Raw genomic sequence first — 72,089 nt, 5'->3', positions numbered from 1 at the left:
ATGGATGTATATGTATTTAAATACAATGCAATGGCATGTGAGTGAGGAGAGGAGAGGTCTAGGGGGACCCAAGAGGAACAATTATTTCAGACTTTACAGGGAAGATATACCATTTCTTCTAGCTGCAATGTATGGAGAAGCATTACAGGAAGAGAAGGTGATAGGATTCAGGACATACTACCCCAAAGTATAGCACCTTGGCACATTGAATATCTAAGACTGAAGGAACTGGGGGAAATGGCAGAAGAAAGAAAGTCACTCTGACCTCCCCCACCTCATGCTTCTTCCCTGAAAAAGGCCATAAAACTCCTGTGTGGAGGGTGCCCTCCCTGTACCAGGAGGAGGGAAGGCATTCTTATCACTGGAGGTGGGGAATTTGGGGCCAAGAAATGTGTACAAACAAACCTTAAAAACTAACTTTTCCTCCTAGTTACTTCTTCACCATTTACTGTCCCTCGCCCAAACTCCTTTGCCTTGTCCATTCTTCACAAATGTATTGTTTCTTTGTCTAAAAGGTATCAAAGTGTCCCGCTCTGGTCACTTCTCTGAGTGTTCATTCTTTGGCAAATATTCTCATGTACGTGTAAAAATTCAGTAAAATATGTATGCTTTTCTCCTGTTAGTATGTCTTTGTCAGTTTGATTTTTAGACCCAGTCAAGGACCTTGAAAGAGTTCAGAAAGACTTTTTTCCTCCCCTACAAAGCACCAGCTATGCCAGTGCAGAGACAGGCTGTGGCCGGCATGTCTGCGGCCTCTGCAGACACAGAGTGCAGGGCAGCTGGGTGGATGCTGGCCTTCACCTGCCACAAGGCAGGGCCTCCCAAGTCTGTGCCCTCTCTCACGACCACAAGCTCCTTATTTCCTTGCACTGAACTTCTCACTGCTCTGGTTAGGGTGCTGGTTCTGACACAGCTGTGACCAGACTGTTCAGGATACATAACTCAGCTCCAGAAGGCATGTTCTTCCAAAATCTCTATTTCCTCTCCTCCTATTCCTTCAAACCTGTTCCAGACAGGTTTAGTCTTCACCAACCTGCCAACACTGGTTTCATCAAGGCCAGTGACCTCCATGGTGCCACACCCAGAAGTCTTCATCCCACTGGATCTTGTGGCAGCACTTGGCCCAGCTGACCCCAGACCCCCTCTGACATCCACATGGGTTTGGCTCCTGCCTTCATAGCCTTCAGGTCTCTGCTAGAATGTCACTGGACCTCTGACCCTCTCCTCTCAGCACACAGGGCCCTCCCTCCATTGGTTGCCCTTTGTGGCTGTTATTGTATGGATACATCATCTGTTTACTGTGTAAGGGAAGAGAGACATTCACCAACTCTTTTAGGTTCCATGGCTGGGTCTATAAAGCAAACTGGCAATAGGTAGATTAATATGAGAAAAAGTATACAAATTTATTAATTTTTTATATTATGTGCTTGGGGACATCACAGGAAACAAAAACAAATATCCAAAAAGGTTTTGAGATTTGAGACCTTAGTATCCTCTTCTTAGGGGAAGAGAAGAGGAGATGTAGGCCACTTAGGGGAGAGTAAATGATGTGGGGGAAGGATGAATAAGCCCTTAGAAGAATAGGTGAGAGCTGTGATAATTTGTGACAAAGTCTGGGTGTGATTTTGACTTCTGGTCTCCTCTCCTGTGATGAATCAATTCTTCTCAGTTGATGAAACTCCAGGAGGGAATCTATGACAGTTTCATTCTTTTTGGAGGATCAGTCTTTAGGCAGATATGGAGAGTTCAGAGAAAGCCTCTCCCTACATTTGCTGTTTTTCAAGTGCCTACAGCTCAAAATAATCAACATACCGAAGCAGTCTATTTTGGGGTGGCATGTCCTGAAATCCCTCCTGAATGAGAGCCTCAGAAGAACAGAGGCTTCGTCTTTCCTGCTCACTGCTGGACCCCTGAACCCAGAATTGTCTGACCCCCAGGAAGCATCTGAGACATATTTACTGGCTGGATGGAACTGGGGGGTTGCCACCAAGGGGACTGAGTGTGTGTCAGACACTGAAAGGCTCTTGGATTCCTCTCTGCAGTACAATCATGGCATAGCAGTTGTAATTGCCAACTTGTTTTAGAGGCTGCTTTTTAGGGACATGAATAAATTCAGCCACTGAGACGAACACTGTCCTTTCCGAGGCATGAACTTGGTAAGACAAATGTGCACTCACCCCACTGAGGCTGCCATCCTCATAGTGTTTGAGATTCCCTCTCACAGGTTATTATAGAACTCTGAGTACATTTCATGGTGGAAATATCTAAACTTCTAAGAGTCTATTATAGTTTTAGAGACAGGAAAATGAGGTTTGAAATTATGTTGTTTAACCTGAATAATTTCTTTCTGTTTTTCCTTTTCTGGGTCAAAACAAGATCTGAAAATAAAATACTGAGACCAATCATTTTGTGCGTGGTGTCTACACTGGACCAGAGGTAATTACACAAAAGGTAGTCTGAAAACGTTGTAAATAGAGGCAGCAACCTCGCAACAGGCACAGAAACTACCAGAAGGCCACCTTAAAAGGTCTTCACTTTGTTTATTTCTAAAATTACATTGTGAAATTACAAAAATGTCAATTGTTTCATACCTGAACCTAATGTACATTTTACTCTGACCTCCAAATCGTGTATGTTACGATGTTCTCAATTTTACCTGATATTGCTATAGATCTTCACATGATGTGAGTTATTAGGAGAAAATGTTTTATCAAGGGACCTAACTTAAAACTGAGAGGTGACCTTGTCATGAAAAACAGGGTTTTGTGTATGCTAGTATGATCAAAGGTATTTTGAAAGATAAAAAATCAACAATTTCAAAATAAGACTCATTTTCTTATATGCTTGATCTTTCTCTCTGTATTCCATCCTTTTCTACCTTCAGTGTTGTTCAGGGTCAACTACAATTTTTTTCAACATTAGGGAAACCCCCCCTTTCTGTAGATACTAGAACTACCCAGCTCCATTTAAAATATCACATGTAAAATATCTTTAAAAAGTGATCTTATTAACAATGAAAAAGTCTTCAATTAATCTTGGAGTCAAAATTAGGGTTTTTTAGAAATCTGTCTTGATTTAGAAAATTAATGAAATGCTATTATAGGAAAATCATCACTTGCTCATTATACCTATAAACAGAAGAATTTTTAAAATTTAATTTAAAAAATTCTTCTGTTTATAGGTATAATGAGAGTTGTCCACTAAAGAAAATCATCTTTACAAAATGGTAAATCCTGGCTAATTTCCCTTTATGTAAATCTATAAACCAGATGATTCCCTCAGTAAGCCCTCTTTGGGTCTCAGACCCTTGTTCTGTTTTTTCCTGGAGGTTATCTAGAAAGGAGTAGCTGTGACATCTTGAGTTACTATAGCATCCTTACCTGTACAAACTGACAGCACATCTGCAGATAGTCCATGGAGTATAATCACAAAAAGTTTACATTTTGTTACCACTGTAAGCATATGTAGAAAGCACTCAGCAAGATTTGGTGTCTTTCATTTCTGTTACAATGGGAAGCTTATCTGCTCTTTTAAACAATTAATTCTAAATTCTACTCAAGTCAGTAATACATAATATCTGTACATGTAGATAATTTAAATGGCAATTAGAATATTGAAATATGCCAATAACAGGATACTGGATTTGTTACCAAGCTCAGGTTTGGGTGCTTGCTGCTTGAAAGCCAATACTGGAGAAACAAGTTCTGGTAGGAACGGAAATATTGTTTTATTCAGGAGGCTGGCAACTTGGGGAGAAGTCAGACTCATGTCCAAAAACCAACCCCACAGATTCTGCTCAACCATGAAAGTTTTTAAAGGGGGAATCAGTGGGGGAGGGGGTCAGAGTCTTCATTATCTTCCACTGTGTGCACACTTTCTTTTGATTGGTTGGTGAGGTAACAGGGTGGTGCTCCAGGAATCTTGTGCTCAGCCTGAAGTTACTGTCCTCCACCTGGGTGGGACCTTAGTTCCTACAGAAGAACTCAAAGATATTGTTATGTATATTCTTTGAGGAAGAACCAGGATCCTGCCCCACGGCTGCACTATTGTTTCCTGACTGCTTCTCCTTCTTTTCTGCCTTCCTTTCTTTCCCTGATAAGCAACTGTTTGAATCTGCCCTTTGGAACTCAGGGAAGGTCAAGGAGGGTGAATGAAGCCTGATTCCTACAAATAGAAAATGGGGGACACATAAAGGATTTGTACCTGGGAGGGCCCCACAGGGTCCTTCAATGTTTCAGATTGATAAATGACCTGGAAGGTAGTTCAGCGATCATAGAATCTGATGCCCTTATTTGATAGACAGGACTCCAAGGCCTGGGGAAGCAACATGTTGGCCATTCCACATGAATAATTTATGGCAAAACTGAAATTACACTCAATTCCATTGATATGTATCCCATATGCCAGCTCAGCAGGTCACTGAAGCAATATGCCAACTTACACATTACTCACATGAGAAGACATTTTAGGTAAAAATAGGTTTTATTTTAAAAGTGGGTAAATTCCTTTATATGGAATAATGTGGGTGGTAATTTTTTCCATCTCAAATCATTGCAAAATTTATCTTTATTATTTCAGCTAAAGGAAGGGAAAAAATTGAGATTTGTGTTCTAAAGCATACCTAGATGATGATATCAACTGTTACTTTGTGAAAATCTGTGGTCTGTGCCATCAAGTTGACTTAATTTTGGAAATTAGTAAAAACACTGGAAGTAATTATTTGGCCTTATCCTTTTTTTTCCAATCTACTCTTGGCTGTTTTATCTTTATTATGTAATTATGTATGTTAGAGTTTTCTGAAAGAACATTGAAACCTCATTATTTTCAAATTAGAGCTTTCAAATCCATCTATTCAGTGAATAGAATGATGAAGTGAGTTAGTGGCTATCCCAGGCTCTCTATTACAGCACCAAAACATCTACCCAACCATTACCTTGATATTTCTATTGGTTGGTTAAGAATTAGTGTATTAATTTATGTATTCAATTGACTTGTTTATTGCTTCATTCATTTATTTTATTTATCCTGTAAATGTCCAAGTGATATGTCAAGTACTAGTGATTAAGAGGAATTACACAAAACAATATAACCTGAGTAACTCAGAGTTTCTTAGAATCCTAATACATATAAACAGATAGAATGCGAACTAACACATGTGGTTCAAGATAAGCACAGGGTGTTGAAACAGTGTCCATTTAGGGTGGTTTTGAAGGCCTCAAGGATGTTTCTCAGGTGAAGAAGGCTGGACCAGACATTAATTGTAGTGATTACATCTACAAGTGGCACAGCATTACATCCAAGAAACAGGAAGACATTTTGAAGGAAGATAATGTAGACTTTGGTGACATGGCTTAAAAATGTTGTGACAGAAAGTGACTAGCTTTGACAAAATAAGGAGACTTCTGTCTATTTAAGCAGAATAGCAAGTCTTTGGAAGATAATCTCCAATTGCTTTTTGAGCTCCAACTGGAAATTCTTCCATAAATGTAGAGTATTTGTATTTTAGTACTGAGCATTATCTAAAATCTAGATTAAAAACATGTCAACCAGAAAGTATTTTATAAACTAATGTATGGCAATTATTGACATTCTGAATATTGCACTGGGATGCCAGCATGAACCCTGTGAATCTGAATCAGCTGAATCTCCAAGGGTTTAGGTATAAATATATTTTGTTTATCATTTTAATTCTTTGCTAACCAGTGTTTCCTTTATATTCTGAGTGATCGTTAATTCTTTGTTAACCAGAAGGTCTAAGTAAGTATAACATCCCAATTCCTTTTTTTTTAACTTTTTAAAATTTATTTTTTATTGAAGTATAGTTGATTTATAATGTTGTTTTAGTTTCAGGTGTACAGCAAAGTGACTCAGTTATACATATATATAAATCTATTCTTTTTCAGATTCTTTTCCATTATAGGTTATTACAAGATATTGAATATAGATCCCTGTGCTATACAGTAGGCCCTGTTGGTTATCTATTTTATATATAGTGGCATGTATATGTTAATCCCAAATTCCTAATTTATCCCTCTCCCCTCTCACTCTTTCCCCTTTGGTAACCATAATTTTGTCTTCTATGTGAAACTGAGTGGGACCTTGTGGGGCTCCCAGGCACGGAGGCTTTTTGTCATCCGTTTCTGGTAGGCAAGACTCCAGCCTCCATGAGTTCCAAATGGCAGATTGGAAAAGCAGCCAAGAAACCACCTGAGGCAAGATTAAAGGGACCTAAGAAGCCCATCAAGATTAGGAGACCCAACCACCTGAGACCCTGCACATACCCTAATCTTGTCAGCAACCCCACACTTGGGACTACTGTCATAAAACTCCTCATCAAATCCTCCTGTGTTGGGACATATAGTTTTTTGAGGCAGGCGTCCTCTGTGTGCCCCTTTGCCTGGCAAAGTAATAAAGCTATCCTTTTCTACCTCACCCAAAACTCTGTCTCCAAGGTTTGATTCAGCACTGGTGTACACAGAAGCTGAGCTTTCAACATCATGTGTCTGTGAGTCTATTTCTGTTTTGTAAATAAGTTCATTTGTATCATTTTTTTAGATTCTACATATGAGTGATATAATGTGATATTAGTCTTTCTCTGACTTACTCCACTTAGTATGGTAATCTCTAGGTCTATCCAATAACATCCCAGTTCTTAACTTATCAATAATAAAGTATTTACCATAACTTATTATAAAAGGAATATTATGAAGGAAATTTCCAAGTATATCTATGAGATGTTTTTAGATCTCTTTGTATGTGTAACAGGGAAGAGCCAATCTTGACTCCATATTTGGTCTGTTTCTTTGACTTTAACCTTTGCTTTTCATTGCTTTTGTTATTATAATCATACATAATGGCCTGCATCAGGGAACCCTGCCCCTCTGCATGAATGTTAAACTAAAGTTCCTTTGTTCAGCTCACAGGGAGACAATCTGACCCTGCCCACCTGTGAATGGCTGCAGAAAAGAAGAAATTAACACATCCCCTCCCAGATACTGGCCAAGTCAGGCAAAACTAACCTTTATACTTTACTTCCTCACCTCCTTCCCCTCTCTGTTCTATAAAAGAAACTGGCATCTAGACACTGAAAGATGTTTTTTGGGGGCCCTAGTCCATCATCTTCTTGGTCTGCTGACTTCCTGAATAAAGTGGCTATTCCTTGCCTCAACACCTCATCTCCCAGTTTATTGGCCTGTTGTGCGGTGAGAAGAGCGAGCTTAGACTTGGTAACATATGTACATTTTAGAGAAGAAAATATATCGGATAATGGGTGACAACACAAGCCAGAAGTATAAATAACATCAGCTGATAAGGATTCTTCCACAAATAAGTCTCCAGAATGCAACCTCCCTGAACTTTGCTGTCATCTTTAATAAGACACAGATTACTTATTGGCCAATGGGAACCATTTTAAAATATTTCTTAGAGCTACTGAGATGTGGAGAGTGAAACCTGAATTAGGCTGAATAAGTTTTTTTTTTTTTTTCCTGTGTCTGAGGTGAACAAGGTCTTGGAGTTAACTGACTCTCTGCTGCATCTGAGGACCTAAATTTGCAACAGCGCAGAAGCTGGGTCCAAGACTTCTGTGATAAGGAAGGTGGGGAGCAGATTTGTCACTGCAAATTTTGTCTTTCTGGCACCTGGATAAATTTGAGGTATTTTGAGAAACAGCAGATGCTGGAGAAGCTCTGAAAACAGAAAAGTTAACTCTTTTGTAAGGGAAATTTTACATTGATAAGGGAACTCTCCATTTGTAAGGGTGTTTCTCTCTCTGTACCTGGAAGAGAGGGTGACTAAATAAGAAACAGGTATCAGTGGAGGAGGCTTGGACTTAAATCTGCATAACAAACCTCATACTTTTTACCTTGCTTTTCTGTTCACCTCCCCACAACTTGCCTCCCCAACCCTCCTTTCTTTTGTCTTTAGCAAAACTGGTGTTTAAACTGGTGGCCTGAGGGGAGGGGGGCCTCCTTACTGAAGGACTTGGAGGGAGTTCTGGCTCCCTACTGTGATCTGCTGATACTGCCTGGCTGGAAGGGGCCCTCACTGGTTTCTTCACATGTCCTCCAAGGACAGCATGTGGGAGAGATGAAGTCTCCTCACCAGTGGTGGAAGTTGCAGGTTTTCACTGGGCTTCCTTAGACACCATACTGGGAGGGAGGGGAAAGGCTCCTTTGAGCCACCAAGTGGGGATGGAAGTCCAGGCTCTCCTCTTGCATTTTCTAACACAATCTTTGCAGGAGATGATGGTCACACGGTTACATCTGAGGGAGGATGGAAATATAGGCTTCCCTCTGAGCCTTTAATTTTGGGGAGGGAGATCGGGCTGCAATTTTTTCCCATGTGTAGTTATTTTCTGAAAGTTTTCTGCCTTTTCAGGTTGCCCTTTTCTTGGTCCTTTGGTAAGAGAGAGCAGGCCTTTCCAAAGCTTTTCTTGTTGCTGTTGTCTGTGCCTGTTGGCTTTTCCAGGCTGCCGGCTTCTCTAGTACACCTGTTACTGAACCAAGCTTGGGTCTCCTTCCCACATGCTATAAAGCCAGTCTACTGGCACTGGGTTGTGGTGAAGAAAGTACAGCATTTATTGTAAAAGTGCAGGTTTATTGTAAAGGAGAATGGGTGGCTCATGCTCTAAAATCCTGAACTCCCCAAAGAGTTTCAGCAAAGCATTTTTAAAGGCCGGGTGAAGGAGGGGCATCCCAGGTACATGATCATCTGGAGCACAATACTCTGATTTGTTGACGGTGAAGTAACAAGGCAGTGTCACAAGGGTTAACATTATCAATCCTTAGGTGCCAGTAGGTCTGGGGCCTATGTGCTCATGGTCATCAAGAAGTCTTCCATTTAATGGTGATTTTAGCCTCTGAAAATCAACTCAGGAAATGTGTAACAGGTACTATTATCTAGGTACTTCAGAGAGGAGCTAAAGTAGAGGATATGTGGTCTGTCCTGGGAAGGCCCCATAGGGTCCTGCTCGGTTACACACATTCTGGGATACACCAGGTAAAAAGAAAACATGGGTACTAATCACAATGTGGGCCCTTAGGTCCCCAAACCTCAGATGGTCTTCCTTCTCTACACCCTTCAGAATCACCTTGCCTTATCACCTTGATGTATATAGTATCCAGCTATTTTAGCTGTACTGAGTGAACTATTCCAATTTTCCTTCTAGCATTTTTCTCTTCTGTTCAAAGAATTTCTTTTAGCAACTTTTTTTAGAGCAGGTCTTCTGACAATGAATCCTCTTAGTTTTCCTCCAACTGAGAAAATCTCTTTCCTAAAGGATAGTTTCACTGAAAATAGGATTCTGAGTTGACAATTTTTTTCTTTCAGCACTTAAAAAATATTGTGCCCCTTCCTTTTGGCCTTCATGATTTCTGATGAGAGAGCCACAGTTGTTTGAATTGTTATTTCTCTATAGATAACACATCATTTTTAATGGCTGCTTATACAGCTTTTTCTTCATTTTAATTTTTCAGCAGTTTGATTTTAAGTATCTGGATGTACAGTTTCTGAGTTTATGCTTGTTAGGATTCACTGTATCTCTTGAATCTGTAGTTTCATTCTTTTGCCAATCTTGGGAAGTTTTCATCATTATTTTTTCAATTTTTTTTTCAGCCCTGTACTCTTTCTCCTCTTCTTTTGGGACTCTGATGACATGAATGTTGAATGTTTTATTGTTATGCCACAGGTCTCTAAGACTTTTCCTTTTTTTTTCCCAATCATTTTTTCCTCTATTGTTCAGATTGAATAATTCCTACTGTTTCCAGCATCTGTCATCACATTGTCAGTCTATCTTGATTTTTTTTTCCCATTTGAGTTGAAATTTTCATGATGCTTCATACGTCAAGTGATTTTTGTTTGTATCTTTGACATTTAGAGATTTAAATAATGAGATTCTGGGTCTTGTTTTTATTTTTTATTTTGATTTCTGTGGGCTTCTTCTAATGTCAGTTCAATTCTCAAAGCCTTTGCAGAACTTTTCAGGTCTGTCCTCCATATACCACATCCAGTGGTCAGTCTGGGAACTATACGGAGGGTCTCAAAGTCTTTGGTATACTAATTACCATCAAATTCATGCCTGCACAAGTCTAGGGTGAACCCAAGAGTTCAAAACAATTTATTGGTCCATTTTCCTGAGCTCTTCCCTCTCCATTATCACCTTATTATTTTCCAGTTCCCCAAATTCTCTGTTTGGTCCTTTGGTCAAAAACTATCCACTCTTTTGGTTCTGACACATTCAAGACCAAGTGGCAGGAGAACAGAAAGCTACATGATCCCACCCTATTGGCACCACAGTTCCTCCCAGTGAAAGATTTCCTTTCTTCACATATTTGGCTCCTGGAAGCTATTGTAGGGGAGCAGAACTTTGCTACCCTAAAAAATGTCTCCTTGGCATATTAATTGTTTTAAGCTGGTTATTTTCTGAGAAACAGCAGACCCAGAAAAGGCTCTGAAAACCAAGTAGGAATTGCCCTTTTGTAAGAAACATGTACATTTGTAAGGGAAATCTCCACTGTAAGGGTGTTTACCTCTCTGTACCTGGAAGAGGAGGATGACCAGATCTCTAGAAACCCTTATCAATGGAGAAGGCAGTGACTTAAATCTGCATCACAATCACCCTTGTTTACTTTTGGCTTTCCTGGTCATCTCCCATAACTGACTTTCCCCACCCTCAACATCCTTTTTTGTCTTTAGCTGAGGATGGTATTTAAGTTTAGGGCTTTAACCATTTGGTCAAGTTACTCAGTTCTCCTGGATCTTTCCCATGTACACACGTTATTAAATTTTTATTTGATTTTGTCCAGTTAATCTGTCTCATATCAATTTAATTCTAAGACCAGCCAGAAGAACCTAGAAGAGCATAGGAAAATGTCTTCCTCCCTGACACTGTTTTCCTCTCCACTCTTGCCATCACCACTGGGACATTGGAAACCCACTGTGGGCCACTGCTGCACTGAGTATGAGAGAGAATAAAGAAAAAGAGAAACACCCATCACCCCCAGTGATTCCTCTCATTGTCTCTGAGTTTGAAGAGTCCCTTTTCTGCTCCCCCAGACAAAATTAAAGCGTTTCTTCTGTACCTTACTATGTCTACACTGTAGTGCTCACTTCCAAGTTTTGGGATGTGCTGAGTTCAGGCTAGGGATACCAGAAGTAAAAATTACTGAATTTACTGTTTTTGGTGGTTCTCATATTCTTGTGTTCTTCTCTGATTTACCTGCTTGTGTTTATTTTCCATATTTTCAAGTAGTTTTCCTTCCATTTTTACCAGGTTTTATATCTGGCTTATTAGGAAATAAAGGGAGGTGAGTTTTCCCCACTTCTGTAAACCGGAGGATGTATTTATACTTAAAGAAGACAAAGAGGAAGGGAAGGGAAGAAATTTAACAGTTATATGATCAATTTATCAATGTAAACTCACGTGGTAATGCACAACCTGAGTGGGTTTTCTGAGCTCATTAAAAGGGAGAAGTATGGACTTTATAATATTATGGTTAGTTAATTTGGTCACAATCCCTGTGAATTGTGAAAATTCTCCTTACATGTGGGCAGTGTTTGCTTTGAGATAAAACCCAGTGATGCCCTGGTAAAACCTTTTCCTTTTCAATTCCCACATCAACACATAGATTTCAAGGATGTACAAGACATCTATCCAAAGATGAACTGGGTGTTCTATTTGATTTTCTTTAATCTGTTCAAAGGGGATCTTACTATAGTGAAAATTCAGTGGGATTAACAGTTTTTTCCATTACTCCTCTGTTTCCTCACATTTAGTTTCTTTATTGATATTAAGTAAGTTAATGGCCTGGAAAATAATATAAACTAAGCTAGGAAAATATATAAATTAAGTTTCTAAGTGTTATGGCTTGAATTTTGTCTCCCCACAAACCGAACTTCATATGCTGAAGTTTTAAGCACCAGTAACTGATTGTGATCTTATTTGGAAACAGGATGGTTTCAGATATAATTATTTAAGATGAGGTCATACTGGAGAGGGTGGGCCCCTAATGCAATATGGCTGGTGTTCTTATAAAATGGGGAAATTTAGACACAGATAGCACACAGAGGGGAAAATGTGAAAAAAAAAAAAGGAGTAGAGATGGGAGCGATGCTTCTAGAAGTCATGTCATGCCAAAGATTGCCAGCAAACCACTAGAAGCTAGGAGGGAGGTGTGAAACAGATTCCCTCCCATAGCCCTCAGAAGAACCAGCCCTGCTGACACCTTGACCTAGAACTTCTAGATATCAGAACTGTAAGACAATACATTTCTGTTTTTTAAGCTAGTTTGTGATACTTTGTTGTCGCAGTCCTAACAAACGGAGACACTGAGAAATACAACTCAAGAAATATATTTTTAGAAATCCATTCAAACAAGTTAGATTTTTTTTTTGCAAGTGAATAACAGTATCTTTGAGGGATTGTACTAAACCCTATGGAAAATAATAACAGTAAATATTTTTTTAAAAATTGCAGGTTGGCTATCTTAAGAGTAGACATGAAAAAATGTGTAAGAGTAGCTAGCAGAAATATTTTAAGTTCTCAGTGCTGAGAACTTAGAAAAATTAGCAAAGACAGTCACTCAGAGTCTTTGGGGATTGATCAAAGGGCTTACAACAAATGGAGAACCACTTATGCAATAAAATCTATGTAAACACAGCAAGAACAGTGAGAGGCTATGACATAGGAGCTAGTGATTCTACTCATTTTCCTTAGCTCTGCCTTGTGGAACAACTGTTCCTATGACCTTTGAAGCTGAGTGGCAGTTCCCATCCTCCCCCCACTCCCTGTAGAAAAGCTACCCTAGGTGGTTTTGACCACCTTAAAAGAGTCCCCTTTTCCTCCAAGCTCTGTGTTACAGGAGAGCTGCTTCAGTGGCTGGGAAGTTGAGTGGAAGCTCCCTCCCCACCAGCTTCCTAAGGCAGAAGACCTATTCCAGGGTGACTCAGCAGCCAGGAGACATTGGCTCATTCCATCTTCTCCAGTCAGGCTGGCCAGTTTGGTAGAAGTTGGGTCACAGCACCAGTGCCTCTCCTGCACTTCACTTCCCATTTCACATAATTCTTGCTATATAGAGGGGACCTGTGTGAAGCAGCCAGCAAAGGGCAAAACTCCCTCTCATCCCCCCAGGTTTGCACCACAGTGCAGAGATCCTCTTCAGGGGAGAGGGAAGAAAGTCTCAAAGACTGGTAATTCTCTGCTCCTGCTAAGGGAGTGGATTCAGCTTGATCAGATTGTGGAGCAATCTGTGTGCTCCAGAATCATTGTTCTGTGTCCTCCAGAACAATGTTAAAAACAATACAGTAATTAGCTAGCAATCTGTGAAATCTAACAGCTAGGTGTGATAAAAATAGATGCAGAAGGCCAGAAGCTCTATGAGGAGACAGGGTAAGAGACAATCAAAAGAGCAAGATAAAATTACAGTCCTGGTGAACAGAACTGCATGAATTCCCAAGGCTGCATTCAGTGAGGAGTAACAACACAGGTTTCTCACTGCAGGAGAAATAGACGTCTCTGAAATAGAGAAAAAAAGACAATAGAGAACAGGAACCAAAAAATGTTGGTTCTTTTGTAAGACCAATGAAACTGACAAACCTTTAGCTAAACTGACAGTAGAAGATGAGAAGGTGCAAATGACTAAAATCAGGAATTAAGAGGGGACATCACTACCAATCTTACAGAAATATGATGGCCTACCAGTGGATACTTTGAGCAACTGACACCAAAAAATTAGATAACTTAGAGGAAATGAACAAACTCCTAGAAAGACACAAATTACTGAAATTGAATCAAGAAGAAATATAAAATATTAAATGACCAATAACAAGTAAAGAGATAGAATTAATAATTTTAAAACTCCTCAAAAAGTAAAGCCCAAGGGCCAGTTAACTTCACAGGTAAATTCTATTCAACATTTAAAGAAGAATGAACACCAAAGCTTTACTGACTCTTCCAGAAAATAGAAACGTGTGAACATTTTCCTACTGATACTATGAGGTCAGTCTTACACTGATACCTAAATCAGACAATGATACAAAATACAAAAATTAACACAAAGTGGACCTTCCACCTAAATGTAACAACTAAACTTTAAAAATTTTAGAAAAACACACAGGACTATATCTTTATTATCTTGGTTTACACAATGATATAACCCTCAAAACACAAATGATAAAGAATATAGGTAAGTTGGACTTCTCCAAAATTAAAAACTATTGTGTTTTAAAAGACATCATCAAGAAGGAGAAAAGAAAACCCACAGACTGGAAAAAATATTTGTAAGCCATACATCTGTGAATGGACTTAGGTCCAGAATGTAGGATAAAGTCTTACAATTCAATAAAGGAAAGATTAAAAACACAAATAAAAAATGGGCAAAGGATTTGAATAGACATTTCTCCAAAAATATACATGAGTGTTTATTAAGGATGGAAAGATGCTCAATATCATTACTAATTAGGGAAGTGCAAATCAAAACCACGACTTACCACTTCACACCCACCAAGACAGCTAAAATAAAAAAGATAGACAAAGCAAGTACTAGAGGATCTAGAGAAATTGAAACCCTTATACATTGATGATGGGAATGTAAAATCGTTCAGCCATTTTGTAAACAGTTTTGCAGTTCTTCAAAATCCTAATATAGTTATTATATGAACTGAAAATTTCTATCCTGAGAAATGAAAACAGGTAACAACACAAAAACCTAAATATTAAGGTCTATAGGATCATTATTCATAATAGCCAAAAAGTGGAAGTAAATCAAATGTCCATCCACTGAGGAATGGATAAGAAAAATGTGGTATATCCATAATGGAATATTATTTGGCAATAACAAGGAATGAAATACTGTTGTGAATTGGATGAACCCCATAAACATTATGCTAAGTGAAGTAAGCCAATCAAAAGACACCACATAGGGCTTCCCTGGTGGTGCAGTGTTTGAGACTCTGCCTGCCGATTCAGGGGATGTGGGTTCGTGCCCCGGTCTGGGAGGATCCCTCATGCCACAGAGCAGCTGGGCCCGTGAGCCATGGCCACTGAGCCTGCACGTCTGGAGCCTGTGCTCTGCAGTGGGAGAGACCACAACAGTGAGAGGCCCAGGTACCGCAAAAAATAAAAAAATTTAAAAAAGACACCACATGTTTTATGATCCCATTTATGTGAAATAACTAGAACAGGCAAATCCATAGAGACAGAGGAAGATTTTTGGTTGCCTAGAACTAGTGGGGAGAGTCAAAGAGAGGGAGGGTGGGAGGAACAATTAAGAAGTACAAAGTTTCTTCATGAGAGAATGAAAATGCTTAAAAATTAGACTATGGAGATGGTTACAAAACATTGTAAATATACTAAAAACTATTGTTCACTTTTAATAGGTGAACTTTATGGTATGTAAATTATATCTCAATGAAGTTATTTAAAAATATATGGAGAAATAAAGATATTATTAGACAAACAGAAGCCAAGAGAATTCATTGCAACCAGACCTACTCTACAAAAAAAGTTAAAGGAAGTTCTTCAGGTGGAAGGTATATGGTATAGGTTAGAAACCTGGATCCACACAAAGAAATAGAGCATCAGAAATGAAATAAATAAAGGTGAGAGAAAATTTTTCTAATTTTAAATTGTCCTAAAATAAGCTGTTTAAAGTGTTAACTTTACATGCTTTTAATAACACATATTATTGTGTTTATCACACTTGTAAAAATGAAATGTGTGACCACAAGAACAAGCCATGAGAAGAAAGAGCAGGAGATGTACTGTTATAAAGGGCTTTATGCACAATGTGTTTGAAGGTGTAATACATTTAATGGATTTAATTTAATAATAAATAAATACATTTAGTAATTTAACAGATTATTTTAAAATGCATATTTTAAACCCTCGGGCAACTACTAAAAACTATTAAAAAAGGAATATAAATAAGTTAACAGAGGAGTTAGAAAGGAATCATAAAAATTATCCAAATAGGGCTTCCTTGGTGGTGCAGTGGTTGAGAGTCCGCCTGCCAATGCGGGGGACGCGGGTTTGTGCCCCGGTCCAGGAGGATCCCACATGCTGCAGAGCGGCTAGGCCTGTGAGCCATGTCGGCTGAGCCAGCATGTCCAGAGCCTGTGCTCTGCAATGGGAGAGGCTATATCAGTGAGAGGCCCATGTACCACAAAAAAAAAAAAAATTATCCAAATAAACTCAGAGAAGGCAGTAAAGGAGAAACAAAGAAACTAAAAGGAATGGAACAAATAAAAATCAGCTACCAAGAGAAATTTTTTCCTTTTAAAAGAATTCCAGATAATGTATGTAGATACTCTGCTCTCCAAAAGATGAACTTTCATTCCCCTTCCACTGACTGTGGGCTGTACTCAGTGTCTTGCTTCCAAAGAATAGAAAGAGAAAAAGAAACACAGAAACTTTGCATTGGAGAAACCTACCAGAAAACACCTTACTCAAGTGACCAAGTGATGTCATGTGGATAACATGTGCCCACTGATGTGGAGGAATGGGAAAGGCACCTCACTTGTGGCATTCTTCCCCAAAGTGCCTAATCTCACTCTAATGGTGAAAAAACATTTGGCAAACCCAAATTCTTTTATGACATTGCTGCCGTTCATTTTACTATCCATATGCTATAATCACCCAATGCATTGTTACTATTATTTATTTAGGGTTATCTTTTAGATCATTGAGGAATAAGAAAATTTAAAAATTTTGTTTATTTCAGCTTCAGTGCTTTTCCTGTCTTTATGTAGACCCACATTTCTGACCTATATACTTTTCCTTCTGCTTGAAGAAATTTTAACATTTTTTGCAGGGCATGTCTATAAGTGATAAATGATCTGAGTTTTTGTTTGTCTGGAAAAGTATTTCTCCTTCATTTTTGAGGCGTAATTTCTCTGAATATAGAATTCTAAGTGGGTCATTTTATTTTTCAACACTTTTAATTTTTCACTCCACTCTTGTAATTCTTACTCTTGTTTTTCTCACTCTCGTTTTCTAAATGTAGGGTGACCTTTTTCCCCTCTGGCTTCATTGAAGATTTTCTTTGTCTGTAGTTAAAATATGAAGCTATGTCTAGGTTTTTTGATTGCTTTTTTTTGTTTTGTTTTTAGGTGATTGTCCCACTCAGTATGTTTCCTGTTTCTATGGTTTTGCACCTACCTTTTTTTTTTTTTTTTTGTGGTACGCAGACCTCTCACTGTTGTGGCCTCTCCCGTTGCAGAGCACAGGCTCTGGATGCACAGACTCAGTGACCATGGCTCACGGGCCTAGCCACTCCATGGCATACGGGATCTTCCCAGACCGGGACACAAACCTGTGTCCCCTGCATCGGCAGGCGGACTCTCAATGACTGCGCCACCAGGGAAGCCCCAAAACCTACCATTATTTTTAACAAGTTCTTAGCCACTACAAATATTTCTTCTATTTCATTCTCTTTCTGGTATTTCAATTATACGTATTTATATATTTGGAAACTCTCCCACAGTTCAGGGATGTTATGTTCCCTCTCAATTTTTTTATTCTTTAAACTTTTTTCTTTGTATTTCACTTGAGGACACTTCTATTAGCTATCTCAAGCTCACTGATTCTATCTGGTATCATTCATATCCAATCTACTAATGAGCCCATTTAAGGCATTTTTCATTTCTGTTGGTGTGCTCTTGATTTTAGCATTTCTTTTTTATTTTTTCTAGGGTTTCCATCCTTGCATATATTGTTCATCTGTTCTTGTATGTTGTCTACTTTACAACTTTTGAATTCTCAATATATATAAATCTTATTAATATGATTATTTTAAATATTTTTATTTTTAAACTATTTAAATTCAAATTCCGTATCTGATAACTATTTAAAATTCTCTGTCTGATAACTCTAACATCTCTGTCATATCTGAGTCTACATGACAGTTTGACAGTAACTCAAAATGTTAAATGCAGAGTTGCCATATGACCCAGAATTTCTATTCCTAGGTGTATATCAAAACATGTCCACACAAAAACTTGTATACGAATGTTCATGGCATCATTTGTTATAATATATTTAAAAGTGGGAACAACAAATTGTCCATTAAATGATGAATTGATAAATAAAATATGGTAAATTTACTTGACAATTGTATGAGACAGAATAACGTCCCTGCCACAAAGATATCCATGTCTTAATTCCAAGAACCTATGAATTGAATATTTTATCTTACATTGCAAAGGGATTTTACATATGAGATTAAGTTAAGGATCTTGATGGCAAGATTATTCTGGATTATTTGGGTGGGTCTAATATAATCACCCTCAAGGTACTCACGTTAAAAGTGGAATAGGGAGTCAGAAGAGAGTCGGAGTGAGATGTGACTATGGAAGAATAATCAGAGAGATGCAACATTGCTGGGTTTGGTGGTGGAGGAAGGGGCCACCAGCCAAGGAATGCAGGCTGACCATAGAAGCTGGAAAAGGTCAGGAAATGGGTGTTCCATTAGAGCCTCCAGAAAGGAAGGCAGTCTGCTGACACCTTGATTTTAATCCAGTGAGACCTATGTCAGCCTTCTAACTTATAGGTCTGTAAGATAATAAATTTGTGTTGTTTTAACTCACTAAATTTGTAGTGATTTTTATGACAGTAATAGAACACTAATACAGCAATAAAAAAATAAAAATATTTTGGGGGACCTTCAAGATGGCAGAGGAGTAAGACGCGGAGATCACCTTCCTACCCACAAATACATCAAAAATACATCTACATGTGGAAAAACTCCTACAGAACACCTACTGAATGCCGGCAGAAGACCTCAGACTTCCCAAAAGGCAAGAAACTCCCCACGTACCTGGGTAGGGGAAAAGAAAAAAACAGAAAAAAGAATAGGGATGGGACCTGCACCTCTGGGAGGGAGCTGTAAAGGAGGAAAAGTTTCCACACAATAGGAAGAGCCTTCACTGGTGGAGACAGGGGGTTCACTGGGGGGAAGCATCAGAGCCACAAAGGAGAGCTCAGCAACAGGGGTGCAGAGGGCAAAGCGGAGAGATTCCTGCACAGAGGATCAGTGCCGACCAGCACTCACCAGCCTGAGAGTCTTGTCTGCTCACCCGCCACGGTGGTAGGAGCTGAGGCTTGAGCTTCAGATTTCAGATTCCAGGGAAAGGACTGGGCTTGGTTGTGTGAACACAGACTGAAGGGGGCCAGTGTGCCATGGCTAGCTAGGAAGGAGTCCAGGAAAAACTCTGGACCTGCCGAAGAGGCAAGAGACCATTGTTTCGGGGTGCAAGGGGATTCAGAGCACTGCTTAAATGAGCTTGAGACAGGCATGAGCCACAGCTATCAGTACAGACACCAGAGATGGGCATGAAATGCTAAGGTTGCTGCTCCAGCCACCAAGAATCCTGTGTGTAAACACAGGTCACTATCCACACCTCCCCTCCAGGGAGTCTGTACTGCCTGCCACTGCCAGGGTCCTGTGATCCAGGGACAACTTCCCTGGGAGATCACATGGCACACCTAAGGCTGCTGCAATGTCATGCCAGCCTCTGCCACTGCAGGCTTGCCCTGAATTCCATACCACTCCATCCCACTGACCTGAGTGACCCAGAGCCCCATAATCAGCCACTCCTTTAACCCTCTCCTGCCTGGGTGAAGAACAGATGACAGAAGGGGACCTACATGCAGAGGTGGGACCAAATCCAAAGCTGAACCCCAGGAGTTGTGAAAACAAAGAAGAGAAAGGGAAATTTCTCTATCCAGCTTCAGGAGCCGTGGATTAAATCTCCACAAGAGATAGGTCCATGAGAGACCTCCTGGTCCCATATAATATCAATTGGCAAGAGCTCTCCAAGAGATCTCTGTCTCAATTCTAAGACCCAGCTCCACTAAACAACCAGTAAGCTCCAGTGCTGGACACCACATGCTAAACATCTAGCAAGACAGGAACTCAACCCCACCCATTAGCAGAGAGGCTACTTAAAATCATAATAAGTTCACAAACACCCCAAAACACACCACTGGATGTGGCTCTGCCCACCAGAAAGACAAGATACAGCTCCACTCACCAGAACACAGGCACCAGTCCCCTCTACCAGGAAGCCTACACAATGCACTGAAGCAAACTTACCCACTGGGGGAAGACACCAAAAACAACGGGAACTATGATTCTGCAGCCTGCGAAAAGGAGACCAAAAACACAGTAAGTTAAGCCAAATGAGAAGACTGAGAAACACACAGCCAATGAAGGAGCAAGGTAAAAACCAACCAGACCAAACAAATGAAGAGAAAATAGGCAGTCTACCTGAAAAAGAGTTCAGAGTAATGATAGTAAAGACGATCCAAAATCTTGGAAATAGAATGGAGAAAATACAAGAAAGGTATAATAAGGACTTAGAAGAACTAAAGATGAAACAAACAATGATGAACAACACAATAAATGAAACGAAAAATTCTCTAGAAGGAATCAACAGAGGAATAACTGAGGCAGAAGAATGGAAAAGTGACCTGGAAGATAAAATAGTGGAAATAACTACCACAGAGCAGAATAAAGAAAAAAGAATGAAAAGAATTGAAGACAGTCTCAGAGACCTTTGCGACAACATTAAATGCACCAACATTTGAATTATAGGGAATCCCAGAAGAAGAAGAGAAAAAGAAAAGGACTGAAAAAATATTTGAAGAGATTATAGTTGAAAACTTCCTTAATATCGAAATGAAAATAGTCAATCAAGTGCAGGAAGCACAGAGAGTCCCATACAGGATAAATCCAAAGAGAAACATGCCAAGACACATATTAATCAAACTATCAAAAATTAAATACAAAGAAAAAAGATTAACAGCAGCAAGGGAAAAGCAACAAATAACATACAAGGGAATCCCCGTAAGGATAACAGCTGATCTTTCAGCAGAAACTCTGCAAGCCACAAGGGAATGGCAGAACATATTTAAAGTGATGAAAGAGAGAAACCTACAGAAAAGATTACTCTACCCAGCAAGGATCTCATTCAGATTCGATGGAGAAATTTAAACCTTTACAGACGAGGAAAAGCTATAGGAATTAAGCACCACCAAACCAGTTTTACAACAAATATTAAAAGAACTTCTTTAGGCAAGAAACACAAGAGAATGAAAAGACCTACAACAAACCCAAAATAATTAAGAAAATGGTAATAGAAACATACATATCAATAACTACCTTAAATGTAAATGGATTAAATGCTCCCACCCAAAGACACAGATTGGCTGAATGGATACAAAAGCAAGACCCATATATATGCTGTCTACAAAAGACCCACTTCAGACCTAGGAACACAAACAAACTGAAAGTGAGTGGATGGAAAAAGATATTCCATGCAAATGGAAATCAAAAGAAAGCTGGAGTAGTAGCAATTCTTGTAACAGAAAAAATAGACTTTAAAATAAAGACTATTACAAGAGACAAAGAAGGATACTACATAATGATCAAGGGATCAATCCAAGAAGAAGATATAACAATTCTAAATATTTATGCACCCAATATAGGAGACCTCAACACATAAGGCAAATGCTAACAGCCATAATAGGGGAAATCAATAGTAACACAATCATAGCAGGGGACTTTAACACCCTACTTTAATCAATGGACATATCATCCAAAATGAAAATAAATAAGGAAACACAAGCTTCAAATGACACTTTAAAGAAGATGAACGTAATTGATATTTATAGGACATTCCATCCAAAAACAGAATACTTTCTTCTCAAGTGCTCATGGAACATTCTCCAAGATACATCATATCTAGGGTCAGAAATCAAGCGTTGGTAAATTTAAGAAAATTGAAATTGTATCAAATATCTTTTCCAACCACAAGGCTATGAGACTAGATATCAATTACAGGAAAAAATCTGTAAAAAATACAAACACATGGAGGCTAAACAATACACTGCTAACTAACCAAGAGATCACTGAAGAAATCAAAGAGGAAATCAAAAAATACTTAGAAACAAATGACAATGAAAACACAATGGCCCAAAACCTGTGGGATGCAGCAAAAGTAGTTCTAAGAGGAAAGTTTACAGCAATAAAATCCTACCTTAAGAAACAAGAAACATCTCAAATAAACAACCTAAACTTACACCTAAAGCAATTAGAGAAAGAAGAACAAAATAACTCCAAAGTTAGCAGAAGGAAAGAAATCATAAAAATCAGATCAGATAATAAATGAAAAAGAAACGAAGGAAATGATAGCAAAGATCAATAAAACTAAAAGGTTTTTCTTTGAGAAGATAAATAAAATAGATAAACCAATAACCAGACTCATCCAGAAGAAAAGGGAGAAGACTACAGTCAAGAGAATTAGAAATGAAAAAGGTGAAGTAACAACTGACACTGTAGGAGTACAAAGGATCATGAGAGATTACTACAAGCAACTATATGCCAATAAAATGGACAACCTGGAAGTAATGGACAAATTCTTAGAAAAGCATAACCATCTGAAACTGAACCAGGAAGAAGTAGAAAATATGAACAGACCAATCACAAGCACTGAAATTGAAACTGATTAAAAATCTTCCAACAAACAAAAGCCCAGGACCAGATGGCTTCACAGGCAAATTCTATCAAACATTTAGAGAAGAGCTAACACCTATCCTTCTCAAACTCTTCCAAAATATAGCAGAGGGAGGAACACTCTCAACTTATTCTTCGAGACCACCATCACCCTCATCCCCAAACCAGACAAAGATGTCACAAAGGAAGAAAACTACAGGCCAATATCACTCACGAATATAGATGTAATAATCCTCAACAAAATACTAGCAAACAGAATCCAACAGCACATTAAAAGAATCATAAACCATGATCAAGTGGGGTTTATCTCAGGAAAGTATTCTTCAATATATGCAAATCAATCAATGTGATAAACCATATTAACAAACTGAAGGAGAAAAAATATATGATCATCTCAATAGATGCAGAAAAAGCTTTTGACAAAATTCAACACCTATTTATGATAAAAACCCTCCAGAAACAAGGCATAGAGGGAATGTACCTCAACATAATAAAGGCCATATATGACAAAACCACAGCCAACATTGTTCTCAATGGTTAAAAACTGAAACCTTTTCCACTAAGATCAGAACAAGACAAGGTTGCCCACGCTCACCACTATTATTCAACATAGTTTTGGAAGTTTTAGCCACAGCAATCAGAGAAGAAAGGGAAATAAAAGGAATCCAAATCGGAAAAGAAGAGTAAAGCTGTCACTGTTTGCAGATGACATGATACTCTACATAGAGAATCCTAAAGAAGCTACCAGAAAACTACTAGAGCTAATCAATGAATTTGATAAAGTAGCAGGATACAAAATTAATGCACAGAAATCTCTTGCATTTCCATACACTAATAATGAAAAATTTGAAAGAGAAATTAAGTAAACACTCCCATTTGCCATTGCAACAAAAAGAATATAATACCTAGGAATAAACCTTTCCTAAGGAGATAAAGACCTGTATGCAGAAAACTATAAGACACTGATGAAAGAAATTAAAGATGATACAAACAGATGGAGAGATATACCATGTCCTTGGATTGGAAGAATCTACTTTGGGAAAATGACTATACTATCCAAAGCAGTCTATAGATGCAATGCAATCCCTCTCAAACTACCAATGGCATTTTTCACAGAACTAGAACAAAAAATTTCACAATTTGTATGGAAACACAAAAGACCCCAAATAGCCAAAGCAATTTTGAGAAACAAAAAAGGAGATGGAAGAATCAGATTCAGAGTATACTACAAAGCTACAGTAATGAAGACAGTATGGTACTGGCACAAGAATAGAAATATAAATCAATTGAACAGGATAGAAAGCTCAGAGAAAAACCCATGCACATATGGTCACCTTATCTTTGATAAAGGAGTCAAGAATATACAATGCAGAAAAGACAGGCTCTTCAATAAGTGTTGCTGGGAAAACTGGACAGCTATATGTAAAAGAATGAAATTAGAACACTCCTTAACACCATACAGAAAAATGAACTCAAAATGGATTAAAGACCTAAATGTAATTCCAGACACTAACAAACTCTGAGCAAAACATAGGCAAAACACCCTATGACAGAAATCACAGCAAGATCCTTTCTGACCCACCTCCTACAGTAATGGAAATAAAAACAAAAATAAACAAATGGGACCTCATGAAACTTAAAAGCTTTTTCACAACAAAGGAAACCATAAACAAGAGGAAAAGACAACCCTCAGAATGGGAGAAAATATTTGCAAATGAAGCAACTGACAAAGGATTTACCTCCATAACATACAAGCAGCTCATGCTGCTCAATATCAAAAAGCAACCCAATCCAAGAATGCGCAGAGGACTTAAATAGACATTTCTCCAAAGAAGATATACAGACTGCCAACCAACACATGAAAGGATGGTCAACATCTCTAATCATTAGAGAAATGCAAATCAGAACTACAATGAGGTATTACCTCACACCAGTCAGAATGGCCATCATCAAAATATCTACAAACAATAAATGCTGGGTAAGGTGTGGAGAAAAGGGAACCCTCTTGCACTGTTGGTGGGAATGTAAATTGATACAGCCACTGTGGAGAACAGTATGGAGGTTCCTTAAAAAACAAAAAATAAAACTACCACACAACCCAGCAATCTCATTGCTGGGCATATATCCTGAGAAAACCATAATTCAACATGAGTCACGTACCACAATATTCACTGCAGCTCTATTTACAGTAGCCATAACATGGATGGAACCTAAGTGTCCATCAACAGAGGAATAGATAAAGAATATGTGGTACAAATATACAATGGAATATTACTCAGCCATAAAAAGAAATGAAATTGAATTATTTGTAGTGAGGTGGATGGACCTAGAGTCTGTCATACAGAGTGAAGTAAGTCAGAAAGAGAAAAACAAATACCGTATGCTAACACATATATATGGAATCTAAAAAGAAAAAAAGGTTTTGAACAGCCTGAGGGCAGGGCAGGAATAAAGATGCAGACATAGAGAACGGACTTGAGGACACAGGGAGAGGGAAGGGTAAGCTGGGATGAAGTGAGAGTGTGCCATGGACATATATACACTACCAAATGTAAAATAGCTAGTGGGAAGTAGCCTGATAGCACAGGTAGATCAGCTCGGTGCTTTGTGTCCACCTAGAGGGGTGGGATAGGGAGGGTGGGAGGGAGACACAAGAGTGAGGGAATATGGGGATATATGTATATGTATAGCTGATTCACTTTGTTATACAGCAGAAACTAACATACCATTGTAAAGCAATTATACTGCAATAAAGATGTTAAAAAATATTTAACAATAATAAATAAATGAAAGTTAAAGAAAAAAGTTTTGACCCTGCTAACATAGATAAAAATGGTGAACACAATGTTAAGTGCAAGAAATCAGTCATAAAAGATCACATATTATATGATTCCCTTCATATGAAATGTCCAGAATAGGCAAACTTATAAAGACATAAAGTAGATTAATTGTTGCCAGAGGTTGGGGGGTGAGGCAGAATGAGAAGTGATTTCTAATGTGTAGAGAATTAATTTGGGTGTGATGAAAATATTCTGAATTTACATTGTGGTGATGGTTGCATAATTCTGTGAATATAATAAAATCCATTTAATAGTACACTTTAAAACTGTGAATTTTATGTTATGTGAATTATACAAAGCTTTTTTTAAAAGAAAAAGAATAACCAAAGGATGGAGACATAGGATTGACTCAATCGGTCTTTCATTTTTATTTTTAATGAAAAAAAAAACACGCTGTACTTTGAAAACACAAGTCTTCTGAGAAGCACTAGATTCCATTTGCCCCCAAACTCAGTAGATACCTCTTCTTTGGATTCCCATGGATTTCTCTTCTCCATTGTTTAACTTCTTATGATGTAATTGCTGGTTTACTGTTTGGCCTCACCCTTCAGACTGTGAACTCTTTGAAGGAAGGAATAGTGCCGATCTTTTTATTTGCAATGCTTTATATATGAAGGAGCCTAGTCAGGGTTTTGTGAAAAATAATGGAAAAAAAGAAAAAGAAATAGAGCAGAAGAGAGGTTGGGGGATAATGAAAGAAAAGCTCTAGGAGATAAGCAGACCTCTTTACAGCTTATCATCTATTCAGAATCCAAACTGTACGTTCCCATTAACCAGAGCATGACCCAAGAGTTAGGTAAAAATCAGATTCAGTATCCAGAGACCCAAACAGAAAGAGAGCAGGAGTGCTCAGTGGGGAATTGGTTTAATTGGTACAATCTTTCTACCCTGGATGAGTTGGAGAAAAGGAGGAAATAGCACGTACTGGTAGAGACGGAAGGGCAGGTGTTCTAATTTTCTAGTGAGGAGAGGGAGATGGAGTGACAGAGTAAGAATGCCTGTTATGGAGGCTGGTAGGTTTGTTAGGACAGAACTGTGTTTCAATACGACTATTAGTGCTGCTATCGCTGGGGCTGCTAGCAGCTAATGTTGCCTGTGTGCTTGCCTACTTGCCAGGCTCTCCGCTGAGTGCAGGCTACCTCTCTAAATCTCAGAATGTCAGTGTCAACTCACTTTGCATACATGGAAGCTGATCTTGTCACTCAGCTGATCTGCCAATGGTCAAGCCTCGACTGTCTTTTCAAGACACGGTGCTGGGTGGGACCAGGACACAGAGAAGACTGGGCTCTATCTGGCGGCACTGAGGATGGAGGTGAATCTGAGAGTGGATACTGGAAAATTACACACCGAGTTCTGCCCTTCTCGGGGAGGTGGCATCCTGACTGGTAAAGGGATGAGAAAAGAAAACAGTAATTAGTAGAAGGCACAGCACAAGACAAAGAAATACTGTAGAAAAATCTCCAAGGCTGAATAAAGGCTCACAAGGGAGGCAGTCGGCAATAAGTTGGAAGATTGAGCTGGGTTTGGATGTCTGGGTCTGGGAAGGGTCTGAAAAGGCCATGTTAAAGATTGTTTTGTGTACTAGAGGGAAATACTGAAAATCTGGGGAAAGTCGAAAGAAAGCAACTGCATCCACCCAGACCCCCTCTCATAGGATCATCTCTTAATTCCGGGATAGAGGATGCCCTTATTTACCCCAAGATGAAGGCCCCAGCAAGGGTTGGCACATCTCCTGGACAGGGCCTTTCACTGTGCCCCAAAGTCATTACAGGTGGCTGATGGCAATTTGTTCTAATATGTGATATGTCTGTGCCCACAGAGGGAAATGCCAGTTTCGTGTGGTTTGTCATCATTTACAATAGAACCCGATCAAGGATCCTTGGGGTTTCTACTCTAGAGAAATGGGACTCTTAGGGAGACCAGGAGTCATGGATGTTGCTGGGTCAAACCTGAAGTGGGAGGTATGACTCTGCTGTTGTGTTGGCCCCAGGCTCTGGAGCTGCACAGGGTCTCGGTGTATCACAGAGGCACTCTGTGTGTAGAGTAACAGCCACATGTTCCTTCCACCCTGGTATTGTGCTCGGAATGTGACTTGATCTCTCATTCCACCAAAGGTAAATTTTACTTCAATTCACTCCTTTTTGCTGGGCTGGCTGTGTGACTTGCTTAATCCAGTAGAATGTGGCAGGTGTGGCGTTGGAAGACTTCTGAGGCTAGGCCTTAAGGGACTTTGCAGCTTCACCCTCCTAGGGTGCAGCCCTGAGAGCCCTGTGAAATGAAGCTGGCCTGACCTACACAGAGGAGAATGACTGTAGGGGAAGCGGGGCCCTTGTCCACAGCCATCACCAAGAGCCAGACGTGTGAGTCAGGCTACTGTGGTCCTCCCAGGCCGGCTGCCCCTCACTGACTATGGCTGTGTGCATGACCCCAGGTGAAGCCAGTCCGCAGAAATCTGAGGAATATTATATGGCTGTTATTTAAATCCACTAAGTTTTGAGATGGTTGGTTGTAATAGGCGACTGATACAGCTAGACTGGATAAAATATCAGCACATTTCATTCCACACAGATGAATTTTGTGGAGTTCTCCTCTGGTACATTTCCCTCCAGGGCCTGCAATCTCCCCCTCCCATAGCAGTGCCACAGACTTTAGGTGGGCAAGTCTGTGGAATCTCAGCACTGAGATGGAAAAGAAAACGGCATTTCTAACACATTATTTTCCGTTTATAAATTTGGATGAGAGTGAGAAGTAGTAGTCAGATAAATCAATACCACATATATTTAAGGAACTGTTACAAGTGTCCAAGCCTCTTTGCTAGGTGCTACGAATAATGATAACAAGGAGGACTTTTAAAAAGCTTCAGTCTAGAGGGTAAAATAGATATAGACACAAATGAGTTTGATTCGAGGCAAAATGTGCTGCTTCATAAGCACATTTTGCTTGATACCTTGATAATAAGGTATCAAGGAACACGAAGAGATGAGTTGTGACAGATGTGGAGACACGTAGTGGGTTTCAGTGATGAAGGAACTGTGGAGCGATTAGTCCAATTGCCTCAAAACATGAAGCCAGTTCATTTTTGTGCCATTCCGCAAGTGCATTTTGTATTTCAGAGTTGAGTAAATGGTGTGCCACCGACCCCTTCAGTCATGGCCTTACACTGGGATGGCCTTGATCTTGATTGTGACAGCCTTATAGTCATAATTTACAGAAGCAGCAATGGGGCTGAACCAGGGGCTGCCATCCAGGCAAAGACTTCATGGGAGACCAACACTCGAGGTGTGGTACAGCCCTGATGGGCATTGGCCAACTAAATATGCTATTGAGATGGGAGTGGCTGGGATCCTTCATGTGTGGCTGCTGTGGGAAAATGAACCCAGGTATTCTGCACTTCTGAAAAGGTGCAACTAAAAAAATTGTCAATCTTGTAATAACTTATAATGGAAAATAATCTGAAAAGAGTGTATATATAACTGAATAAAAAAAGAATTGTCTGAGCTTCTTGTAGTCCTTGGGTTGTGCTGTTGGTTTCCCATATATGCTGATTTGAAGCTTGAGGACAGCAGACTGGCTACAGGCACAAAGTGCTGGCTTATGTGGTCAGGGGGCCAGACCAAATCCCTGGAGTTTGGTGTGGTGGAGGGAGGTTTTCCCTGGAAGGAAATGTTATTATCACATCGCTCATGCAGGGATTAGGACAAACCTGGGTAAGGAAATAGACTGGAGTCATTTTTCCTTGACCCTGGAGTTGAGAGTTGAGCTGCCTATGGCCAGTGAGGAAGGTGAGAGTGAGGCAGGGAACTGACTCAACCCAGGACCCCAAGCCCGGGACCCCAAGTGCAATAGAGTGAACCATTCTGTAGAGGACAGTTGCCTTCCACTGTTCCCGACTCTTCACTAATGTTTTGTAAAAATGAAAGTGTGTTCCCTGTTGTGTTTGCGGGATCATGGATGGGCTGCCCCATTTAAGGGAAGAACCAGACCCTCATTTGACTTGTTGGCTTATCTCAGACTGGAGGGACCAGAGATACTGGGTCTACATTGTTTCCTCTGTGATGCTGCACAATTATACTAACTAAATCAGCTAGAGAGACTAACACAGTGGTAACTGTTCTCAAATAACACATATATTCTCACATAAATTTTAAGGGAGATTTGATTGCATTGAATCACAACTTAAAATCTTATTATTATTCTTTTTATGTGATTTTAAATTTTTATTTTTTTATTGAGATATAGTTCATGTGCAATATTATATGTTTCAACATATTGATTCATAATTTTTAAAGGTTATATTCAATTTATAAAATAAAATATTGGCTATATTCCTTGTACTGTACAATATTTTTAGCACTGATGGGAAAATTGTTAAGTCAAAATTACAAAACAGATTTAGTAATATCTTTCTTTGGTTACTACTGAATTATCATGATTTCTATGTTGTTGGGTTTGTCTCCTAAATCAAAACCTTGGGCCTTACCATTCATTCATACACTTAGGATTTCATTCATTTGTACATTTATGATTTTATCAAAACTTTCATTGAACACCTACTATGTTCCAGGTGCTGTGTTTTGTGTTGGAAAATGTAAGTAGCATAGTCTTTACCTCCTTGACCCTGGGGTCTTTGCTTCAATATTAAACCATAAATTAGCTTAGGCTTATTTTTCCTAATTAAAATATAGTAAATCACAAGCTTGCATGTATCTTAGATTTTTTAGAAAGACTGTGGGTTTTTTTCTTTTCCCAACCAAGAGATGTCTTTAGTTTTTCTTCACTCAAAGTTATTAATTTATTTTATTTTGTCACCTGTTGTAATTTGTATTTGTTTTATTTTAATCTTTCTAGAAAGTCAATGTTTTGCCAAAGGGTTTCACCCACTCAATATGTCTAAATATTTGGAGGGAGGTGTGTTGGAAATCATGAATAAATAGAAAGCACATGAACTTGGGGTTAGCCTGTATTGGATGTAAATATTTGCATTAAATTAAAGAAAATAATATATATTCATACTGACAAATATTAGCATAAAATATCTCTGAAGGATAAACAAGAAACTAGGGGGAAAGCAGGACAAATAGTATATGGCTGAATCCAAAGGTAGGAGGCAGATTTTTCAAAATCCCTTTGTACCTTCTATTTTTCAACCATGTGAATGATCATTTGCATAAAAAATATAGCAATTTTTTAAAAGAAAACCCCCCTGTGGATTCTTGAGCTCCACCTACCAGTAGAATCAGAATCATTTTCATCATTTTCTGCAGGAGGTTGCTACACTCACCAAAATTTGAGACACATTGAAGAGAGTCTGGCCCACATAGCCCTTGGATTTCACACTGCGGGCAGTGGGATACCGTATATATATAGGAGATGTGGCATGGGCAGACTGAACCATAATCTGATGAGTTTGGAAATTGTGTTGATGATAGGTTCCAGGAGCAGAGTATGGATGGAAGCAAAGAGTGTGATAAGTGACCTTTAGATTGGCCAAAATAGGAGATTGTGAAGATCTGAACCAGGACATTGGCAACTCCTGTCCCAATAGTAACTCAGGAATCCAAGGGAGGACCCTGACCACACTGGTAACCGCTCAGCCACTCCCCTCTGTGGCTCTCACCCTACTGACTGCGTGGCTTGTGGCTCAGTTCACCAATCTGAGTTTCTGCTGTTTTGGTCCTTAAGTCCCTGCTTCTGCTGCCATTGCCAATTCCTTGTCTCTTTTCCTCTTCACAGTTTTGTGTCTGAGGCTTCTACTACCTCATGGATTCTCTAGAACTGTCTGTGTGCTTAATACTTTTAAAAGAACTTACACTGAGATATCTGAATGGGTTGACCAGTCCCATTCAGTATCGCACTCCACCTGGAAATCCTGTTGCCGAAACTTAGCCTCTGTTCACCGGTGCCGAATAGAAACATGGAGGGAGTTTTGGGTGAAGTAGAAAAGAGCAGCTTTTTTTTGCTTTGCCAGGCAAAGGGGGCCACAGCGGGCTAATGCCCTCAAGACTGTGTGACCCACCCTGGAGGGGGTAGTGAGGAGTCTTATAGAGTTCAAGGAGCAGGGCGTGGTCAGCTCACGGACATTCTTCTGATTGGTTGGTGATGAGGTAATTGGGAATCAACATCGTCAACCTTCTTGTTCCAACCGGTCTGGGGTCTAAGTGCTTGTGGGCAGCATACAGTTAACTTCTATCTGGTGGGGGTTTCAGTATCTGCAAAACAGCTCAAAGACTATGACTCAGAATATTATCTATAGTCCTTGAGGAAGAACTAAAAATCCACGACTTTGTTTAATGGCTAAAGTATTATTATTTTGTCTTGTTTGACTGTTTTCCTTTCTTTCTTCATTTTCTCACTTCTCTGATTAAATTTATTCTTTGACTAAAATTTTTCTACAGACAAAAGGCAGGTGGAGGACATGGGTGGGGGTCTATTCTGGGAAGGCCTCATAGGGTCCTGCTTGTTTATACTCCCACAGAGCTGCTGCCTGTATGGTGGCCCCTGGTCAGCCCCACCCCTACTTCTGTAATTGTGATGAGGGCTGTGGAGGCTAGACACCAAGTGTAGAGAGATCCAGGTGTAAGGAATTACTGAAGGGGTCTGTGGACACATACTTAATTCCCAATACAAAATACATTTTATGGAATGGCACAAAAATGTAGGGGTTTAACATATGAAAATATGTCAAGTAGTGCCCACATCACTTCAGTTTTATTTGTATTAATAGAATCATATTGGACTGATGAGAAATGACGTCTTCCACTCGGACCATCACAGGACAAAATGTTTTTTTCTTGGAAGATTCAAGTGCATACGATCCCTTTCCCCCCGCCATGTGCCTGCCTTGTTTATTCACTCCTATATTAACAATCCCTCAGGCTTATTTAGACTGTCTCCTGGAGAAAGAATAATTGTATATCCTTTGCATTTAACTCATGTGAACGAAGTGACATTTCCCAAAAGTGCAATGTGGCTCAGTGTATAATACTTAGTCTATAGGGTACTGCACATCATGACTGGAAAATGGCAAGTGTTTCCTATCATGAGATCTGTCACTTTTTAGCAATGTCTTAAGGTAGAGCTCTTTTGCTTAGGAATAAGTTGCTGTTACTAGGAGGGGCTCATTGATCTGCTCCTATTTTACTGTTCTTTCTTTTTTGGTTGAAATTTTTCTTGTGATAATTGCAGAATCACATGCAGTAGAAATAGTATCAAGAAATCCTTTGTATGTGTTGCCCAGTTTTTCCCAATGGTAACATTCTTCAAAATATAATGTCACAACCAGGATATTAACATTGATGTGATCCACCAGTCTTATTCAGATTTTCCATTTTAGTTATATTCACATATGTGTGTGTTTATTAGGTTCTACACAATTTTATCACCTGTGTTGGTTGGTGTAGCCACTGCAATAGGAAAGATACTGAACAGTTCTAACACCACAAAGATCCCTTGCATTTCCCTTTTATAACTCCACCCACTTTCTTCTCCCAACACCCTGGCAACCACTAATCTGTTCTCAATTTCTTTTTTTTTTTTAATTTAAAAAACTGTTAATGAATGAAAAATACAGTGTGTAACCTTTGGGGATTAGCATTTTTTTCAGGAAGCATAATTCCCTGGTGATTCATCCAAGTTGTTGTATATATCAATAGTTTGTTCCTCATTTCCCTAGTAGAATTCCATGGCATGCATGTACAACAGTTTGTCCATTTACTTGTTGAAGGACATCTAGGTGATTCCAGTTTTGGGCAATTACAAATAAAGCTGCTGAAATTCATGTACCTATGTTTTTTATGTATGAACATAAGTTTTCATTTCTCTGAGATAAATGCCCAAGAGTGCAATAGCTAGTTCATATGATAATTACATATTCAGTTTTATAAGAAACTGACAACCTGTTTTCCAGAGTGGCTGTACCATTTTCTATTCTCACCAGCAATGTATGAGAGACCCAGTTTCTTTGCATCCTTGCCAGCAGCTGGTGTTGTCAGTATTTTTTCTTTCAGCTATTCAGATATGCATGCAGTGATATCTCATTGTGATTTTAATTTGCATTTTTCAGATGGTTAATGATGTTGCTCATTTTTTCATCTTCTTATTTGCCATCTGTATATGCTCTTTGGTGAAAAATTTCTTCATGCTTTTTGCCTATTTTCTAATGAGGCTTCTTGATCTACTTCTGCATTTTAAGAGATCACTATATGTCCTTTGTCAGATATGTTGTTTGCAAATATTTTCTTTAAGTCTGTAACTTGTCTTTTCATCTTCTTTACATAGATTTTAACAGAGCAAAGTTTTCTATTTTAATGAGGTCTAATTTCTCAATTTTTCCTTTTATGGATAGTACTTTTGGGTTAAGTCGGAGAACTCTGCCTAGTCCTATATCCTAAATATTTTCTCCTGTTTTTTCCTAAAAGTTTTATAGTTTCATATTTAAAAATTAAGTTTATGGTCCATTTTGATTTACTTATTACATAGGGTATGAGGTTAATGTCGAGGTTAATTTTTTTGACTATAATTGATTCTGTTGATTATGAACCAATTCGTTTGGTGGCACTGCTTGAAAAGCTGTTCTTCCTTTATTAAATTGCTTTTGCAATTTAATCAATCAAGCTTATGTGGGTGTCTACTTCTGTGTTCTTATTTTGTTCCATTGCTCTATGTGTCTATCCCTCCACACTGTCCACACTATCATGATCACTGTGACCATATAAGAATACTTCATATCAGGTAGAGTAATTCCTCTCACTTTATTCTTCTTTATTGATTGCATTAGGTACTCTAGGGTCTGTTCATCTTCACATCAATTTTAGACTCGGCTTGTCTATATTTACCAAAAACCTTAATAGGATTTTGGTAGGTATAAGTGAAACCTGTAGATCAGTTTGGTGAGAATCAACATTTGAATATGTTGACTCTTTCAGTTCATGGACATAGTGTACCTCTCTATATATTTAGGTCTTCTTTGATTGCTTTCATCAGCATTTTGTCATTTTCATCATACAGATCTTGTGCATCATTTGTTAAGTGTATACTTAAGTATATCATTTAATTTATAGTGATTTTGAATGGTATTGTGTTTTTAATTTTAGTTTCCACATGTTCATTGTTAAGTATATAAATATTTGGTTGATTTGGTGGTGTTAATCTTGAGTCCTGTGATGTGCTGAACATACTTCTAAGTTCTAGGAGTTTGTTTGCTTTATAGATTGCTTGAAATTCTCTATTAAATAATCATATCATATGAAATGGGGCAGTTTTATTTCTTCATTTCCAATCTGTATATCTTCTACTACTTTTTCTTGCCTTGTTGCATTGGCTAGAACTCCCAGCACTATGTTGAATAAGAGTAGTGAAAATGGACTCCTTGTCTTATTTTCAGGGGAAAAGTATTCAGTCTTTCACCATTTGTATGATGTTTGCTGTAGGTTGATAGATGTTCTTTATTAAATTGAGGTAAATCCTCTTTATTCTTAATTTGCTGGTGATTGACATAGTGATGCTTCTGGGGTTTTGGTAATTTTCTTTTTCTTCTTGTGGGTGGTGTTATACAAGTGATACACAAAGTATTACACTTTGTGCTAACTCACTGTACATTTATATTTTGTGAAGTTTTCTGCACATGGGTCATATGTTAATAAAAGTTTTATATACCTGAAAATTTCCCAGAATCAAGTGTAAAAACAACCAAAACAAAAAAGCAAACATGAAAAAAATTCTAAAAGTATTTATTACCAGAGAGAAAAACCTACAAATAGCAAGATTCAGATTAACACTAGTCTCTCATTAACAAGATAAGCCTAAGAAGATAATGGAATGTGCTTTAAAGGTGAAAGAAGGGTTTTTTAAAGTAGAACTCTATATTCAGACAAATCATTCAAATGTAAGAGCAAAATGATAACTCTTAGATGATCAAGAACTCAAGATTTTTACCAAAGACAGACTCTGTGAAAATGAGCAGAAATTATAGTTTAACAAGGAAAATAAATGCAAGAAGAAGAAATAGGATACCAAAAACATAATGATCAAAGATATTAGTGAAAGATACTTTTGCATAAATGATTTGCTTTTCAGTTTTACATTATAAATCTGGTAACAAAATGCCAGATAATAACACAGAGGAGGAGAAGGAGGAGTAGAGATATTATAGCAAGACTTTTGTCTTGTTTGGGAGGATACAGACATTGATTATTTATTTTGTTCAAGTATGTGTGTTAATAACTTAAAGGCAACACCAAGAAAGAAGGAGAATGTATAGGTTTCATCTAGTAGCTCAAAATTGGACGAGGAATTATGAAAGATAAAACAAATAATGATTTGAAGCTATTCCATTAAAATCTAAAATCTACTTCTTTGTGTATATTTCTATTTCATTCAACAGATCTAATTATATGAAAACAGTACCTGCCATTGAGAATACATCACAAGCAAGAGTTTTCATTATTTTGAGTGCAGTAGCAAAATTCTTATCTGGGATCAGAGTTGTGCTTATTGAAATATCTCCTAAAAGATTTAAAGTGAATTTCTGAAGTATGGTTCCTCTCACAAGTGAAAACTCAAATTCACAGGAACTCTATTAAAACCACTGAACTTTGAACTTCAGAAATCAAAGAAGAAATTCTCTTTTTCTCTCCAGTATTGGTGCTGAAGTCAAGGGGAAAAGACTGCAGAATAGGCTGACTGGAAGCTGTTCATATTGTCTAATGACAGTGATAATTAATGACCTATAGGGCTATCTCACACAGCTCATTTAGATAGCAAGTCACATAAATAGCCATATTAACAACTTCTAGATGAAAATTTGAGTATATTATCATTTTTACAGAGAAATAAAAGATAAAATATGATGAGAACACAGGTACTCTTAAAAGAGCTATATTTTCCCTTTATAAATATTGAGAAAAATAAATCAAACTTAAATGTCAAACTAAAAAGGGTGTTTTAAACATATTTATACAAGATAACAACTTAAAGGATAATTTGGATATAAAATTTTTGAAAGGAAAATGTTTTTATAATATAATAAATGATAATCAGTTTATAAAACAGGATATGTAAAAAGATTCTATATTTTTTAAATATGCACTTTAATAAAAATGTGTATATCTCTCTATATTCATACTTATATACAGAGAAGGTACAGGGAACATGAAACATGAAAATAAGTGCCTGCTTCCGGTACTGCAATTTTGGTGCTGTAGTTTCTTTGTTTGTTTTCTTAGTTTCACTTTTAATTTTCCTAATTTTCTATTCCAATTAAAATATATAGGGCTTCCCTGGTGCCACAGTGGCTGAGAGTCCACCTGCCGATGCAGGGGACACGGGTTTGTGCCCCGGTTGGGAAGATCCCACATGCCACGGAGCAGCTAGGCCCGTGAGCCATGACTGCTAGGCCTGTGTGTCCGGAGCCTGTGCTCCACAATGGGAGAGGCCACATCAGTGAGAGGCCTGCGTACTACAAAATATATATATATATATATATATATAGTGAGTATATGAAAAACAAAAGAAGGAATGTAGCCATGAAAAGAATAGTAAAAGAGATTACGGCAGCTACCTAATTAAAATCTCTCCACAATCTTCAAACATACTCCAAAACCCAAAAAAAAGAAAATAATCAACAACTATTCAGATTAACAAGAAAACTAAATAAAACCACACAAAATAACAAAACTGTAAGGTTAGGAACACTATAAAAGAATACTTATAAACAAGCCCCCAAGCATTCAATTCAGTGGAGCTCAAGCTTCCACTGGAAGAATTTGGGGTGAGTAGGGGAATTTAAATAAACTCTATGGAAGAGAGAAGAAACAAGAAACCCTAAGATTGAACAAATACACCTTGAAGGGGACTCTTAGTATTTTGAAGAACTGGTTTCAGAGAAGAGACTCAAAAGTACATGAGGCTTCAGGTGACAGTCTCCAAAATGCATTGCTTCTGCTGTGGAAAGTGGGTAATGATGTTAGAAAGAGAGATGATGATGAGCATTTTGGTACTGGTTGATGCAGAGAAGAAGAAGCAAGAAAAGAAATTTAGGATTCTGAAAGACAAAAGAAAAGCAAAAATTCAAAGGGCCCATAGCCGATCCCTTCTTATGTGGACAAGTGTTAGTAGACTTGAGTTGCTAAAACATTGCACATTCCTAGCAAAAGTCTTTGGACAGCTTCTGGGAGACAAGCTCTAAGTCTTAGGAATATTCTAGCTGATAAGAATGTTTTTGCAGGCAGACCAGTTTGATCAGAGTTTATGCTAACAAAAGTGATTTATGTGAATGCTTGTTTTTGCTCAAAAGAGGCTGGAGTCTGGGTAGCAGAGGTAGGTAATGCAGTTGCTGAATGACTGTATGAGTGACTCCTAATAAAAATTCTGGACATCAAGGCTCAAGTGAGCTCCCCTGGTTGGTACTATTCTGTACTTCTTGTCACACATAATTACTGCATTAGTATCATCCCGCTGGGAAGAACACCTGGAAGCTTGCACTTGGGTTCTCCTGGACTTTGCTGCATACATCTTTTCCTGTTGTTCATTTTAAGCCATCATTTTGCTGTAATAAACTGTAACCAGGAGTGCAATAGTTTTTCTGAGTTCTATGAGTCCTTGGGGATCCCCAACCCACTCATTTAAAAAAGTCGCCTATTAAATAAACCACACTACTACACTTCACTATACTGAAAAAGAAAAGTGTGCTCTAGAATTAGTAATCTTGTAATTTACCCTCAAACACCAAATATGTTCACAAAATGAATGAACAAACTTAATCCTGATCTATTCAAAGCTACTATAAGAAGAAAAAAAGAAAATGAGAAATCAATATATGTCAATTGAAGAACATTCCTAATCCAATAAACAACCAAGAATCAGAAAAAACCTTTAACACAGCACTCTAAAGTGAACTAGAGATCCTTCAAAAAATATTGAATCAGACACAAAAAAACTAAGAACAGAAAAGAACCAAAAAAAAAGGATGGCTTCCCTGGTGGCACAGTGGTTGAGAGTCTGCCTGCCGATGCAGGGGACACAGGTTCGAGCTCTGGTCTGGGAGGATCCACAATGCCACGGAGCAACTGGGCCCATGAGCCACAATTACTGAGCCTGCACATCTGGAGCCCTGCTCCACAATGAGGGGCCATGACACTGAGAGGCCCACGCACCATGATGAAGAGTGGCCCCCACTTGCTACACTGGAGAAAGCCCTTGCACAGAAACGAAGACCCAACATAGCCAAAAATAAATAAATAAATTTATTTAAAAAAAAAAAAAGGAAAGAAATAGAAAGAGATTTTTTAAGTCCAGGAAAACAATGACATAGAAAAATCAAATTAGAAATGAAAACTAGCTTACAAGTTGCCCAGGGAGAATATATTTGAATAAAAATATAAAAATTTTCACTGAAAAAAAAAAGCAGGAAAACATCCAAGAGAAAGAAAATTTGATTTATGAAAAGGGGAGTCAAAAGGATTGGTCAAAACAGTTGAAATAGAAAATAGGTGCAGGTGCAAGAGATCCAGCATTCTTATAATCTCTGAAAATGAAAACAAAACAATGGAATAGAACCAACATTTAAAACTATGGTCCAAGACTCATTTTATTAATAAAAGAAGAAAGTAGCCTGGAATTAACATACTGAAAAGTTCTACAACATACATGGAAAAATCTAACCCAGAGTGATTAACTCCAAGACAAAATTTTCAGACTTTAAACATCAGAAAACAACAACAACAAAAAACCCCCAAAATCTCAAGGCCTCCAGGGTAAAAATCCCCAAATAACATACAAAGGCAAGAGAAATAGGTTGCCATCAGACAGCCTAAAACTGACATAAAACTCAAGCAACACAGTTAAACCATTTTCAAGACACTCAAGAAAATAAAGTGTGCCAAAGTATTCATATCCCGTCAAGCTATCTTTTAAACTACAAGGTTACAGAAAATAGGTTTAAATAGGTAACAATTCAGAGAATACTGTACTCATGAGCTCTTCTTGAAGAATATGAGCTTGATCCAACCAAGGGATGACTGGAGACACTTTGTTTAAGGGGCTGATAACTATGTGATGCTTAAAGGGTGCTTCATGCATGTTTCTACAGTCCTGAGACCAGGGCCTAGTACAGAGCAGTAAGCTCCATTTTTACCATGCAACAGATCTTGTGAGAGGAAAGAAAAGAATGATAAACACTCTCATGTGTGGCATTTGACTAGGCTTGGCCCTGGGGTATAAGGAAACCTCACTAGTGGAGGAAGACGTAAAAGGGGATGATAGAAAACTGATCCAGACAAAGTAACCCAACTACGGAAGTGGTTCCAAAAGGCTACCAGCAACTGAACATACTGTAACCAAAGTGCCTGGGCAAGTCAGGCTGAATCCAAGCCAGTATGAAAGGCTCCTTTTTTATGTGAAATGCCAGGCAAAACACAGAGAGACAAATGAATAAGATTCAGGCAACAATGATTACACACTACTAAAGCCAAAATTGGCTGGACCTGAGTAGCTATTTCCTTCTGTAAATGGACATGGGGTCTCTTACTCTAGTCCCTACTACTCATTATTGTACCTCTAATAGAAGTCCAAATGCCAAATGCCATTCATCATCTTACTTTCCCAGTTCCTCTGACTACTTCTCTAATGTGAGCTAACTATCTGGCACCTGTATACACTTGAGAAAAGTTTTGAAAATTATCATTAAAATGCAGAATTTTCCTGTTCCATAGAGCAAATAACAAACCTTCTCTCACATCAATGTCTGAGCTTTCATAGGGCTGTAAAGCAGTAATATGGTGTGTGACTGAAGTAAAGACTCAGCACTTCTGCTCAAAGATTAAAATTTAGTCTTACTATCTTTCTGGAAGTTACAAGTCAGTTTAGCCAATAAAGAAAATAGCTAAAGTATAGCTCTTGTAGTTCAGTCAAAGCTTCTGCCACTTCTAGTTTCTTTTTCAGAAGTATCGCTATCATCGGTATGATATGTACCCTTTCACATCTTTCTCTGAATATTTGCATACATCTATATGCTCCAACTGGGAATATAGAATATTTGTGGTTACAAATTTTACAAACTTAATGTTGAATAAAGACACCAGTTAAAAAAAAAAAAGCAAATAAAGTTAAACACACAGTCAGAATTATAGTGTTTAGGAATGTCTGCTTAGGTGCTAAAACTACAAAGGAAGAAAGACATGATTACCATAAAATCAGGATAGCAGTTAACTTTCAGAAGAAATGGGCAGATAATTAAAGGGAACACAATGGTGGTTTTTAGGTTGGTGGCAACATTCCCTTTCATGACTGGGGAAGTGTTTGCATACGTGTTCCCTTTGTGATAAATCAATAAAATGGATATCTTTATTTTGTACACCTTTCTGTATATAGAATATAAAAAGAAGGAAATTGAATAGTAAAAATGTAAAACAAATATGTTGACTGGGGAAATAAAATAATACAAATACTTTATTAATTTGAATGAAAGTAATAAAATGGAGAAAGGAACTTATAATAACATGGGGATCAAATAGAAATAGACAGTAAGCTGACAGACATAATTTCAATTATATCCATGATAACATTACATGAAAAGGCACTGAATACCTCAAACAAAATAATGAAATTGTTAGAATTAATTTTAAAATGACATATTATATAATGCTTATAACAAGTGGTCTTTAAAAATGAAGACACAGTAAGGTTGAAAGTAAAAGCATGGGAGATTTTCAGAGCTAGACAAAGGAAAGAAAGCTATACTCCAAAATGTAAGATGAACACTCTTGAAGTGAATGACAAGAATGAAGTTTTCAGCAGAGAAATAGAAACTGTAAAAAAGAAACAAATGAAAAATTCAGAAATGAAAACTACAATGTCTGAAATCAATTCACTGTATAAGCTCTGTATCTCTATAGACTAGAGATAACAGAGAAGAGCCATTTGACTTTATGTTAGATGAATGGAGATGAATGGAAATTAGCTAATTTAAAGAAGAGATAGAAAATTTTGAGAGAAAAAAATGCACATATCAAAATCATATCAAAATGTCTAATGCTCATATGATTTGATGCTCAGAAAAAGAAGAAAAAGAGATTGGTGTAAACAAAAGCTGGAGTGAGTATACTAATAACAAAGTAAACTTCAGAGCTAGGAATATTACCAAGGATAGGGAGGTAAATTACACAATAATAGAACAGTTGATTCATAATAGCCTTAACAACAGTAATTCACCAAAAAGATGTAACAATTCAACAGCATAGCTTCTAAAGACATGGAGCAAAAAACTGACAGACTGAAAGAAGAGACAGACAAATAAGTTATAGCTGGAAACTTCAACATGCCTCTTTCATTAATTGAAAAAACAAGTAGACAGAGTATCAGCAAAAATATAAAAGACCTAAACAGAATTATCAACCAATTTGATCTAACTGGCATTTTACCCCCAAACAGCAGAATATACATTCTTTTCAAGTGCACATGGAATATTCACTAAGAGAGAACATATTTTGAGCCACAAAACAAATTAAAATTTTTTAAAGAATGGAAATTACATGGGATTAAACTACAAATCAGTAACAGAAGAATATGTGGAAACTCTCCAGTGTCTGGAAATTAGATAACTTATGCTGACCCCTTTGACAGGGGTCAAAGTAGTAGTAGTAATGGTAATAATAAAGCATTTTGAATTGAATGAAAATGCAAATAGAATATTTCAAAATTTGCGGAATGCAGCTAATGCAGTGGCTACAGGGAAATATATAACATTAAATGTTAGAAATATTATATTAGAAAAAATGAAGACCTCAAATCCACCTTAAACAACTAGAGAAAGATTAGTAAATTAAACCTAAAATAAACAAAAGGAAAAAAATCATAAATCAATAAAATTTAAAGTAGGAAAACAATAGAGAAAATAAATAAAACTAAAAATTGATTCTTTGAAAAGGTCAATAAAATTAATAAATTCTAGCCAAGAAAAAAGAGACAGAAGACACAAATTACCAATATGAGGAATGAATGAGGACTCATTGCAAGAAGCCCTAGAGACATTGAAGGCATAACCAGAGAATCCTACAAACATCTTTATGCCTGTGAGTTTAACAACTTAGACGAAATAAGCCAGTTACTTGCAAGTTATAAGCTACTAATTAATGCTCACTCAAGTTTAAATTGATAACATAACATCCATTTAAATTGAATAATCCTATATGTGTTTAAAAATTTGTAATTTGCCATTAAAAACCTTCTAACAAAGAAAATTCCATTACAAACATTTAAGGAAAAAAGTCATAGCAAGTCTACATGATCTCTTCTGGAAAATCCAATAGGAAAGAAAAGTTCCAAAGTCATTTAATGATACCAGCATTACCCTGGTACCCAGCCACAAAGATATTAGCAAGGCTGCTTCAATATTCAAAGAACCAATCAATATAAATCAGCAAATCAACAACCTAAAGTAGAAAAACATAATATTTCAATATACTAACATATATTGTGAAAAAAATCAAACATTTATTCATGATTAAAAACTAGGCATCTAAAACCCTATAGATAAATCAATTTAAGGGTGAAAAACTGAATGTTCAGACACCCAATTAGGACAAGGTGGTTTAAATACATTTCTCCCTGCATCTCCACAATACATAAAACCAAACCCTGGAGAAATGCAAGAGGCAGCCAAAGGAGAACTCTGAAAGGTGGAACAAGAAAGGCAAACTGGTTAGAAACTAGAGGAACAACAGGGTGGCAGGGCATCTTACATCCCAATGCAACAGAAGACAGCAGTGCAGGCCTGGCTCTTCCCTAGCACCAGCCCAGCAAGGGAAAACTGTTCACACAGACTCATTCCTCACCTGGGTTGAAGGGAAGTCGTGATCATAACACAAGGTGAGCCCAGTAGCTCTGGCCTATGGGGTCAACAGCCCTGCTAACATTAATCAGCCAGGGGAAGCATGTTTCCTCCCTGCTGCACTGGAGACTCCACTTCCCCACTGGCAGACCCTGGACAGCCAGCCAGGAAGTACTGGGAAGGAGGTGTCCTGCTAATAGTCTGGCCAGGAAGCCTCTCTGTCCCAAGGGCAAACCTGAGATTCCTCTTCCCACAGAGAGAGCCTGGGTGGCCAGGAGTACTGGAACAGAGGAACCTATCACACCTGGACTGGGAAACCTCTTTATCTCCATGGGACTGAGAGTCCACCTTCCCCTCAGAGACAGCAAGCAGCAACTGCAAGGAGAATCCCTCCAAAGCAAGTGGCCTGGGAAGCCCTCTCTTTTCTGCAGAGCAGAAGAACTAGAACCTCCAGCCTGTCCTCTCTGTCCCTGAAGGAAGCGTCAGCAGGCACTAGCGGTGGCTGCAGCAGCCACATAATCCAAGTCAACTGAAATAGCACAACAAAAGCTCTGAAAATTAAACTATGATTGGAACCATGGCCATAAATATAGGCCATGACCTGTGTGCTGACCCTCATGAGTAGGACTACCTGTAAATAAAGATTAGGTAGGATTCACAGTCTCACAATATAATTTCCCAAATGCCAGGATACAACTGAAAATCACTTGTATTTCCAAGAAGCAGAAAAATCACAACTTGAACCAGAAGTCAATCCACTGATGTCAGTAACGAGATGACTTGGAGTTGGAATTATATGGTAAAGATTTTCAACAGCCACTGTGAAAAATGCTTCAACAAGCAATTACAAATTATCTTGACAGAAATAAATAAATAAGAATTTGTCAGTCAAGAAGTAGAATTTATAAAAAGTACCAAATGGAAATGATAAAACTGATGATTTTAATATCAGAAAAATAAAAACCTGATAGATGGGCTCAGAAGTCTGGAGGTGACAGAGGTAAAATCAGTAAACTTGAAGAGAGATCAAGAGTTACCCAATCTGCACAACAAAGAGAAAAGAGACCCCTTCTGCCCACTCCAAAAACAAGGAAACAAAAAATAAAAAAACAAAACAAAACATAACCCAGAGGCTCATGATCTGTGGGATAATAACAAAAATGCCAACATTCGTATAATTGGAATCACAGAAAAAGAGAAAGATGAGGGTGGAACTGAAACATTATTTGAAGAAAGAATAGCTGAAAACTTCTCAAACTTGGTGAAAGACATACACCTAGAAATTCACGAAGCTGAGAAAAGCCCAAATAGAATAAACCTAAAGTCCACATGAAGATGCATCATAATCATAAAAACTTCAAAAAAACAAAGAAAAAATCTTGAAAGAAGCCAGTGAGAAATGGCATAATAGGTGTCACAGGGTAATTCAAATGATAGCAGATTTCTCACCCAAAAAAATGGAGACAGAAAGGAGAGGCACATCTTTGTAAGCTGAAAGGAAACTCAACTCTGGATTTTATATTCAATGAAACTGTACTACAGGAATCAAGGGGGAAATAGTCATTTTTAGACAAGGTAAAATTATAAGAATTTCTTGCTAAATGACCCATCTTTTTTGTTGTTGACATTAGATATTTGAAACTTCTTTATTTTGTCCTCAGTTTAGTAGCTAAAATCAAGTTCTTGGATTTTGTTTTATTTTTAAAGTTTATTTGTATTTTTACTGAAGTGTAATTGATTTAAAATATTATATTAGTTTCAGGTGTACAGCATAGTGATTCAATATTTTTACAGATTTTACTCCATTAAAAGTGATTACAAGATAATGGCTATACTTCCCTGTGCTCTACAATATATCCTTGGGAATTCCTCTTGCGTCCTTACCAGCATCTGATATTGCCAGTTTTTGGGGTCATAGCCATTCTGATAGGTGTGTAGTGGTATCTTGTTGCTTTAATTTGCATATTACATGTTCTGAAGGACAAAATGATACTGAACAACTTTTCATATGCGTATTTGCCATTGGTATATCTTCTTTTGCTCATTTAAAAAAATTATTGGAGTATAGTTGATATACAATATTGTGTTAGTTTCAGGTGTACAGCAAAGTGTATCAGTTATACATATATGCATATCCACTCTTTTTTATTTTTATTTATTTTTGGCTGCACCATGTCACATGCAGTATATTAGTTCCCCAACCAGTGATCAAACCTGCACCCCCTGCAGTGGAAGCATGGAGTCTTAACCACTGGACTGCCAAGGAAGTCCATATCCAATCTTTTTTAGATTATTTTCCATATAGGCTATTACAGAGTATTGAGTAGAATTCCCTGTGCTATACAGTAGGTCCTTATTAGTTATCTATTTCATATATACTAGTGTGTATATGTCAGTCACAATCTCCCACTTTATCCCTCCCCACCCCTTACCCCCTGGTAACCATAAGTTTGTTTTCTACATCTGTAAATCTATTTCTGTTTTGTAGATAAATACATTTGTACTCTGTTTTTCAGATTCCACATAAAAGCAATATCATATAATGTTTGACTTTGTCTAACTTACTTCACTTAGTATGACAATCTCTAGGTCCATACATGTTGCAGTAAATGGCATTATTTCATTCTTTTTCATCGTTAAGTAATATTCCATTGTACATTTCTTTATCCATTACTCTGTTGATGGAAATTTAGGTTGCTTCCATGTCCTGGCTATTGTAAATAGTGCTGCAATGAACATTGGGGTGCATGTTTCTTTTTGAATTATGGTTTTCTCTGGATATATGCCCAGGAGGAAATTGCTGGATCTCAAGGTAGCTCTATTTTTAGTTTTTTAAGGAACCTCCATAATGCCCTCCATAGTGGCTGTGTCAGTTTACATTCCCACCAACAGTGCAAAAGGGTTCCCTTTTCTCTACACCCCATCCAGCATTTATTGTTTGTAGATTTTTTGATGATGGTGTGAGGTGATACCTCATTGTAGTATTGATTTGCATTTCTCTAATAATTAGCAATGTTGAGCATCTTTTTCTTGTGCTCTGTAGCCATTTGTATGTCTTCTTTGGAGAAATGTCTATCTAAATCTTCCACCCACCTTTTGATTGGGTTGTTTGTTTGTTTTGCTATTGAGCTGCATGAGCTGTTGGTATATTTTGGAGATTAATTCCTTGTTGGTTACTTCATTGGCAAACATTTTCTCCCATTCTGAGAGTTGTCTTTTCGTTCTGTTTATGGTTTCCTTTGATGTGCAAAAGCTTTCAAGTTTAATGAAGTTCCATTTGTTTTTATTTTCATTATTCTAGGAGGTGGATCCAAAAAGATCTTGCTGCGATTTATGTCAGAGTGTGTTATGCCTATGTTTTCCTCTAAGAATTTTATATTATCTGGTCTTACATTTAGGTCTTTAATCCATTAGGAGTTTATTTTTGTGTATGGTGTTAGGGAGTGTTCTAATTTCACTTGTTCACATGTAGCTGTCCAGTTTGCCCAGCAACACTTATTTGAAGAGACTATCTTTTTTTCATTGTATATTCTTGCTTTCTATGTCGTAGATTAGATGCATGGGTTTATCTCTGGGTTTTCTATCCTGTTCCATTAATCTATATTTCTGTTTTTTTGGGCAAGTACTATAGTGTTTTGATTACTGTAGCTTTGTAGGATAGTCTGAAGTCAGGGAGCCTGATTCCTCCAGCTCTGTTTTCTTTTTCAAGATTGCTTTGGCTATTCGTGGACTTTTGTGTTTCCCTACAAATCACAAAATGTTTTGTTCTAATTCTGTGAAAAATGTCATTGGTAATTTGATAGGGATTGCATTGAATATAGATTGCTTTGAATAGTATAGTCATTTTCACAATATTGATTCTTCCAATCCAGGAATATGGTATATCTCTCCATCTGTTTGTGTCATCTTTGATTTCTTTCATCAGTGTCTTATAGTTTTCTGAGTACAGATCTTTTGCTTCCTTAGGTAGGTTTATTCCTAGGTATTTTATTCTTTTTGTCACAGTGGTAAATGGGAGTGTTTCTTTGATTTCTCTTTCTGAAATTTTGTTGTTCACGTATAGAAATGCAGGAGATTTCTGTGTATTAATTTTGTATCCTGCAACTTTACCAAATTCATTGATTAGTTCTAGTAGTTTCCTAGTGGCATCTTTAGGATTTTCTATGTATAGTATCATGTCATCTGCAAACAGTGACAGTTTTACTTCTTCTTTTCCAATTTGAATTCCTTTTATTTATTTTTCTTCTCTGATTGCTGTGGCTAGGACTTCCAAGAATATGTTGAACAACAGTAGTGAGAGTGGATATCCTTGTCTTGTTCCTGATCTTAGTGGAAAAGTTTCCAGTTTTTCACCATTGAGAATGATGTTTGTTGTGGGTTTGTTATATATGGCCTTTATTATGTTGAGGTAGGTTCTCTCTATGCCCACTTTCTGGAGAGTTTTTATCATAAATGTGTGTTGTATTTTGTCAAAAGCTTTTTCTACATCTATTGAGATGATCATATGGTTTTTATTCTTCAATCACACTGATTGATTTGTGGATATTGAAAAATACTTGAATCACTGGGATAAATCCCACTTGATCATGGGGTATCATCCTTTTAATGTGCTGTTGGATTCTGTTTGCTAATATATTGTTGAGGATTTTTGTGTCTGTGTTCATCAGTGATATTGGTCTGTAAGTTTCTTTTTTGTGATATCTTTGTTTTTGGATATCAGGGTGATGGTGGCCTCATAGAATGGGTTTGGGAGTGTTACTTCCTCTGCAATTTTTTGGAAGAGTTTCTGAAGTGTGGGTGTTAACTCTTCTCTAAATGTTTGACAGAATTTGCCTGTGAAAACAACTCGTTCTGGACTTTTGTTTGTTGGAAGATTTTTTTTTTAACATCCTTTTTGGGGTATAATTGCTTTACAATGGTAAGTTAGTTTCTGTTTTATAACAAAGTGAATCATTTATACATATATATATATATTCCCATCCCTCTTCACTCTTGCGTCTCCCTCTCTCCCACCCTCCCTATCCCACGCCTCTAGGTGGTCACAAAGCACCGAGCTGATCTCCCTGTGCTATGCAGCTACTTCCCACTAGCTATCTAGTTTACATTTGGTAGTGTATATATATACGTCCATGCCACTCTCTCATTTTGCCACAGCTTACCCTTCCCCCTCCCCATATCCTCAAGTCCATTCTCTAGTAGGTCTGTGACTTTATTCCCATCTTACCCCTAGGTTCTTCATGACATTTTTTTTTTGATTCCATATATATGTGTTAGTATACAGTATTTGTCTTTCTCTTTCTGACTTACTTCACTCTGTATGACAGACTCTATGTTTATCCACCTCATTACAAATAGCTCAATTTCATTTCTTTTTATGGCTGAGTAATATTCCATTGTATATATGTGCCACTTCTTCTTTATCCATTCATCCGATGACAGGCACTTAGGTGGTTTCCATCTATGGGCTATTGTAAATAGAGCTGCAATGAACATTTTGGTACATAACTCTTTTTGAATTATGGTTTTCTCAGAGGATATGCCCAGTAGTGGGATTGCTGGGTCATATGGTAGTTCTATCTGTAGTTTTATAAGGAACCTCCATACTGTTCTCCATAGTGGCTGTACCAATTCACATTCCCACCAGCAGTGCAAGAGTGTTCCCTTTTCTCCGCAACATCTCCAGCATTTATTGTTTCTAGATTTCTTGATGATGGCCATTCTGACTAGTGTGGGATGATATCTCATTGTAGTTTTGATTTGCATTTCTCTAATGATTAATGATGTTGAGCATTCTTTCATCTGTTTGTTGGCAATCTTCTTTGGAGAAATGTCTATTTAGGTCTTCTACCCATTTTTGGATTGGATTGTTTATTTTTTTGTTATTGAGCTGCATGAGCTGCTTGTAAATTTTGGAAATTAATCCTTTGTCAGTTGCTTCATTTGCAAATATTTTCTCCCATTCTGAGGGTTGTCTTTCGGTCTTGTTTATGGTTTCCTTTGCTGTGCAAAAGCTTTTAAGTTTCATCAGGTCCCATTTGTTTATTTTTGTTTTTATTTCCATTTCTCTAGGAGGTGGGTCAAGAAGGATCTTGCTGTGATTTCTGTCATAGAGTGTTCTGCCTATGTTTTCCTCTAAGAATTTGATAGTTTCTGGCCTTACATTTAGGTCTTTAATCCATTTTGAGCTTATTATTGTGTATGGTGTTAGGGAGTGATCTAATGTCATACTTTTACATGTACCTGTCCAGTTTTCCCAGCACCACTTATTGAAGAGGCTGTCTTTTCTCCACTGTACATTCCTGCCTCCTTTATCAAAGATAAGGTGTCCATATGTGCGTGGGTTTATCTCTGGGTTTTCTATCCTGTTCCAGTGATGTATCTTTCTGTTTTTGTGACAGTACCATACTGTATTGATTACTGTAGCTTTGTAGTACAGTCTGAAGTCAGGGAACCTGATTCCTCCAGCTCCGTTTATCGTTCTCAAGATTGATTTGGCTATTCAGGGTCTTTTGTTTCCATATAAATTGTGAAATTTTTTATACAAGTTCTGTGAAAAATGCCAGTAGTAGTTTGATAGGGATTGCATTGAATCTGTAGATTGCTTTTGGTAGTAGAGTGACTTTCATAAGGTTGATTCTTGCAATCCAAGAACATGGTATATCTCTCCATGTATTTGTATCATCTTTAATTTCTTTCATCATGGTCTTATAATTTTCTGCATACACTTCTTTTGTCTCCTTAGGTAGGTTTATTCCTAGATATTTTATTCTTTTTGTTGCAATGGTAAATGGGAGTGTCTTCTTGATTTCACTATCAGATTTTTCATCATTAGTGTATAGGAATGCCAGAAATATAGGTGCATTAATTTTGTATCCTGGAACTTTACCAAATACATTGATTAGCTCTAGTAGTTTTCTGGTAGCATCTTTAGGAGTCTCTATGTAGAGTATCATATCATTTGCAAACAGTGTCAACTTTACTTCTTTTCTGATTTGGATTTCTTTTATTTCCTATTCTTCTCTGATTGCTATGGTTAAAACTTCCGAAACTATGTTAAATAAGAGTGCTGAGAGTGGGCAACCTTGTCTTTTTCCTGATGTTAGTGGAAATACTTTCAGTTTTTCACCATTGAGGATGATTTTGGCTGTGGGTTTGTCATATATGGCCTATATTATGTTGAGGAAAGTTCCCTCTATGCCTACTTTCTGCAGGGCTTTTATCATAAATGGGTGTTGAAATTTGTCAAAACTGTCTCTACATCTATTGAGATGATCATATGGTTTTTCTCCTTCAATTTGTTAATATGGTGTATCACATTGATTGATTTGTGAATATTGAAGAATCCTTGCATTCCTGGAATAAACCCCACCTGATCATGGTGTATGATCCTTTTAATGTGCTGTTGGATTCTGTTTGCTAGTATTTTGTTGAGGATTTTTGCATCTATGTTCATCAATTATATTGGCCTGTAGTTTTCTTTCTTTGTGACATCCTTGTCTGGTTTTGATATCAAGGTGATGGTGGCCTCGTTGAAGGAATTTGGAGTGTTCCTCTCTCTGCTATACTTTGGAAGAGTTTGAGAAGGATAGGTGTTAGCTCTTCTCTAAGTGTTTGATAGAATTCGCCTGTGAAGCCATCTGGTCCTGGGCTTTTCTTTGTTGGAAGATTTTTAATCACAGTTTCAATTTCAGTGCTTGTGATTGGTCTGTTCATATTTTCTATTTCTTCCTGATTCAGTCTTGGCAGGTTGTGCCTTTCTAAGAATTTGTCCATTTCTTCCAGGTTGTCCATTTTATTGGCATAGAGTTGCTTGTAGTAATCTCTCATGATCTTTTGTACTTCTGCAGTGTCAGTTGTTACTTCTCCTTTTTCATTTCTAATTCTATTGAATTGAGTCTTCTTCCTTTTTTTCTTGATGAGTCTGGCCAATGGTTTATCTGTTTTGTTTATCTTCTCAAAGAACCAGCTTTTAGTTTTATAGATCTTTGCTATCATTTCCTTCATTTCTTTTTCATTTATTTCTGATCTTATTTTTATGATTTCTTTCCTTCTGCTAACTTTGGGGTTTTTTTGTTTTCCTTACTCTAATTGCTTTAGGTGCAAGGTTAGGTTGTTTATTCGAGATGTTTTCTGTTTCTTAAGATTGGCTTGTATTGCTATAAACTTCCCTTTTAGAACTGCTTTGCTGCATCCCATAGGTTTTGGGTCTTCATGTCTCCATTGTCATTTGTTTCTAGGTATTTTTTTATTTCCTCTTTGATTTCTTCAGTGATCACTTCGTTATTAAGTACTGTATTGTTTAGCCTCCATGTCTTTGTATTTTTTACAGATCTTTTCCTGTAATTTATATCTAGTCTCATAGCATTGTGGTCCCAAAAGATACTTGATACAATTTCAATTTCATTAAATTTACCAAGGCTTGCTTTGTGACCCAAGATTTGATCTATCTTGGAGAATGTTCCATGAGCACTTGAGAAAAATGTGTATTCTATTGTTTTTGGATGGAATGTCCTGTAAATATCAATTAAGTCCACCTTTTTAATGTATCATTTAAAGCTTGTGTTTCCTTATTTATTTTCATTTTGGATGATCTGTCCATTGGTGAAAGTGGGGTGTTAAAGTCCCCTACTATGAATGTGTTATTGTTGATTTCCACTTTTATGGCTGTTAGTATTTGCCTATGTATTGAGGTGCTCCTATGTTGGGTGCCTAAATATTTACAATTGCTATGTCTTCTTCTAGGGTCGATCCCTTGATCATTATGTAGTGTCCCTCTTTGTCTCTTCTAATAGTCCTTATTTTAAAGTCTATTTTTTCTGATATGAGAATTGCTACTCCAGCTTTCTTTTGGTTTCCTTTTGCATGGAATATCTTTTTCCATCCCCTTACTTTCAGTCTGTATGTGTCTCTAGGTCTGAAGTGGGTCTCTTGTAGACAGCATATATACGGGTCTTGTTTTTGTATCCATTCAGCCAATCTGTGTCTTTTGGTGGGAGCATTTAGTCCATTTACATTTAAGGTAATTATCAATATGTATGTTCCTATTCCTATTTTCTAAATTGTTTTAGGTTCGTTATTATAGGTCTTTTCCTTCTCTTGTGTTTCTTTCCTAGAGAAGTTCATTTAGCATTTGTTGTACAGCTGGTTTGGTGGTGTTGATCTCTCTCAGCTTTGCTTGTCTGTAAAGTTTTTAATTTCTCCATCAAATCTGAATGAGATCCTTGCTGGGTTGAGTAATCTTGGTTGTAGGTTTTTCTCCTTCATCACTTTAAATATGTCCTGCCAGTCCCTTCTGGCTTGCAGAGTTTCTGCTGAAAGATCAGCTGTTAACCTTATGGGGATTCCCTTGTGTGTTATTGTTGTTTTTCCCTTGCTGCTTTTAATATGCTTTCTTTGTATTTAATTTTTGACAGTTTAATTAATATGTGTCTTGGCATATTTCTCCTTGGATTTATCCTGTATGGGACTCTCTGTGCTTCCTGGACTTGATTAACTATTTCCTTTCCCATATTAGGGAAGTTTTCAACTATAATCTCTTCAAATATCTTCTCAGTCCCTTTCTTTTTCTCTTCTTCTTCTGGCACCCTTATAATTCGAATGTTGGTGCATTTAACGTTGTCCCACAGGTCTCTGAGACTGTCCTCAGTTCTTTTCATTCTTTTCTCTTTATTCTGCTCTGCAGTAGTTATTTCCAGTATTTTATCTTCCAGGTCACTTATCCGTTCTTCTACCTCAGTTATTCTGCTATTGATCCCACCTAGAGTCTTTTTAATTTCATTTATTGTGTTGTTCATCATTGTTTGTTTCATGTTTAGTTCTTCTAGGTCCTTGTTAAATGTTTCTTGCACTTTGTACATTCTATTTCCAAGATTTTGTATCATCTTTACTATCATTATTCTGAATTCTTTTTCAGATAAACTGCCTGTTTCCTCTTCATTTGTTAGGTCTGGTGCGTTTTTATCTTGCTCCTTCAACTGCTGTGTGTTTTTCTGTCTTCTCAGTTTGCTTATCTTACTGTGTTTGGGATCTCCTTTTTGCAGGCTGCAGGTTCGTAGTTCCCGTTGTTTTTGATGTCTGTCCCCAGTGGCTAAGGTTGGTTCAGTGGGTTACATAGGCTTCCTGGTGGAGGGGCCTAGTGCCTGTGTTCTGGTAGATGAGGCTGGATCTTGTCTCTCTAGTGGGCAGGTCCATGTCTGGTGGTGTGTTTTGGGGTGTCTGTGGACTTATTATGATTTTAGACAGGCTCTCCTCTAATGGGTGGGGTTGTGTTCCTGTTTTGCTAGTTGTTTGGCATAGGTTGTCCAGCACTGTAGCTTGCTGGTCATTGAGTGAACCTGGGTGCTGGTGTTGAGATGGAGATCTCTGGGAAATTTTTGGCGTTTGATATTATGTGGAGCTGGGAGGGCTCTTGTTGACCAATGTCCTGAATTTGGCTCTCCTACCTCAGAGGCACAGCACTGACTCCTGGCTGCAGCACCAAGAGCCTTTCATCCACACGGCTCAGAATCAAAGGGAGAAAAAGTAGAGAGAAAGAATTAGTAGAAGTTGGAAGAAAGAAAGAAAGAAAGAAAGAAAGAAAGAAAGAAAGAAAGAAAGAAAGAAGAAAAGAAGGAAAGAAGGAAAGAAAAGAGTGAGTGAGGGAGGGAGGAAGGATGGAAGGAAGGAGGGAAGGAAGGAAAAAAGAAAGAAAGAAGATACAGTAAAATAAAATAAAGTAAAATATAATAAAGTTATTGAATTAAGAAATAATTACTTAGAGGAAAAAAAAAGGATGGATAGAACCCTAGGACAAATGGTGGAAGCAAAGCTATACAGACAAAATCTCACACAGAAGCATACACATACACACTCACAAAAAGAGGAAAAGGGGAAAAAATCATAAATCTTGCTCTCAAAGTCCACCTCCTCAAATTGAGATGATTTGTTGTCTAAAGGAGGGAAGGGAGGAAAGAAAGAAAGCAAGCAAGAAAGTAAAGTAAAATATAATAAAATTATTAAAATTAATTATTAAGAAAAAAAATTTTTAAAAAAAGGATGGATAGAACCCTAGGACAAATGGTGGAAGCAAATCTATACAGACAAAATCTCACACAGAAGCATACACATACACACTCACAAAAAGAGGAAAAGGCAAAAAAAATCATAAATCTTGCTCTCAAAGTCTACCTCCTCAATTTGGGATGATTCGTTGTCTATTCGTGTATTCCACAGATGCAGGGTACATCAAGTTGATTGTGGAGCTTTAATCTGCTGCTTCTGAGACTGCTGGGAGAGATTTCCCTTTCTCCCCTATTATGATTTTCTAATGTCTGTCTTTACCCTGAGAATCTTCATTGTTCTAAAATCAGCTGTGTCTTGAAGTAATATAACTATTGCAGTTGTCTTTTAATTAGTATTTTCATGATATATTTTTCTCAATCTCCTGACTTTTAATCTATCTGAGTCTATATTTAACGTGGGTTTTCTTAAACACAATATGGTTTGAGTCTAATAAAAAATCCAATTTGATAATCTCTGTCTTTTAACTGGGGTATTTAGACCATTAACGTTTAGAATAGTAATTAATATATTGATACTTGGATTAAAATCTAATATCTTGGTAGTTGTCTTCTATTCATTGCATTTTTTTCCCTCTGTTCTTTCCTCTTCCCTGTTTCTTTTCCTGCCTTCTGTGATTTAAATTGCATATTTTATACACTTGCATTTTGTATCCTCACATCATAAATAATGTATGCTTTTAAAAAATTTTTAGTAGTTGTTCTAGGGTTCACAATATACATTTTAAATAATTTAAGTTCTCTTCGAAAAGCACTATACTGCTTCATGTGTAGTGTTGGTACTGTATAACAGAGCATTCCCAATTAACCCTCCCATCCCCTAGGACATTGTTTTTCTTTTCATTTATCCATATGTTGTCACCACCAATATCTTGTTAGTATTATTGCTTTAAAGAGAATGTTATATTATAGATGAATAAGAATAGGAAAATAAAGTAATTTACCTTCATTTATTGTTTTGCAATGTTTTTCCTTTCTTTTTTACTGACATAATTTTCCTTCTGCCTGAAGAGCTTTTGTCATTTTTATATGGCAGAGCTACTGGCAATGAGCTGTCTCAGCTGTTTTCTTTGCTGAAAAATATTTTTCCTTCACTTTTAATGAAAAATCATGTATGAAAATAATCAGATGTAGAACTCCAGGTTGGCAGGTGTTTTTTCTTTTAACAACTTAAAGATTTTATTCTATTTTTTTCTTGCTTGAATGGTGTCTGATGAGAAGTCTGCTATAATTCATATGCTTCTTCCTCTGTTAATAATGTGATTTATTCCCTCTATCTTCTTAAAGGTTTTCTCTATTTTTTATGTGTGCAATTTGAATATGATTTGGCCAGTTTCTTTCTTTTTAAATATTCTATCCTGCTTGTTACTCTGTAAGTTTTTAAAATCTCTGGTTTGGTATCTGTCATTAATTTTGGAAAGTTTTCAGTCATTATTTCTTCAAATATTTCTTCTGTCCCATTCTCTTTCTGCTCCTTCTGTTATTCCAATCATCTGTATGTCACACTTTTTGATATTGTCCACAGTTCTGGGAAGCTTTGTTCTTTACATTATATTTGTGTTTCCATTTGTGAAATTTCCAATGACCTATCTTCAGGTTCACTGATTTCTTCTTGAGATGTTTTGAATCTACTGATGAGCCTGTCAAAATATTCTTCATTTCAATTAATGTGCTTTTGATTCCTAGCATTTCCTTTTGATTTTAAATTTTTTTCCTAACTCTCTGCTACCATTTCCATCTTGGGGTATATTTTGTCTACTTTTTCTACTGGTAGCTTTGCCATGTTAATCATAGTTATTTTAAATTCCTTGTATGATAATTCCAACATCTGTGTTATATCTGAGTCTGGTTCTGATAATTGCTTTGTGTCATCAAGCTATGTTTATTCCAGCGTATTGACATATCTTTTAATGTTTATAGAAATCCAGCCATGTTTATAGGGTAATAGGTACTGAGGTAAATGCTTTTTGTATGAGAATGTATGCTAACCTAACTATCAGTTGGGCTGCACTTAATGCTTTATGTAACCATAGGTAGTAGAGGCTTCAAATTCCTCACGTGGACCTATTTTTTTTCTCACCTCCTGTCTTTTGGATTTCCCTTTTTACTGCACCTTAGAAAGTGTGTGTCTTGCATTTCTTTAAACTGTAATCCACTGTTATTAATGGATTGTTTGTTTCATCTTAGGATATGGGGAATGAGGACATTTGCTAATCTTCTGATTAAATGTCAGTATTTTAGTTCACCTTTGACTCAGGAATGTGGTCTTCAGAAGTGTTTTAAGGCTGTCCTTCTTTGAGGTGTCAAACATCCCCCACAAGCCCCTCTTCATTTTCCTGGTTCCAGCTTTCCTGGTCTACTCCTTTAAGCCCTGTTCTCTATTCACTGTAACTTTCTTTTTCTTTTGATGAGATAGGAAATCTGGAGCAGTCTGGAGTCAGGCAGAAGTCCCTTCCTCCAACAGGGCTAAGGTTTCAGAATTTCCCCTTATTTGAAAGAAGCCTTTGGAAGGGTTTCAAGATGGCTACTCTTACCCCTCTCCTGTCAGGATTATGTTAGGAGCTTTCTTGGATTCCTTTTATGAGAAACTGAGAGAGTCCCTAGAGGAAAAGCCTGCAGAAATATGGGAGTTCTCATTGTGATTGCAGTTCCCAGGGAGCATCTCAGCCTCCGGCAAGTCATCAGAGTTACTATTTAAGTGTTCCTACTGGTATATGGCATCCAGTGCCTTCTGTTCCAAGTGAGTAAATCTTGAGAGCTGTAGCTCTTTGGATGTATCAGACTCTCCTGATTTTGTAATGATGATTCACCCTGCAAATTCAGTTTTCTTCTGGGTTCAAGAAAAGTCACCAATATTTTGTTTGTCCAGCTTTTTCTTAATATAAGGCTCTGCATGTCTGAGCTGAAATTGGAAGCTTGCTTTTCATGACACTCCATTCTATTGGCTTCCAAAAACTCAGGCCATTATTTTCCAACAATTTTTTTTTTTGGTGCCATATAAATGTCACTGTTGCTCAGGGTTCTGTCCATGAATCTCATCTTCATGAGATAAGATATGTTTGACCCAGTATATTCACCTCCATGACTTCATCCATAATATACTGCAATAAACTTCCAACTTTCAACTCTGTCCACCTTCTTCAACCTCAGACATGTTGTTTCAGATTCATCTCAGCATCTTATAAACACCTCAAGCTCATCATATCCCAAACTGAAGTTGTAATGTTACCCCCTCCCTTCTCAGTCCCCCAAACACTTCCTTCTGGATTTATTCCCTCAGCACCAAACACCTTCTCCTCAGTTATCCAAACCAAACACGAGTCAGCCTTCATAATGAGCCCATATATCAAGTCAGTCGCCATGTCTTGCTTCTCCAGTTTTAACCTGCACTATGATTTTACTCTTGCCCAAGGCAATAGTCCCCTAAGTCAAGTCCCATTCAAGTCTCCATCTCTTCTGCACAGGCTCTGCAATTAACTCACAATTCTCCAAATTAGGTTACATTGTAAGCCCTAGTAATATTCTCTAGGCCTTCCTTTTGGCGTCCAAGATAACTTCCCACTGCCCTAATCTCCCCAGACACAGCCCTATATGGCCCTTATGCTCCAGCTCATCAAGCTTCTTAAGCAGGTTGTTTTCCCAAGCTTTTCATCTGCTTTACTCTCTTCTGGACAGCCCCCTTGTCTCAGGGTAATGACTACACAACTAGCTCCTCAAGACTCAGCTGTTGAGTGGCCTGTTTATGAAAGGCCAATGGTATTGGGTAAGGAGTCCCTCTTCTGTGCCCATAAATCACATGGGTGATTTTCTTATTTGTGTCCTCAGTAGGGTCTGAGCATGTTGAGGACAGGGACTGTCTGCTGAGCCCTATAGTACATGCTCAATAAATATTTGTAGAATGAATGAAAGAATGAATGAAAAAGTGTTCTTGAAAGCTCTCTTTCTTCCCAACTGAAAGTCCCAAAAAAGCAGCCCTAGAGTGAGGCTGTGATGACAACATGCCTGCCACTTGCTTTCTTGGGCACCTGGCCTGACCTGCTGCCTTGGATGTGATCACACCTCTGCAGAGAATGGATGATCAGATTTAGTCTGTTTTTCCTAACTCAGTGACAATGATCACGTCACTTCACACTCTGTGTCATATCTGTGGACTCAGAAGGATGATGGTGGTAACAGGTTTCACAAACTTTCTTTTGATCTGGATAATAATAGGATATTTCCACAGCACTAACCCTATCCCTTTGAGTGAAACATATGGAAAGTGTCACCTGAAATTTGGACGAAGGAGAAATACTTTGATCTGTACATGCTCAGTCCTTCCTTGGGTCATGTTAACTAACATTAGGCAGCATGCCAGATTCCATTACCACTAATAGTCCTGTGTAAATACTGCAAGAAGAACATCTGTCAGGAAAAACACTTGATTTCCAGGTACTGGTTGTCTTTACAAAATAGTATTCACAGAAAGTTGTGTGATATAAGGGCAAGCAGAGGAAGGAGTGAAGGTAAGATCAGACTGCTCTGAGGGGTATGATCAGATGTTCTGAGAAAGTGGTACCAGCTGTATATAACAGGAAACACTATTTCTTTGGGTACCACCGAAACATGACTAGTTTGAGACTCTACATGGAAATTCTGTGCATGGAATTTTGCTGTATTGGGGAAAACAGAGTAGCATACAGGTATTTTACAATATTTTTGCCATATATTTGTATGCAGGATTTTGCTATATACTTGGAAAGCATAGATTGAGGGTTCCCATTTGGGTCTCATTCCTGTCCCTACCATTATGAGCTATATGACCTTGGGCAAGGTATTTAATGTCCCTGAGCATCAGCTACTTGTACAAGAGAGATTATAACAATATCCACCTCCTACAGTTATTTTGAAGATTAAATGGGGTAATACCCATAAAGTTCTTAGAACAGTACTTGTACACAGCATCCACCTAATAAACTTAACTATCCATCCATCATCATCATCATGAGCACCTTTATTGTTTTTACAACACAAACAATCCTAACGAGTTGGGGGCATAAAACAGTCCCATTTTGACTTCTCTCTATAGGTTTGCATTGAAAGCTGAACACTGTGAAACATAATACAGCACATCTGCACATATAATGTCAGTTTCACTCTTATAATCTGCTCTTATTACTAAGTTATATATTATCCATTAATGTGTAATATCTTTCTTTTGGCTGCATTGGGGTTTTGTTGCTGTGCGCGGGCTTTCTCTAGCTGCAGCGAGTGAGGGGTACTCTTTGTTGTGGTGCGCAGGTTTCTTATTGCAGTGGCTTCTCTTGTTGCAGAGCATGGGCTCTAGATGCGCGGGCTTCAGTAGTTGCAGCACGTGGGCTCAGTAGTTGTGGCTTGCAGGCTCTAGAGCACAAGCTCAGTAGTCGTGGTGCATGGGCTTAGTTGCTCCACTGCATGTGAGATCTCCCCAGGCCAGGGATTGAACCCATGTCCCCTGCATTGGCAGGCAGATTCTTTTCTTTTTTAATAAATTTATTTATTTACTTATTTTTGGCTGAATTGGGTCTTCGTTGCTGCACACAGGCTTTCTCCAGCTGCGGCGAGCGGGGGCTACTCCTCGTCGCGGTGCGCGGGCTTCCCACCGCGGCGGCCTCTCTTGCTGCAGAGCACAGGCTCTAGGCGTGAGGGCTTCAGTAGTTGTGGCTGGCGGGCCCCAGAGCGCAGGCTCAGCAGCCATGGCGCACAGGCCCAGATGCTCCACGGCATGTGGGATCCTCCTGGACCAGGGCCTGAACCCGTGTCCCCTGCACTGGCAGGCGGACTCCCAACCACTGCGCCACCAGGGAAGCCCCGGCAGGCAGATTCTTAACCACTGCACCACCAGGGAAGTCCCTAGGCATAATATCTTTAAAAAAGCTACTTCTTTCATTTATTCTTGCCTGGGTCACCTACTGCCATTCATTTCCTATCAGCTATGGTATTGTCAAATCTTTTTCTTTTTATAAGACTGCTAAGGAAAATCTGGCATTCCAATTCTTGATGGCCACACTTTCTATGAAGTGTGTTTGGTACATGTTTGGTCTGTGTACCTTTTGGTGGATATTAATTTTAGATATTTCCACTGAAGCTGGAGTGGTCCCAACCATCCCCAGACCTCCACTGCACAGAATGGTCTAAGGCCAGCTGAAGGAGCCAAGAATGATATGTTGCTGTTTTATACCTCATGGAAGGTTCTATTCCTCTTTTGAACATATTGACTAAGAAACAGAGTAAGTTGTGTCTTAAAATCTAGTGAGAACATTTCTAGTGGGTTTTAAGTATAATGATGGTCTCCTAATTCAAGTCCAAGTAATTCTTTTCAAAAGCTTAATCTTTCTTCTGAGGTTGACTCTTGTCTATCTTAAGAAATCTGCTTGACAGTTTCTGGGTAAACCCTCCTTGGGATTGATGTTATGGATCAGAACACAGAGGGTGCTGCTTGGGCTGTATTCTACTTTCTCTATATTGATGCAGGCTGGCAATTCTTTTTCTTTTTTTTAAGGTGAAATCAGACCCATCAGCCTTTTCAGAGTATCTTTTGACAAGGTTGCAGTTCAGAACACATGACCCTGTGTGAAAGCTGTCAGTCCCATCATTTGACAGTTTATATGTTGGACGGAAAGACCAAGTTTTAGTTGAGAGTCTCATCTAATGTTATAGTCACTGCATTTACTAATATCTCTGTGGTTACAGCTAAATATAGTTCCATGGATTTTTAAATTGAAAAAATGTTTTCTATAAACATATAGACAATAAAAGCAAGAATAATTGCTGTAAATTCCCAGAAACACACTCTGAAGTCTTAACTTTTTAAAAACAGAATCATATTAAGGGATTCTGATAGAGTAACTAAAAAAATCCTGATATAAGCAGAATAGAGTTCTAACTCAAAGTTGATTTATAGTTGATGATAAAAACCAATAAATGTACCAGGAAAAGAGACATGCTGAGAAGGCAGTTCAGTCTCTTTTTCTTTTCTCCCAAGGAATCTCATTGGATTGTGCTATTTTCAAAATGATATTCTGCTTATAGCAGATGAACTCAGGTGCACCCGGATAAGGAGCCTCCCTCACTGTGACACGATGCCCTGTGCCTTCACTTCATCACCTTCAGCTATTGACAACCTTATCTTCTCTACGGAAGGTAATTACTTGTCAGAGGATGCCTGGTTCCCCATCTCCCTCCATATACTAATGGAAGAGATTACAACTGTGGAATTCTAGTGAAAAATTTCAAGGGCTTTTGGATATTAAAACTTAATTTAATCTCTTGATTCATTTCATTGAATAGAAGCCAAGAGTACTATCCTGTGGGTACACATGAAAGTCATCTGGGGAGCTTTTAGGAAATATTTATGACTTCCTTCCCCACTTGAGACTTTCTGATTCAGTTACAGCCCAGGTATCAGCAGTTTAAGAAATCTCCCCCAGGAGATTCTACTGTAGTGTTGGGATTTAGAACTCTGCAGGCTGGGAAGAGAAATGTACAACAGAGTTTTTAATGGCGCCTTCCTAATTCCTAGACTTTGGATCTATATAGCTCTTGAATCTGAGAATTTATTAAAGGTTTTTAAATTATTAAGTAAAGATCCCTTAAAAGTATGATTATAGAAAATTGCAGTCTGTAAGACATGCTACATTTAAATAGCCTTAAGGAATTATCTAAGAAATAATATCTTACAAAAATCAAGACGCACTGCTATGTTGATGAAACAGTAAAAATAGAGAAAGTGACCTGTTTTATTAGTTACAAGTGTGTGAGATCACTTTTACTGGAAAATGACGGATGACATTTTTACTACTTCTCTGAGAACAGATGTAAGCACACAATAGTCTGAGATTCTGGTAGACCTGAGAACAGATGTAAGCACACAATAGTCTGAGATTCAGGTAGACCTATACCTCCCAGGCTACAAGAAATACTATATCAAATGGAGAGATCCATTTCAGAGACTTTGACAAGTTAAATGCATCTTTGCCAATCACAACGCAAAATAAGTTTTATGCCTACAAGTAATGTGTTTAGTTTACCTACTTTATTCTGTCTTCAGTCATCTTTGCATGACTTGAACCACCGAGAAGGTAGTGGACTCAGTGATCCCTTGGGAGGATGTGGGCTCTATTCAATAACTCACGATCCGTAATTGTGAATAACCCACCTCTCCCTGGAAAAAGAGAGCAACAGCTGTGCTTCCCTTCTAGTTCACACAGTCTAGTGCACAGGTGGCTCATGCAGCATTAGTGAAATAACGTACATCTACCATGAAGGAAATAACACATAAGCAGATGGAGTGTAAAATGGAGGCATTCCCATCACCTTGTAGTCTCCTGGCAGTGAAGGACAACAGCTTTGTATGATGCAGCAGTCTTCTTGGCTCTCTGATTGCTCAAAAACTGGGCTGTCCTGGGTGATGAGAATAACAGATGCCAAAGCACAATGGAACTGAAATGGAATTGAATATTGTCTTTTGAGGAGCTAGAAAAAACTCAAAGCTCCCTTTGTCAACCATCTTTGAGTTACAAGGGAGGAAGCCCTCTCCTTGTCCCACTTCCCTTCATTCATGTATCTGACGGTTATGAGTAATCTCTCATATGCCTGTGCCAGAGTTTTGGGTACACATGTGAGGGGATTTAGTTCTTCCTGGCACCCGAACTTCCTGCCATAATAAACAGAGGTCAGCTACTTCACAAGACTGACTGCTATTTTTTTAATGTGACACATCTACATCATCACAACAGGAATTGTTAAACTCACTCCTACAATTTTGTAGAAATATTATTGTTCCTCTAGACAACTATTCATTGAGGACTGACTATATACCGTACTCTTCTACGTACCAAAAACACTTTGCCATATAGAAAATTAAAGGTCAGAAAACAAAGCCTTATAATTATATAAGATTCACTTCATGATTTAATGAAGTGTAAATGGTGGCTTTGCTTAGTCTGTCCCTTCAATGTTTCTAGCTCCCTCCATCCCATGTTATTCCAAGCTATTCAGCTGTTATGGCATTACATATCAAACAGTCTAATTCATCCTTCACATTTTGCACAGTGATTGGGGCTCAACTCTATTCTTTATTTCTGAGTTTCTGTCCTTTTGATATTCATTCTTGACCAGCATCTCAGAACTGCCTATTGCAATGGAGGCATAATAGATGATCTGTGTCTATTTCCAGATCCATGTCCTCTTCATTCAGACTTAGGAAGCACAGAGTGACTCAGCATCATATGATCTGCCTTCTGAAAAATGCCAGAGTCCTTTACTAGCAAAACCAGATTCTCACAAGTGATTACATTGCACTCATTTGGTGAGAATACATAAAATTGATTCTAAGCCAGGTGGCAACCAGTGAAAGTTCGTGCTGGGAGTGTTAGAAGAACAGTAAAGCTCATTTAGTCCAATGCCTATCTTATGTTTGAGTTCCTCTACAGAGTTCCTAAGGATGACCTCCCAACTTTATTGATGTATGCAATTCTGCACTCTGATTTGAGGTCATTTTAAGCAACCCTACTAAATAATTTCGGTGGAAAGCAGGCTATTAGAAAGGGTTTTTTATATGGTCACTTGCATCTCCTGGTATTTTCTGAAATTGTGATGGTTAGAATCAGTATCCCAACAGGAAATAGATGGCACGCTGAGGAAAGCTTTAATGAAACAGCTATTCACTATAACATGAGCAAGGTTATGGAAAATGACAAAAAATGGATGCACTCCAGGGCGAACAATGGCAAGAACCTCAAACTTCCTGCAGTCCTGCAGGGGTTGCTGAAGAGAGGGGCCACTAAACTTTGGAAAGGAAACCAGAACTTTTTTGCAAGGCAGAAATAGAGACACAGATGTAGAGAACAAACATATGGACACCAAGTTGGGTAGGATGAATTGGGAGATTGGGATTAACATATATACATTGATACGTATAAAATAGATAACTAATGAGAACTAATGCTGTATAGCACAGGGAACTCTATTTCGCTGTACAATAGAAGCTAACACAACATTGTAAAACAACTATATTCCAATTAAAAAAAAAAAGACCACTGTGCAGAAGGTGTGCTCCCAGAAGAGCAAGGTAGCCACTGCCAACCCAGGAACCCAGTGTGGAAGGCTCCAGTGGAATGATCACACTCTCTCCCCATATAGCTTATAAGCCCAGAAGAAAAGGGTGTCTGTGGAAATGCTCCATAGAACAACACATCCTGGGCACTGATGTGGAGGGTGGGTGCAGAAAGGCAAAGGCAAAGAGCCCAGCATAGTCCCCACTTTCCTTTGTCAACATTTATTTATTTCTGTGTTTGTATGAGAAACAAGTGTTCCAACCAGGAGAAAGCACTACGTCCCATCAGCTACAGCATTATCTTGGGGAAATGTCAATTTAGTCACTCTCATCTGAAACCTAAACAATGTTAAGCCACAGAGTGAACTTATTTAACTGCATGTACTTTCAGTGGCATGTGGAGCCCCAAATGGATGGTCTCAGCTTAAGGCCACCAAGACTATGTTCTTTAGCGGAACCACTTCTCTCTTGATCACCGGAACCTCTAAACCTATAAGCCTAAGAAAGCAGAGATGGAAGTAAAAATTTCTGATGTGTGCTATTTGGGGTGAAATTGACACATTCCCCTGCATCCCATCTGGGCATGCATCCCACAGACAGGTTTCAAAAACAAACCAAAAAATACTTTGTACCCTGAGATAAATAAAAAAATAACCTGTATAGTTCTAGTCTGCAGAATAAATAAAATGATGAAAATTTCCTATCAGTTGTTGATTCTCTAACAAAAAGGAATTCCACCTTGATCTCTAATCACTGAATATATCTGAAGATATGTTGTGCCTTTGTGGATATAATAATCATGTGAGAAAACTACTCTTCCTCCATCATACACAAATTAAGTATAAACTCATTAACCTTGACAGTTTTGTAGAAGTCTTTCCCAGTGAAATGCTTGCTATGATTTGACTTGCCAAGTCTTCTGAAGTCTGACTCTCTTGCAGTTCTTCAAGGAAATGTCTATTTTTACTTTTCTAAATGCTTTTATATTTCACTCTTCTTTTCACATGCCCCTGGACACCTCAGTGATATGTGAGGTCCTTGAACTTTTGCAGGACTTGTTTCCACGCGTCAGATATGCATGGGTCTCACAAGAGCTGTTCACTATATTCCATTTTCAAGATTCATTTAGCATGATGACATCATTATAACAGAGCAGTGTGATGTTTTGTGGATCATTAATATAATCAAATTATTTCCAACAATATTTTAAAAGAGAACAAGAGAGTAAATATAGCCTGGGGTTAAGACAAAAAAGGTGTATTGTTGTTCTTGTCACATAAAACAAACTGCATAAAACAACTGTCTTCGCTGATGAGATTTAGAAAGAAATTATTAGGTCAAGAACTGCATAGCAGTGCCAGGTACTACACTGATATACTCCAGTTAAAATATTATATCCTGAGCAATACCACTATCTGATTAAGTGTTCAGTAGATCCTGGTCATTCTGCAAGATCCTTCCAAGTTTTCCATTGGTCATAAAAGACAGTGAAATGAGATACACTAAGAATCACAAACCCTTCATCTTTCAGGAGTTGTAGAATAGCACTAATCTCTGAAATTTCCCCAGGAATATGGCATTGCTTTGTTAAATAACTCGGAGAAGGGATATTTCAGGGTCTTCCTTCTATCTGGACTTTCCTACCAAAATAACCTTCATTATAGAAATCAAGAAACCAATGTGGGGACTATACATGCTACTAAATAAAACTATTCCCAATTACATCCTGGACACTAAGAAATGAAGTGTGTCAGCAATACCACAGGATCCAGTATGTGTTGAATTCAAGCCAAGTACATTTCACTTATATTACACATGGCACACATTCTGAATGAAGAACCACAGTGGCTTTCCAAGGGTATGAGAGCTAAGGTTTGAGTATTTCCCTTTCCTTACTCTACAATAACTCTGGCAAATGGCAGCATATCCTTCTGGGGAAGACTTAGAGGAAGGAGCACTCTTCATACCTATAGCTATGTGGCTGGGTCCTTTCTCGCAATGATCCAACACATTTCTCAGTCAAATTACTTCCATATGTGAACCCGCACAATGTAGGAAAAGATTTTCTACATTGAAAATCTTTTCTTTAGTGTAGCCACCTTTATTAATTGTCTTCTGGATAACTTGCTGTAGCTGCTACATCAGCACTTGCTGCTTTACCTTGCACCTTTCCTTTAACCTCATGAACCAACCTCTAGCAGTTTCAAAATTTTCTTCTGCAGCTTCCTCACCTCTCTCAGACTTCATAGAATTGAAGAGAGTTAGGGTCTTGCTCTGGATGAGGCTTTGACTTAAGGGAATGTTGTGGCTGGTTTGATTTTCTATCCAGACCACTAACACTTTCTCCATATAAGCAATAAGGTTGTTTTGCTTTCTTATCATTCATGTGTTCACTGGAGCAGCACTTTTAATTTCTCTCAAGAACATTTCCTTTGCATTCACAAATTGGCTAACTGTTGGGCACAAGAGGCCTAGCTCTTGGCCTGTCTTGGCTTTCAACATGCCTTCCTTCCTAAGCTTAATGATTTCTAGCTTTTGATATAAAGTGAAAGATGTGCAACTCTCCCTTTCACTTGAACACTTATAGGCCATTGTAGGGTTATTAATTGGCCTAATTTCAATATTGTTGTATTTCAGGGAATAGGGAGGCCCGAGGAGAGGGAGAGAGATGGGGGACCGGTTGGTTAATAAAGAGTTTGAAATACTGCAAGAATTACCAAAATAAGACACAGAGACATGAAGTGAGCAAATGCTGTTGGAAAAATTGTGCCAATATAATTACTTGATGCAGAGTTGCCACAACTTTCAATTTGTAAAAAATTCAGTAACTGTGAAATGCAATAAAGTGAAGCATAATAAAATGAGGTCTGCCTGCATTGAAATATTCATTGATAGCTGGAGGTAACAGTGGAAGGTCCTACATTGGAACTGGATTCCTCATTTCCAGTCAGAATAATATGAACCTGGAATGGTAGAGACCAGATAATGGAACTAAAAAGCAAATGGATGGATTGGCAGTTAGAGTGCTTTAAATTTTTTTTTTTTGGAATAATTTTAAATTTACTGAAAAGTTTCAAAGAGTACAGAGAGTTCTTATATACCCTTCACCCAGCTTCCCTTAATACTAACGTCTTTTATGTGATGGTAAACCTGTCAAAAGTAAGACATTAGCATGATATTTATAATACAATTAACCAACAAAGACATCATTGGAATTTAGCTAGTTTTTCCTCTATTCTCTTGCTCTGTTCCCAGATCCGATTCAGGAACACCACATGGCTTTAGTCATCTCATCTCATTAGCCTCTGCTGATCAGTGACAGTGTTTTAGTCTTTCTTTTCCTGATCTTGACAGTTTTGGAGAGTATTTTGGTATTTGGTCAGGTATTCTGAATTTATCTGATGAATTCTAATGATCAGACTGGGGTTAAAGGCTTTGGGGAAGGATACCACAAAGGTGAAATGCCCTTCTCATCACATCATTTCAGGGGGTACAAGATAGCAACTGACTCATTACAGATAATAACCTTGATAATTTTGTTAAGGTAGGTTCGGTCAGGTTTCTCCTCTGTAAGTTTGCCATTTTTTTTCTTCCCATACATACTCTCTGGTTTAGGCGCTAGTCACTAAGTCTAGCCCAAACTCAAGAGAAGGGGAATTAAATTCCATTGTCTATAAGGAGAGTATTTATGTATATTATTTGGAATTCTTCTGTAAAAAAGATTTGTATCTTCTCTCAGGTTTATTTACTCTTTCAGTCATTTATTTATATTATTATGGACTCACATTTTTAAAACTTCTTTGTTGGATCGTAATTCAATACTTTTATTATTTATCATATTCAAAATGTCTCAGCTCTTTCAAGATGGCTCCTATATCCTTTTGACATGCAACAATTTTTATTTAAGCACTTGAAAATTACCTTCTGGTACTGCAGGAGGCTCAAAGCCCATCTTGTGTTTTCCTTTCCATAGCCCATTTCTATATGGAGCCCTGGTTCCTTTTAGTAGAGAATGGTATTAGAAAGCAAGATCTGGGTGCTGGATGTGTTCATTAATATTGCTTTGTTACTGTTTCTAGACCCTCTCAGCAGACATAGCTAGAAAATACACATATGTTTATTATCCATATACACGTATATGTATACTTATTTATTTATATATAGATATACAACAGATATAGGTTTACAATTGAATGTATGTATATATATCTATGCATATATAAAGACTAACATGAGTTCAGACTGATATTTCTAACTTGAACCCAGCACCTAAGGGTTTATTCTAGATTTTTTCCTCTTACATATTACTAACTTCATTTCTGACCATGAGACATCTGATTCCCATTTTCTACAATTTAATTAGTCATTTATTTTACAATATTATACATGTAACTTTAATTCAGAATTGATAACCCATACCCACTACTGTACATTATTATGTACAGCTCTTTTTGTCTTTAACATTACAGTAGTCAGTCAAAACAGTTTTCCAAAATTACTTAGGTCATTTTTGCCTCACTTTCTTTAATGAGATTATTACTTATATACAATAAATATATATACATTAAATAAATATAATTCATTTATTATGAATCCAATCTGGGATCTCCTAACATCCTGAGTGGTTTATTTTATATCTGCATTGCAGTTAAATTCACTCTGTAGCAGACAGAGTTCTATGGGTTTTAACACTCATAGATTCATGTGTCTACAATCATAAGACCATACAAAACAGTTCCATTACCCTAAACTTTCCATGTGTGGTACCTTTGGCATCAACCCCACCTGTGTCAACACCTGGCTACTACTGGTCTGTTTTCTGGCCCTATGGATTTACTTTTTAAAATAAAATTATATTAATGGAATCACACTACATGTATCCCTTTGGGTCTTCTGTCTTTCACTTGGCACAACTTACTTAATATTGATCCATGTTCTGTGGGATTCAGGAACTCGTTTTTTTATTGCTGAAAAATATTACATTGTATTATATACTAGAGTTTCTTTATATATTCATCAGTTGAAGGGTATCTTGTCAACTATCTGGACCTGAAAAAATTTTTCAGAGTTTTTTCCTAGAAATTCAATTTCTTTAATAGATATATGGCTATTCAGGTTATCTATTTCTTCTTGAGTGAGTTTTAGTAATTTGATTCTTCCAAGGAATTGGTCTATGTCACATAAGTTTTAAAATTTAGGGCCATAATGATGATTGTGGGATTCTGTTGTTATTTTCTTTTGTTGTTATTGTTATTTTTTAATGTCTGTGGGATAGTGCTAATGTTGCCTGTTTGTTTCATGATATTGGTAATTTATGTTTTCTTTCCTTTTTCCTTTATGATCCCCACTAGAGGTGTATTAATTGTATTGATCTCTTTTAAGAACCAGCTTCAACAGGGAACTGTATTCAATATCCTGTAATAAACTATAATGGAAAAGAATGTTAAAAAGATATATATATCTCAATCATTTTGCTGTACACCTGAAACTAACACATTGTAAATCAATTATACGTCAATTAAAAAATAAAAAAAACCCAGCTTTGCTGATTTTTTTATTTTGTTTTTCTTTCTATTATCAATTGTATTGATTTGCTATAATTTGTACTATTTCATTCTTTCTGCTTACTTTAGTTTTAATTTTATCTTTCTCTAGTTTCTCTAAGTGGAATAAGTTACTGAAGTTAAATCTTTCTAATAAAAACATTTAATGTTATAAATTTCCTTCTAAGCACTAATTTAGCTGTATTCTTCAAATTTTGATGTTTTCATTCTCTTTTTTTCATGATTTAAATTAATACACTTTACTTTTTAGAGCAATTTTAGGTTTACAGAAAGATTAAGTAGTACAGAGAATTCCCATATGCCCCACATCTCCCCCTACACACACACTCAGCTTACCTTATTATTAACATGTTACATTAATGTGATACCTTTGTTACAGTTGATGAGCCAATATTGATACATTCTTATCTAAAGTCCATAATTTACGTTAGGATTCACTCTTTATGTTATACATTCTATGGATTTTGACAAATGTATAGTAACATGTACCTCCATTACAAAGCCATACAAGATGGTTCCACTGCCTGAAAAATCACCTGGGCTCTACCTATTCATGTCTTTCTACCCCTAACCCCTGGAAATTACTAAATGTCATTTTCTGTAGTTTTGCATTTTCCAGAATGTGGTATACTTTGAATCATTCAGTATGTAGAAGTTTTAGATTGGCTCTTTTCACTTAACAGTATGCATAATATTATTGCACATTTAATAGACTACAGTACAGTGTAAACATAACTTTTATATGCACTGGGAAAACAAAAAGTTCATGTGACTTGCTAATTGTGATATTCACTTTATTGCAGTTGTCTGGAACTGAACTGGCAATATGTCTAAGGTACGCCTGTGTACTAGTACCATCACAGCAATGCATTTCTTTATATCTTGGTGAAAAGAGTGTCTTCTGGGTCCTCTGTGGAAGCTGTTTAAAGAGTAGCTGAGCAGTTTGACATAAGAGATTCATTCCAACATGCCCATCTCCTGAGCTGTTGTCCTCCTTCCTCTAGAGACGGCCAGGAAATTTCTGGTTTCTCAGTCTCGTTCATTGTAAGTAACCATTAAGTCCAGCCTTCAGTTACACAGCTTAACAGACTGTTAATGCCATTCCTAGTGGCTACGCCAACAATTACATTCATGTGAATACATGTATATTAATAATTTCAGTCCAATCTCATCTCACATTTTGTCCATTTTGTCCAAGTATTCTTAAACTTTAGTTCCATGCATATTTTCCTGCAGACATGAAGAGTGCTGAGAAAAAGTAGCATCTCCTTCTGAGGCAATTGCCTTAGCTGCAATCCACTGAAAGGATTTTTTTTGCTGGAGAAGATTGGTCCCTCAGATTTGGGGGTGGGAGGGTAGGGGGAGGAGGAAGTGTCAGGTGGAATGTGGGATTCAAAATTCTCAGCTTTCTCTCTCTTTAGCCAAATTCTACCCCTCCATTAGTTATCTATTGCTGCATAACAAGATCACCACAAACGTATTGGCTTAAAAAAAACCTAAATATATCATCTCATGGTCTCTGTGAGTCAGGAAGCTGGGCATAGAATAGTTGGATCCTCTGCTTCAGGGCCTCACAAGCTGCAAACAAGGTGTCAGCTGCGGCCAAAGTCTTATCTGAGGCTTGACTGAGGAAGGAGCTGGTTCCAAGCTCAGGTGGTTATTGGCAGAATATCTTACAGCTTCTTACTGGTTGTGTGTCAGCTGATTTCCAAATGATCCTTTCCATATGGCGGCTCACTTCTTCAAAGTCACCTGGAGAGAGAAAGACTCCTAGCAAGACAGATAACAATCTTATGAAATGTAACCATGTACATCCATCACCTTTCTCATATTTAGAAGTTTGGAAGCAAGTTACAGGTCCTGCTCACACACAAGGGGAGGGGATTACATATCCTCCTAGTATGAACACTAGGAGGTGGGGGTCATGGAGACCACCTTAGATTCTGTCTGGCACAACCCCCATCCCTCATCTTAGACTCTCTCCTTCTCTATTGGTACCCTGATCTTAGCATTTGGAATCTGACAAAGCTCTGTATTTAAATGGAACTACAACCCCTGTTGTTGGAAATGTAAATTGGTGCAGGCTGTAGGGAAAGCAGTATGGAGCTTTCTCAAAAAATCAAAAATAAGACTGGGGAAAGATCTGGTTCCAAGTAATCCCACTTCTCAGTTTATATCTAAAGGAAATAAAATCACTGTCTCAAAGAGATTTCTGCAC

This window comes from Lagenorhynchus albirostris, chromosome 1 (genome assembly GCF_949774975.1).
Source record: "Lagenorhynchus albirostris chromosome 1, mLagAlb1.1, whole genome shotgun sequence".
In the NCBI taxonomy this organism is placed as follows: Eukaryota; Metazoa; Chordata; class Mammalia; order Artiodactyla; family Delphinidae; genus Lagenorhynchus; species Lagenorhynchus albirostris.
The sequence above is the reverse complement of the archived record's forward strand: the minus strand, read 5'-3'. Positions refer to the sequence as shown.